Consider the following 72,089-nt stretch of genomic DNA (forward strand, 5'->3'; position numbering starts at 1 on the left):
CTTTTGGATGACGGTATTTATCGGCATCTCCTGGGGTCTGAAAACCAGTTTTCTCGTCGATTCGGTGCCCGCGCGATTGACTCGAGATGCGTTCAGTTGTCGCCATCTATTCAACGGTCACGCGCATGGCTGTTGCTTAGTTCAACCTTCTTTGTTTAGACTGATCCAGAGACCAGGAAAGGAATTCGGTTCGTAGTCAGCTGGTCTGTATGCTCGTGGAACGAGTTGCGACCGGAGAAAACGCCAGTTGAGTTTAGCTTTTCCTTTTGCTTCATTATTTCCTTGAGTGGCGGCTCGCGGCAACGCTGTCAGATCGTCGGAACCATAAACCCGCGACATGGGTTAAATAAGGTGCAAATTAAGATAATGCGAATCGGCGTCAATCATCAAACCCTGCAATAACCCTTAAACCACCAGATTCACCCCTTGCTCACTTCAAAGACGCGAAATTGGCCCCACATGCTCTCCCGGATGCGGACTCCATCGCCAAGTGTTCCGGCGAAGCAATTGCGTCAGCAAGCCTACGATGTTCACCAGTATATACTTAGCCACATAGAAGTGATAAGCAGCACCAGCGATCACTGCTGAATGTGGAGCTTCAACTTCTCGAGGCCTCTCCGAAACCCTCCTACGCTGCTATTTTGGGCCATGCCTAGTTCCTCAACTCCAAAATGATGTCAACTAGAGTAATCACAGCAGTCTCTTCACGGCACTCTCGCCATAAGACTGCGCACCACCCTGCACGTCGTTTGGATGAAAGATCATCGCTCACGATGACTTACCTGCTCTGTCACTCTTGTGTTGACACGACTTGTTGTCACCGTCAACTTACAGCACCTACCCACGAGAGGGGGGGGGGGGGGGGAGGACATGGTTCGCAATGGAAGCATAAGATATCTTGCTTCCTCGCGAGTTATTGGTCAGTACAACCTATATTTAAATAATAGTAATTATAAGTTGTTTTTGTTTTCTTGAAAAGGGGTTATGCCAATTCTGACGAAGATGCTGGATTATGAAAACAATCTGATCTAATGTTAATAAAGTGAAAGAGGCGTTTGATATGGGAACCTCCCTGTAACAACTTGTGCGCTTCTTTCTTTGCTCAACTATTTTCTTCTCCACTTGCTATTTCGCTAACTCAGTCAATCGTGTCAACGACGTTTATTTCTTGCCGCAGTATTAAATCGTTTGCCAATAGTGAACTTCTCCGAATTTTCCTACGCGACAATATTCTTCTTCCATGATCTCACTTTCGGATACAGTCATTTCTTTACACTTAAAACAACTAGTTAAAGAGCGTCTTCTAGGTTATTCAATATTCGGCCTTCTGTCCACTACGGACTTGTTTGCTGATGCGACAGGTCCGCCAGTAGAAGCTGGTAGATTTAACAACAGGCTCATATTGTCCTAAATAAAAGATTCCAGAAAAAAATTATAATTGTAGTTATATACTATAGTAGTGCTGTTGATAGACTATAATTCACTATTGGGACAGTCACTTCGACGTCTTTAACCGCGATGTCGTGCGTTTCTCGCCGCAATTCTCGGGACAGTAGAGTATTCCTGCCAACATATTTGTCATGCGTCGAGTTGCAAATCAATTTAACTGCAAAATCATTGTTTCGGCGCGTTTGACGCAAGGAGAACCTGCGTGTAACAACGAATAAAGAAACGCATTTTTTCTTCATCCATCCATAGAAAAAAATTCACTAGATGTATCTCTCGCAATATTTCCTGATTTTAGAAATACGGGAAATATTTTCTGAAACGCGGACGTTCAACGTTATATATGAAAACGAGAAATGCTTTGTACAGAGTAATTTCTTACTTCACATGACAACAAAAAAATTTACAAAAGACTTTTCCTGCAAGCTATTAACCTGAGGCACTCTTCGCAGTTACGCACACGTTGAAACAGCTTCCTCGCAATTTTAGTACATTCAAGAAACCGCGTCAAAACAAGGACCAACTACATTAATGTTTCACAATTACCTGGAAGTTAGACTCGACCTTTCATTTTCGTCGAAGGATCAAGCCACCCGCCAAAGCGGTTCTCGATTTCCCTGGCGACAGCCAGGCATAGCCTGTCGTTTCCCCTCTTCGCCACCACCTGCACACACAGGGGCAATCCCTTCGCGGATCGCATTACAGGGCACACTGTGGCGGGCACCTTGAACCAATTGAACAGAGCCGTCATGCAAGACGAATCTAAGAAGAACAAGTCCTGATTCTGGAACGGGGCAGCGCTCATGGCCGCGGGCAGGACGAGCACTCCATCATCCCCTAGCGTCTCCTCGAGCCTGTCGCGGGCGCTGTCTAAGGAGGCCATGTAGGCGTCAGCCTTCTGCTTCGTACGGAAGCGGCAAGCTGTCATAATGGTGCACGCGGCCAATGCCGCCAGGGTGTGCCGGCCAGCTCCCACCAGGTAGCGAAACAGTTCGACTAGCGTGTTGAAGCCACCGGGTCTGAACATCTCGGCCAGTGGCTTGTCATCCATCGCGTCGGCGACCTTGTACCACATGTACATGGCGAATCGCATCTCGGGCAGCTGCAGTCGCTGCGCTTCGAGTCCGTGCGCTGCCTTGAGGTACTGGGTGACCTGTGCGTGCAGATTACAGGGACGAGAAACGTCTTAACATGTAGTTTCCCCTACTTCTATCAGTACAGAAACGAAATTGATAAGAGGCAGCAAGAGACAGGCAAAAGGTTTCTGTATACGAAATAAAAAATGGGGAAAATCTCACAGACTGACGGAATATGCGAAGCACTTTGCAGGTTGCTAGTTATGTAGCATCGTCTGTTAGTTCCCCCCAGTGTTGCTAGCATAACCGTTTAAGCCGAAGAATTGCGTGTCTGAGGCGAGTGGGTGTGTGTGCGTGTGTGTGACGGCAACAATAAGGCAAAGGCACGATGATGCACTGACGCATACGACTGAACGACAACTGATTCCTTGTACACTGGCAAGAAATCATTACAGCCTCTTCAGTTACGATCTCGACCGGTACTGAATGTAGTGCACTGTATAAATGTCCTTAAAGGGTCCTCACTGAAATAAATATACGCATTCAAATGCATGGTTCCTCCATTTACACCAGTCATTCTTAGCCTTACTTGTCGTGGACAGGTTTATCTGCTCAGGTCGTTTTCTCAAGTGGGCTGATCCTGGAGACGGTGTGATACTAAACTGAGCCGATTCCGGAGACGGTGTAATGAAAACGGGGCCGATTCCGGAGGCCCTCGATCGAAAACCGCACGGCACACCTCGGCCACTGGGCGTAACGATTACGAAACTACTCGTTTTCTATACTGTAGAAATCAGGCAGATTACACTCCGGCTGTATGTCCTGTCATACAACCTACCAGCCTGATCCCATCGACGACGGTGCCGGCCGGCACAGATGGCGGCGTATAGTCCCTTACGGACTTTGTCCACTTCTCCGTTGAACAGCATCGTGATCTTTCTTTAATATCCATCATCAATGGCCGCACCGCTTCACACTCGGATCTTGCACTCCGATCTCTTCATTTTTAATAAGCGATATGTTGTAGTGGCCTATCTTGCACTCTGATACGCCGTACTTCTTGTGGTTGTTCCCGAGCACGTATACACTCCGAAGTGCTCCCACAGCCTCAGGAAATGCATTTCCACTTGGGCAAAGCTCGCACTTACCACCGCGTCAGTCGACGCTTCTTCTGTCCTGGCTGTCACCGTACTGTTTAACGATACGTTGCAACCTGTTAGCGCTGCCGACGCCACTAGAAACTTTCGTTGCTTCCAGCTGGATTACTGCAGCGTACCGACATTCCCAACGATCCGTCTTTCCGCGTGGGGCTGTACCTCCTCGGACCTTTCCCGACGTCAACCTTAGGCAAGCGTTGGATTGCCGTCATCACTGATTATGCGACTCGCTTCGCTGTCACGTGGTCGCTCCTCCCACGAACTGCACCACCGAAGTCGCCGATGTTTTTTGCGACGTTATCACAGATCACGGCCGCGCATTTGTCGCAAAAGTCGTCGGCGTTCTCCTCCGTTCCTTCCCCACACATCACCAGTTCACGACGGCTTATCATTCACAAACAAACGGGCTCGCCGAGTGCGTCTACGGTACGATTACCGAAATGCTCGGTACCTATGTATTGGAAGACAAGCGTATTGGGATTCTGCATTGCTCTTTCTTACCTTTGCTTATAACCCTTCGTGCCGCAACACTGAGGTTTATTCATTTTTATATTTCCCATATGGCCACGACTCGTTTTGACTCTTCGACTCCTTGCTTCTTATATGCTGATACACTCTCTACCTGCTCCTATATGCTCATGACGCCACTGGCCTCGCCGACGCCGCAAGCTGCATCGCCCATGATCGTCTTCTAGTATCTCAAACTAACCAAAAAACACTTTATGATCGCTATCACAGAAATGCCCACGTCGACCCTGGATCCGAGGTTCTCCTTTGATCCCCTCCCCATCTTCAACAGGTGGGTCTCTGTGAAAAGCTGATGCCTCGTTATGTTGGCCTCTATCGTCTCGTGCGCCATTGGTTGCCGCATATGTGTATACATCTGCCAGAGTTACTGAACTTGTACGCATCTCCGGGTTCAAGCTCTTTTACTCGAACTCGCACGGTGGGCTTTAGAGCACCGGCACGGCGTTCTTACGGCGGGGGACTTGTGCCACGGTGTGCTATATTCCGGGACGCTGAAGAGAAGAAGCCGCAGACCGACAGGGCTTTCAATCGTATGCGCCTTGCTCTGGACCTTCTGCCGCAGCGTTTATCTATACGCCAGCGTAGCTTGCGTGCACTCTGATATCATCACTGCGATTTTCGCTACGTGACCATCGGGCGTCAGCCGCCGATTCAAGACGAATGCACCAGGCGTGTGTTCTAGTGATGCGTATGGGACAAATGAAGGGACAAAGAATATCGTAGCAGCAAGAAAGCGAGTGAGAATACGAGGTAAAAGGCAGAGGGAGGGAGAGTGTGTGTGTGTATGTGTGTGGGAGGGGGACGGCGGAGGAAGTTGTCGGCTAGGAAGCCCATCTACGGCTGAGCTATAGAAAAACTGTATTTCTCAGGGCAATCGGAGTATAAGGTCTTTCGGCGAAGGCGATGGCTCGGTATAGTACACCCATCAAAACAAAACACTGGTCATTTTGTTTCTAATTAAATGTTCAACAGAGCGGTGGGGGGGGGGGGGGGGCGCTTCCTCTGAAGCATTTATGAAAATACTTGCCCGTGTAACTGCTCGACGAACCTCGGGGGTCACACGGCTGATGTAAAGGCTTCCTTCCGTGTCCATGTAATACAGCTTCAGCGTCTTCATATTTACCTGAAGAAAGAAAATAGTGTCGAGTTTCGTTTTTCGGATGGTGTTGCTTCACTTATTAAGAGATGTGCTCTCGATGACGTGATGTTGCGTCCCTATGTAGAAACTAGTGGGCCGGCCTGAAAAATATCTTATTTTATTTATTTTTAACGTAAGCTACAGGGCTCGAGTCGGTCACACTGCGACGCGGGTGGACAGCCCATGATGCGTTTAGCGTACAGGCAGCTTCACCTTCACTTGCGTTTGCTGCTGTGCATGATGATTTGTGTTGAGTACCGTCGCATCACCTTGGCGCGATGTTAAGTCACCGTAAAGGACAGAACGACTCGAACAAAGGCACTGTATAACATTCTGTGAGAAGTTTGGATATAGCCAAGCAGAAGCATTACAGAAGATTGAAACCGCGTTTGGAGATGACGCTACGGACTCTGAGCAGATAAATGTGTGACAGTAATGCCTCAGGGAAAGTGAAACATCTGTGGAGAGTGAACTATGCTTTTGTGAGGCCAACAAGCCATAATGAAGCAATTGTTTAAAAAATACGAAACCTTGGAAATACGAGACCTTCGGTGAAATTTAAAAAAGATTGTTCACCTAGCACACAACAACTAAATTCTGTGAATGCCACTTTGAATCCGATTTGGGAATTAAGCGGTTGCCTCCAAAGTTTGTGTCTCGGAGGCGTTCGAAGAATAGGCAGCGGCGCGAGGGCAGTGGCACTCCCGTCCATGAAGCTCACTTGATTCAGTATTTTTGGATCAAGCGCAGCATTCGGTTGATCCGTCAAGCTGCTCAGTGTGCGCACATATCCACATGCAAGTTCTGGCTGTTCCCGAAAATCAATGAAGCACTTGATAGGAAAATACTTTAATACCTCAAGAAACATCAAGCGCAACGCGACGGCTGCCCTAACAGCGCTTCCGAGGAGGTATTATAAATAATAAATAATAAATTTTATTTCTGCCTCAAAGATACACTCCAGAACTCCAGTATTCCAGAACTATTTCGCGAATAGGAAAGACCGCGAGACACGGTGCGCGTTGAAGAAGGAGGAAACTATTTTTAATGGTATTGGGATGACGTAAACGCCAGGAGACGCTTCTTTTCTAATAGTAGTAAGGTCGGTTACTTTTCGTACATGTCTTGTGTGTGTTTCAGTGGTGTGACTTATATGGCAAGGCCTCGCCCATCTAAACCTCTTTTCCTTGATTCCGCGGAGTTGAACTTCCCTACAATTCGTAGATAAATAAAGCAAGCTGCGTCAATTTCCTACTCATTCGCCAGCTTTGATAAAGCTCATTTAGCGGGTTTTTCATGAAATAGGGGTTTTATTTTTCAATACGCAGCTTTACCACTTTTACATAGTTCCCTTCGAGAAAAGAACAATGACTGCAAGCAGAAATTATTGTTTCTTCCACATTGATCCTCGCGCGTTATCAGCGCTTTTTCAAAATTTTGAAATAGCCTGCTGTATTCTTAGGGACAGCATGGCCAAAATTAGCACATGACCGGGGTAGTTGGAGAAGTATGGGAGAGGCCTTTGCCCTGCAGTGGACGTAGCCAGGCTGATTATTATTATTATTATTATTATTATTATTATTGTTATTATTATTATTATTATTATTATTATTATTATTATTATTATTATTATTATTATTATTATTAGCTCATTTCCATACCGCACTAGTCTTCCAAAGATCAATAATCGTTGCAAACAAGGTGAAAAAAAGCTGTTTTCGTTGTATCGTATATAATCCATCAGGGCTCTATTTTTTTTCAAAGCTTTGAAGAGCCGTGACGTTTGGTAGTATACGCTCTCCACGTGAAATATTTTTTTATTCCTGAGCACAAACTGCGAGGATTTCGGACACATTCGAGCCTCTGTACTTTTTTTCTTATTTGCTCAGCTTTGTCTTCATTAGGTACGCAACAACGACGGCTCGTTGACTCACTTTATGACAGCACCCCATAGAATCGTACGCACCTGTTCATTTAGTCGAATCCCGTTGGTTGGACTTCCCGCCAGAACTTTGAGCATCAGCGGCAAGTCCTCCGCGAACCTGGCCATGGGGCCCACGCAGTTGAACTGCACCAGGTTTTTCCCGACATCTGGCAGCAGGCCAGTGTTGGGCACCACTCCTGAGGGTAGCGTATAAAGGTCAGAAGTCAGCACAACAACAGTAGCGCCATCATCGCCACCATGGAAACCTATTTTTCTTGTATTGCAAAGTTTCTGAATCCTTTAACATGGAAAGGGTGAATGGAGCTAGCCCATGCCTCTATTGTGAGCAGAGGGGTCATAAACAGTTATGGGAGGAGAGGCACACGAAATTAGTTGTGTATTGATAGCGTTCCACGTAAATCAAGCTTGTGGCTAATAGAGGTGATATATTCGGTTTCCCCACTTTAATTGTGATTCCCTGGGGCTTCAAACGCATGGCCAAATCTGATCACGCACGCTTTCGCATCACAAGCTCCGTCGAAAGGGTGCAGGCAAGGTCTGGAATCTAACATGCCATGAGCACGACTCCGTACCGCTTAACAACCACAGCGGGTAGAAGAGAAGAGAATTAAGTTACTGAATCGGGAAAAAAAATGTCACTGGGGATTTAGCGGTAAGTGCTAAACAAAGGTGTTGGCACTACGTTGCACCTCTTTTGGATCCAGGTTCCGTTATTTAAACCGCATTCACCTCGCTGCAAAGTGTTGTCGAGGCGCTCACTCGACACACGTCCAGCCTCTTCAAGCAGCGAAGTTCAGCTGGCGGTGGTCCAGAGCAGACCGCTCTCAGTGGCTATATATATATATATATATATATATATATATATATATATATATATATATATATATATATATATATATATATATATGCTCTTCTGAGCTCTCCTATCTCTAACTCTACCACGTGACCTTCTTCCACCACTTTGCAGACAAATATGTTTCCACTTTGACACACCTAATGCTAACGCAGTAAAAAAGACATTCGAATTGTCGTAATCACCGGCTGTTGGCTTGTGGCCGAAGACCCCGCAATAGGCGGCTGGTGTTCGCACGCTTCCGCCAATGTCTGTTCCTAGGCCAATCAGGGAGCCAGCCGCTGCCAGGAGGCTTCCCTCTCCACCTATGGTTTGCGAAAAAAAGATGATGATGAAAGATGAAATAATGAAAGAAATACACGTCTAGGCCGTGTACTTTCGTGGACAAATAAGATGCTTACAGGAAATAATTAAGCAGAACATCCTTTCCGAGCAATAATGAGTATGTGATTTCCTTACCGTAATTACATTCTGTCGTGAATGATGGTGCAAGCGTCGAACTGTGAATACAAGCAGAAATCATGCTTGACATGAAGGGAAGACCACTGAAAGCGGCAGTGAAATAGAGTGTTTTGCTTAGCCCTAACTCTATTGCGTTTATTTGACCGAAATAGTAAATTGAGCTTTGTACGAGCTTATCATGGCGCGCATTCCAAGAGCCCGCTGCTCTCCGGTTTATTAAAATGCCAAGAGTATTCTGGAGGTTCGTGACAAACTGGTGGAGGTGCGGGGTAGCCCTCACGGATGTCGCAAACACCTCCAAGGATCCGCACGCCGAATCCAGTGCCAGTCGACACTCCCGTGCATCGGGCCAGCCGCAGGATCAGGGGACTATCCCCGGAAGTCGTCGACGCTATGCCCACCACTTCAACCGGTATGACCAGCGCTTCCACTCTACCCGCCCCAACCGGTACGCAGGGCACGATGTTGAACCGGTATACACTTGAGAGCACACGGGCTCCGACGACGTTCCATGGAGCAGTGTTTGTATACGTTGAAGAATGGAAGGCCGACTTCAAACGCGTGGCCGCCTTGAACCATTGGAACGACGCGTTAAAACTGAGGTAGGTCCACTTCTACCTGATGGACGGCGCGCATACATGTTTCGAAACCGTGAAGAGCAAATGACATCGTGGCACAAATTTTGTCGTCGGCTTTTTAGACCTACACCAGTGCTGATCGCCAGGAACGAGCGGTACGAGCAATTCGGGCCCGCGTCCAGTTGCCCAATGAAACTGTGACCACGTACATCGAAGACATGACGCGCCTCTTCAGACAAGCTGATCCAGGAATGACGGAGGAGAAGTTACGCCATCTGATGCGCGAGGTCGAGGAGCAGCTCTTTGCTGGTCTCGTGTGGAGCCCTCCGAAGACGGTCACGGAGTTCTTGTCCGAGGCGCGATCATGGAAAAGATGCTCCTGCATCGATCAAACCACTATGTCAAACCACCGTCTCCGAGATGATTTTCGCCTCAGCCCCAGGGATATTCTACCGCGCGCTCGCCCAGTCCCCGCCGGGAAAACTAACTAAAGCGACCTTTGGGGGCGTGGTCGCTGACGATCGAAGTGCTGAAGACCGCCGATCGACGCAGACACAGACAGATCCCTATCCGACACCACCTGCAGCTGAACATGGCGACCGACTTTCTCTCGATATAGCAATGACTATTGACGTTTACGCCGCTAGCGCTTTAGTGGACACCGGCGCTGACTACTCGATACTAAGTGGTAAAACGGCAACGCAGCTGAAGAAAGTAATCACGCCGTGGTATGACTCGCATATTCGGACAGCTGGCGGTCACGTCGTTACCCCGCTGGGCACCTTAACGACTAGAGTTGAAATTCAAGGATCTACATTCGTAGCGTGTTGCCTTGTCTTATGTGAATGCTCCCGCGACGTTATTCTTGGCTTTGACTTCCTGCAGAAGTATGACGCTATTATTAATCTTCACGAGCGTCGTATCTCATTCTCAGCCGACCGAGGGATCGACGTGCAGGACGATCAACGGCGTGCCGACGTACTTCGTGTTTCTCGAGACAGTGTTACGCCTCCTCCACAAGCCAATGTCCTCGTCGACGCCATATGTTGTGGCTTACACGAAGGCGAAGCGGTGGCCAAAACTAATTTGGAACACCACCTGAAGCAAGGTGTTTGTGTGGCTAGAAGCGCTGTAGAGCTTTGGGATGGCCAGTCGCAATTGCGCGTTACCAACTTTAGCAACGATCACCATCTTTTCCGCGGTACTTCGATAGCGTTTGCAGACGAAGTAGCAAACGTTAACAGCTGTTTCACGCCGGAAGTAGTGGAGGCAGCAGACACATCTTTCGGCCATATCGACGTCAATTCTGAACTGTCCACCGTCAGCCAGACAGCTCTGCACAGGATTTTGCACGAAATCCGGACCTGCTTCGCGAGTTCTTCAAGGGTACGCCAGACTCCCATTATTAGACACAGGATCATCACGTTCGAGGACGCACGCCCGATACACCAGCAGCCTTACCGCGTGTCAGCAAAATAACGCGAAGTCATACGTACGCAGGTCCGGGAGATGCTTGACTATGGTGTCGTCGAACCTTCTAACAGCCCGTAGTCATTTCCAGTTAAAGACGGAATAAAGACGGAACGCTCCGCTTCTGCGTCAACTACCACAAGCTTAACAACGTGATTAAACAGACGTACCCGTTGCCGCGTTTCTCTCGATTTAAAAAGTGGCTACTGTCAAATCGAGGTAGACGAACGAAACCGCGCGAAAACAGCCTTTGTGACTCGAGATGGTCTCTACGAATTTCGAGTCCTTCCTTTTGGCTTGTGTTCAGCCCCGGCTACTTTCCAGCGAATGATGGACACTGTCCTCACTCGACTGAAGTGGCAGACTTGTCTTGAGTACCTTGATGATGTAGTCGTATTTTCAGAAACATTCGAGCAGCATCTTCAACGCCATCCGATCGGCAGACCTCACACTTAAGCCGCAAAAGTGCCACTTCGGTTACGAAGAGCTCAAGTTCCTCGGGCATGTAGTAAGCGCCAAAGGGGTCCGACTCGATCCAGACAAACTTGCCGCTGTGGCCACATTTCCAGCTCCCGCTGATAAGAAGGCCGTCCGGCGCCTCCTGGGTTTATGTGCGCCTACTATCGCCGGTTTATTAAGGGATTTTCGAAGATAGCGGAGCCACTGACTCGCCTTACAAGGGACGACACGCCATTTGTCTGGAATAATGAACAAAAGACAGCTTTTACTGAATTGCGACAGCGCCTACAGTCAGCACCCCTTCTTGCAGATTTTGACGATGATGCCGATACAGAGGTGCATACCGACGCAAGTAGCATTGGCCTTGGAGCAGTGCTCGTCCAGCGTCAAGATGGAGTGGAAAGAGTTGTAGCCTATGCCAGCCACTCACTGTCCCGCGCCGAGGTGAATTATTCGACTACGGAGAAAGACTGCCTCGCAGTCATGTGGGCGATTATCAAGTTTCGCCCCTACCTCTATGGTCGTTCCTTCAAAGTAGCGATGGACCCCCATGCCCTCTGTTCGTTGGCAAGCATGCGCGACCCTTCAAGACGGCTGACACGGTGGAGCTTGCGGCTACAGGAATTGGACGACACTATCGTTTATAAGTCTGGCCGTAAGCACGAAGACGCTGATACACTGTCCCGTGCACTCATTGATCCTGTCTGTCAGAAAACAGAGGACGATGACGGCTTCCTGGGCGCTATTAGTTCGTCGGATTTGATCAGACGGCAGCGTGACGACGCTGACATTCGACCGATCATCGATCATTTAGAGGGCCGAGGCACAGCCATAGCATGTCATCTGTCTCGCTTGTTGACGTCCTTCTGTCTACGAGACAACGTGCTGTACAAGAAGAATGCCCGTTCGAGCAGCCATACATACCTCCTGGCTGTCCCAAGAGACATGAGAGCTGACGTCCTCTTCACTTGTCATAATGAACCCACATCTGGACATTTAGGCTTCTCACGAACACTCTCTAGACTAAGCGAGATGTACTATTGGCCCGGGCTTTCGGCAAACGTCAAGCAGTGCGTTAAAGGCTGCCGTGAATGCCAGCGCCGAAAGACACCTTCCGTTAAGCCGGCTGGCTTCCTTCAGCCAATCGAAGCACCTCACACGCCTTTCGACCAAGTCGGCATGGACATTCTCGGACCGTTTCCTCTTTCTGCCGACGGCAACAAATACGTGATCGCCGCAACTGATTATTTAACATGCCATGCTGAGACGCAGGCGATCCCACGAGCCACGGCTTCAGCGGTAGCGCAATTCTTCACGCGCCACATCGTACTGCGTCACGGTGCTCCCTCCACTGTCATAACAGACAGAGGGACAGCTTTCACTGCACAGCTTATGGATGAAGTTTTTGAATTAAGCAACACCAGGCATCGACCAACGACTGCGCATCATCCACAGACCAACGGACTTACTGAGCGACTGAATAAGACGATCACAGACATGATTTCCATGTACGTCGACGTCCAACACAAAACATGGGAACGTATCTTGCCTTACGCGACTCTGACCTATACCGCCGCCGTACAAAAGACGACGCGATTCACACCATTTCGCCTTTTCGACGGTCGCGAAGTCCAGGCGACGCTGGCTGCTATGCTGCCGTGTCAAGACGGCGACCACTTGACAACTGACGCCGATGAATTCGCTGAGCAGTTCGCGCGGCTGCACATCGGCCCGCAGCAGCAGACGGACGCACAACGCTACAACATCGCCACAAGGACGTGTCCTAAAACCCCAGAGGCCAAGTTTTGGTTTGGACTCCTGTTCGCCGCCATGGCCAATGTGAAAAGTTACTGAGCAGGTATTTCGGTCCGCATAAAGTACTACGCCGCGTCAGTGACGTTAACTATGAACTGGTCCCGGACACAACATCGCAGACCCGGACCCGGACACAAGGCAACCGAGCTCGGACATAGTTCATGTTGTGCGCATGAAGCCGTACACTGCGCGTTGATAACTTTTTTCTCTCTTTCACCCTTCTTTGTTTCTGCTTTTCATTATCTTCGTGAGCTTGCCTCTCTGTTCGCTTTGTCTGCGTTGGATTACTTTTTCGTCGGATTTGTTTTTATTGCTTACGCTCATTTTGCAGCATCGAGACAATGCCTTCGTTCGAAAGGGGGGGGGGGGATAATGCCACATGTAGGTAGTGGGTGGAGGGCAAGAGTGGGTCGAGCCCTAAAGGACAAAGAAGACCGCGTGCGTTTTCTGCCCGCGAGCCAACCCCAACGGACGCGCTTTTCAAGAGCCCGCTGCTCTGTGGTTTATTAAAACCCCAAGAGTATTATGGAGGTTCGTGACAATATTCACGCAGTTTGAACATTGTTTTAATTGAAGGTGATGTAGTCTCTTTTTATTAAATCTCTTTAAACACGATCGCGCACAGCAGAATTGTCAAGTAACAAATTATTAGCATACTAATCGTCAATAACATGTCTTTCTGCAAAAGAAAACATTAAGGTGCCGTTCGTGTCCCGCGCTTCATGAGAGACAAGGGGGTACAACAGTTCGCATAAGCGACTGGCAAAGATAGTTCTCTTTGTTGGGAATAGCTTTCGAGTTGATTAAAATCAAGCACAATAAAGAGGTAGTGACACAACATCTTCTAAGTCGAAAGAAAAGAGAATTCCAAGTGACCGCCGTTCTCCCACTAATGGCTGTCTATAAATGACATGTCAGCTTTCGCGCACAAGACCTGTTAGGGCTTCGCGCTATTCTGTCGATTCCGATGCTTTCTTTTTTTTTAATTTCACAAAGATATGTACTGTTCATGCATAAAGTATGCATGCGTTTTATACAGTTTAACTTTTGTTCTGCAGTGCTGTGTTTTCATGTAGAAAGCTTGAATGTATGTTATAAAGCATAGTTTTTACTGTAGTGCAGGATATGTCTTTATCGAACTGACATATGAAGATGTGATTCAAAGAGAGAGAGAGAGAAGGGAAGAAAGAAAGGCAGGGAGGTTAACCAGACTGAGTCCAGTTTGCTACCCTACACGCGGGGAGGGGAATGGGGAGTTAAAGAGAGAGAGAGAGAAAACTTAGGTGTGGGATGTCTATAGTCAGGCACTCAAGTCTGTTGCCTTCAGGTAGTGAAAAAGCGCTCGAACTGCTTTCTGAGCTAATGAACTGTGAGGCCAGGCTCCCAAGATCTTCGCTTCCGTAAATGGCCTGTCATCCAGTCTATTCAAGACACACTGGAGAGTTTCACGTTGATTATCGAAGCGAGAACAGTGGCACAGAAGATGACTGATGGTCTCCTCACACTTGCACTTAGCGCACATTGGTGAATCCGCCATTCCAATACGATAGCTGTAGGAGTTGGTGAATGCTACTCTTACCCACAGCCGACACAGCAGTGTTGCGTCACGTCGTGAAAGGTTCGCTGGTAATTTAAGTTTCAGTGATGGGTCGAGGTTGTATAAACGACACTTAGAGTTCTGTGGTGTATGCCAGTAACTTAGCGTGATGGTACGAGCGAGACTGCGAAGCTCTCTTGCAGCGTCGACTCTCGATAAAGGTACGAATGTCGGTGCGCCAGCCTGGTCACGTCGGGCAGCGTCATCGGCGAAGTGATTACCAACGACACCAAAATGTCCCGGCAGCCACTGAAATATAATATCACATCCTGGTTCAGAAGCGCAATGGAAGGTTTAGTTGATTTGTGACACCAGCTGTTCATAATTGCCACGTCGTAAACTTTGCAAGCTCTGGAGGGCTGCTTTCGAATCACAAAATATTGCCCATTTGTTGGACGGTTCTTTTTCAATGTATTCGACAGCAGCGCGAAGAGCGGCCAGTTCGGAACCTGTAGATGTCGTTGTTAGGAATTATGGACATGCATTTAACTTTGTATATGAATAAATCTAGTCATTTGTCCATGTATGATCAATAAGTATGTCACGGCTGCCTAGACCCGCATAAAAGCATTTGTGCTTAAGCGCGCTGGCAAAACTGTAACTGCAAATTAAGTACACGCAATAAAATGATGAAATGATAATGAAACTGTCGATTCTGACTGCCGTCAAACAATGCGGTAGCTGTTTCCAGGCATTTTTAGGCCCACTTACGCACCTCACCTTGCATAATCCTAGAATGTCAGTGCAGCGTCTCCAACCTCACTTTGCTAATTTTCATTGTCTGACAGCATACACGAGGGCTTAGTTGTACATTGCTCGATACGAATAGCAACACACAAAGTACAGAAAGAAATGTATAGCATATGCTTTCGAAATATGCGGTAATGTGTGCATGTGTGCGCGTGTGTGTGTACATGTGTGCGTGTGTGTGTGCGTGTGCGTGTGTGCGTGTGCGTGTGTGCGTGTGCGTGTGTGCGCGTGCGTGTGTGCGTGTGTGTGTGCGCGTGTGTGTGCGCGTGTGTGTGCGCGTGTGTGTGCGCGTGTGTGAGTGCGTGTGCGTGTGCGCACGTGTGTGTGTTTTAGACTAAGTCGTGACTATCCTCATGTTCGCGAGCATTCGATTATATAAAAGTGGACTGGGTAGGGCGTTTTAAAATTTTTTTTATACCTACTGCAACCCTAAGAGGGTTATCGCAGGGTAAACCTCTTTACAATTTTATGAGCAGGGGAGAGGGAATTTGGACGTCCACTTGAATCTGCAGTGCCTCCACGTGTTTTATTAGCACAAATACTCTACAACATTGCCCTTTCGAGAGATGTGTTTAGGCTGTACAAGCACCACCACAATTTACTTTGTAGCAACCGTTGAGACTACCTTATATCCAGCGAGCACGTAAAATTTTACTATTTTTGTGAACAACGCATAAGAAAGAAATGCCGTAACGGTTTCTGTGCTCCTCTTCAACAAAGCTGGCTCCGCCAAACTTGCATCACTGCATAGGTGGCAGCAGGCTATTGCCAAAATTCAACGAACGTCGTTGATGTGAATTTCGGTCACTGCATAGGTGCCACTGGCCATCTCTTCAACCAACCTAGCTCATTTCAACTTGCATAACTGGGTATGCGAAACAAGGCATGTGCCAGGCTTCAGTGAACTTCCGTAACGAGAATTCGGGTCACTGAACATGGGCCACGAGCTATGTGCCCCTCTTCAATAAACCTTGTTGACCCCAACATGGATCGCTAGGTATGAGCCACACTTCAATGTAGTGAAATTGGAAGGAAATCAGTCAAGTAGTCTATCATACAAAACAGAAGGGCGTTCAGGCAACCTTGAAAATTTCACCATTCCGTCTGCTCTCACTGTTACGCAAGATAATTGTTAGCTAGATGGGTTGCTAGCTGTAGAAAGAAAAAATCTTTTGCTTTTTTTGTAGCTAAATGTCGAGAAAACAAATTGCTTTGAAAAAAATGGGGTACAGTAACGATAATTTTATGGCCAATATTCTTTTTACGTCCCACGGACGCCGTAGTGGAGGTCTACGGAGAATTTTGCCCAACTGGGGATCTTTAACGTGCGCTACGATGCACACGGGCGTCTTCGCAGTTTGCCTCCATTCAAACCTGCAATCTCCGGAGCCGGGGATTAGCCCGCAATCTTGAGCTGAGTATACAAGCACCTTAGGTACTCAGCTACCCCGGAGGGTGATAGAGTAAGGTTATACAGGCATATGAATGTTATGAGTCCAGATATGTGTGCAGCGATTCTCCACTACTGCCGGTTGAAAGCGTATGTGGCCCAGGTTGAAGCGTTAGTAGCTAAATAGCTGAGGACCGTCACGAAAGTGACGGTTTGACATTTTTAGGGCAGCTCATGAACTTTCCATTCTCTCGCCAACACGGACTAGTGGGTGGTCTACGGTCTGATGGAGTATAGAGGTTGCTGTCATGACGAAACCGTGCATTACAAACGACAGCAGAGACCTGTAGAAGACACAATCGAACCACACACCGCTGCTTCCACCGGGGCTTCGGCGCGTGTCGTGCGGGTTCCGCGTGCAGCCGTCCACTAGGTTCAGCGCGTCGTCCCACATGCACAACTCGCACACGTTGGTCAGCGCCAGCGGGATGGCGCCGGCTGCCCGGAGCAACGCCACGCTCGGGGCGTCCTCTTCGGAGCGCCGCCCGTGCCAGAACGTCGAGCCTGCGTCCTGTCGTAAACCTGCGAAGCGAACACGGCTCCGCAGTTAAAATCCGGGTGTCAGAAATTGCGCGACGACGAGCAGTGGTAAAGCCAGCCATCTTTGCATGACCAAATGGAAACGCAGGAGCCGGCAATGGTGAGCACATATGGCACACTGTGCTGCTCCTATCACCCCACAAACGCGTACGGTCAGCGCAATGCCAGAATCAAGGCCACCATGCGATGAAATCGGCTAAATTGCGAACGGGATGCGTTCGATGTCTGTTAAAGAGAATGAGGCTGTCATTTTTCTTCCAAAATACTTCGCTCAATTGCTATAAAGCGCAACAGGGAAATGGTATAGGGGAGCTTTCGGGATGCAAATGCAGAACACGAGGTGCACGTGCGTAACAGTCCTCATGACGGCGGCAGACATTTATCCAGACGCACGCACCGTCGTGGCGATGTCAGAGCACTAACCCTTGTTTCTGTCCCCGTTTTTCAAATGTCTTGGACACAGATGGGACACGCGGCAACGGCATGATGGGTTTTCTTTTTCACTATGAAGTTGAGAATGCTGCCTATGAGGAAGGATTCATTTGCCACTATATTCACAGGCGACTGTTTATTGGGCGTGTAACGGGTGTTTCGTGCAGAACAGTGAAATCTGAAATAAGACAAGTTCTTTGTTGGTTTCTTTTCTTTTTTCCGCACAGCGACAACATAATTTACGAAACGTGCCGATCTTAATGGTTCGTACGTTCGCTTGCCACGCTTTAGTTCGAAGGCAGCAATGCAATATGAAAAAATTAAGAAGACGTCCGAGCGGCTACATTTGCTTCGCACCAGAGACCTCGCGGTTCCCAAGCTCAGCATTTGAACAACTACGGCCATGACCACTTCTCTATGCATGTACCGCTAAAATTTGCTCGCTTGAAGAGAAATGGCGGCCATTGTCTGTCAAGAGCAGTGTATAAAACAAATGACATAATAAAGAAAACTCAAAGCAACTACTCTTTGTGCTTTACTTGTTACATCCCTCCTTTCACACGCTGTTTCTCGTCATGACAGATCACCGACTTGACCAAAATTCTAATTTAGTTGCCAGTCGCTATTGCATGCAACAATAAACGGTTTCAAGTCATCCATTTCTTGGCATTTCATAACTTTACATCGTGTGCCTCCTTGCAAGTGTTGTACGACTGAAAGAGCTGAACAATACGGGCCAGTGTCTACACTCATCTACTCGCCCATGGGTATTCTTACTGTGAATACTCCGAATGCCTAGATGTTCTTGGAATGGTGCGTCGCAATGCTCGTGAGTTTTGCTACGGGTGGTCCACACGACGTCCTGAAAACATATCACGAAGAGAGAAGGGACTCGTGGGCTCTCGAAAGTGTTAGCATGGATGCTAGCGTGACCTTTCGAAGGTCATCTGCCTTTTATTTATTTATTTCTAGCTTAACAAGCCTCGAATCGCGGAAACACTGATGGTGCTCCAGGACGTCTAATGCACAATTTCGCTTCAAGCTAAAGTATCTTTTCAAGTTTTTTTCTAAGGGAATAACTGACTTTTATAAACCTATCTTTTTTATGGCGCCACAAAAAGCTCATTCTCGGAAGTGTTTGTATCTCCAGCAGTTACGTGCACCCCTCGCCCACTCCCAAATTTTCTTCGCCCACCTATCCCTCCCGCGGCCAAGTGCGTGTACTTCGCGAAAAATGTTACTGGCTACGTCATTAAACCGCGATGTCTCCACGGAAGACTGCAAAGAAACCGACGACCCAGATTTTGAAAAACCTCATCACCTCAAGGCGTTACGCAAAGACAGCGCCACTTTTCTACCTGCAAAAATCATAGATAATGATGTGCATAGTAACTACAAAAAAAAAAGCACTTATAATCTCAACTTATGCATTGCATTCCAAAAATTTCAAAAAAGAGCCATCATCTGCGTACAATAAAGGATAGTCGCGTGACAGGGCATCGTAATTGTAATGTTCTTGCCGCGTGACAAAGTCATCGATTCCAACTATTCGTCAAAAATTAAAAACGAAAATCGTCGTTTAATTAGGAAAACGATGTTTGTTTCAATCAATACGAAACGCGAGCTTTTCATCGGCTGGACTAACTTAATTCACGTTATAAACGATTTTATGTCCCTTTAAGAGCGAATATTGCCGGCGTCGCATGCCAGCAACAAAAAAAAAAAAAAAACCTTTGATAGCAATGCTGTTCTTGGCAGTGAACGGCAGCCCCAGCAACGGCTTTTCCTTGCTCATTTGGCTGACGCTCATTTTTCCCGATGCCACCAGTCGGTCGACCTCCTTGGCGTCTTCGAGTGCTTCCTCAAACCTCTCCTCGACGACAGCGTTGATGACGGGCTGAACCTCCCGGATGCGCTCGATGTAGGCCGATACGAGGTCGACGCTTTTGATCTGCAAGGATGAGGATCCCATCTTAGACTTAGTTCGACTAAGGCAGCAAAAGAAATAAACAAAATTCTAACTTGGCAGCGCAACAAATGGCATATATAATAATAAGAAAAACATGTTCATTCATTCGCCTAATGATGCCTTCATCTCTCTGCCGAAATCTATAGATGCATCAGCGAATGGGCCTTAATCGCTTGAAGCCTTCCCTATCCTTAGCGCTGATAGCATCACTTGGAGGGGGAAAGTTGACACCCTTTACTGTGACCTCACCATAGTTTTCGATGTAATCAGCCATTCACTGCTCTTAGTCAAGCTTACGCACTTTGGTGTTGAGTCGTCAATTGTCAATCTCCCGCACAGTTATCTTCTTGAGATGAAATATCATGTTACGTTAACGCCAATGGCCAAACGTCTTCCTTTTACATGGCAGCTAGCGGCGTCCCTCGACCATCTGTAATAGGATCACACTTCTTTTTAATCTTTATTAATGATGTCTCTTCCACCCATTCAAAATAACTATTACCTGCTATATGTCGATGACATCAATATTTCTAAGGAAATTCATAATGTTGAAGACTATCGCATCCTGCAGTCTGACCTGTGTTTTTCTTTCTAAATTTTGCGAAGTTAACAACCTCGCTTTGAATGATGCTAGGACCAACGTCTTAATTGTCACTCGCAAAGCAAACATGCATCTCTTGTGGTTATTCTGTAGATTTTGTAGCATTGTGTGCAGTCGGTGAGATCAACGATCTTGGTGCCCACTTTGATACGACCTTATACTTTCTATTCACATTAAACGTTTTCCACTGTGGGGTATGCGACCTAGACTATCAAGGAAATTCAATTCTCCGACACCTACCCTCTGCAATTACTGCAGAACAATCTGCTTTCGTCAACTCCAATACACATCGGTCGTCTGGAATGCCATTTCTACACCCATTAGTCACAGTATAGATCGGGTGCAGAAAAGTTACAGTGACGTTTCACTTCGTGAACACGGGTTGCGCGCAAGCGTACGGCTGCTATACTCTTTTATGTGCAATGTGCGTAGAATGTTTTAAAAATATTTTGATCGTGTGTAAGTGTGGCGGTTTATTCAAGGCTTATTTTTTTGTATGTCCTACGTCCGTTTTTCTTTATTCTTATAAAGTGCAATGTGCAATTAGGAAAGATGGTAAGGCACTGGAAGGAAATGCGCAGTGTTTAATATTTCAAGCAATTTGGTAATGTACTATTCACACTACTCATTTTGCTCTTCTTGTTCTTCATCTTGTGGAGTCTGCCAGCCAAGCCCGCACACTTCTCCGACTTGTTTAGCTCGAGACCGGCGCTTAATCGTCATTTGCCTTGCTTGCGTTTCCTTTCTTAAAAACGCCGCGCGCGCTACTTTCTTGTCGGCAAAGTTACGTCATGCTGATAACGCGCATGCCGTTTCTTACTGAGAAGTACCGGGCTCCCTGCGTTAAAGAAAGGAAATGCGGACAAGGCAGATGACGTTTATTGTTGTGTGGCAAGATACGACTCAAAGGGTGTAAACTTTTCTTAGAGTGTAACTGTGTGGCAAATATACACTCCAAAGGGTGTAATTTTTGCTTAAGAGTGTGGGAACGGCGGCCGCCGAGGCGCTCCAGAGGCAGCCAGCGACGTCTATCGGTAGGTGCTGGGCGCGAGATAAGTGTATGGGCACGCAGCGGCCGACGCATATTGTCGCAGCCTAGTAGAAGACGGGAAAGCCGGCGTAGAGGACATATGGAAGCACTTTATCAGAGCAGTCAACGCGACGTCGTTGTCGTCTCTGTTTTTCCACTCACGCGCTATACTTCAGCGTCGTTCTCATCGCCTGGCACATACCCGCGGCGACCATATAGGATGTGGCATTTGCCCCCCCCCCCCCCCCCCCCCCCTTTTGAAAAAAGAGGCATCGTCCCGATGCACCAACGTCCGAAGGCTGTGCACAGACGGTGCAAAGTTGAGGTCACGAGGAAATGTATGGCTTCATACGAAGCACATGCACAACCTCGGGCAGATGCCGCCGGCGTTTGGAGCAGTTATGGCTGTCGGGGACAACTTCATAATTAAAATCGCTGATGCGGCGCAGAATTGTGTACGGGCCGAAGTATCTTCGCAGGAGCTTTTCAGACAGCCCCCGCCGACGAATCGGAGTCCAGACCCACACCTGGTCACCGACGTTGTACGTGACGGGTCTGTGTCGAAGATTGTAGTGTCGGGCATCGTATTCCTGTTGTTCTTTGATTCCCATACGCGCAAGCTGCCTGGCTTCCTCTGCGCGTTGCGTAAACTCCTCGGCACCAGTCTCGTCGTCACCGCACTCGTGCGGCAGCATTGAGTCCAACATTGTTGTCACTTCGCGTCCGTAAACGAGGTTGAAAGGCGTCACGCGTGTTGTCTCTCGGCGAGCCGTGCTATATGCAAATGTAACATATGGTAAAATCTCGTCCCAGTTCTTGTGGTCGACGTCGATGTACATACTCATCATGTCATCATCATTTATTGACCCTTAAGGTCCCTTTTCAGGGTATTACATAAGGGGGGGGGGCAAAAGTATCAAGAAACACTATGGTCATTATTATACAATGTTTAACTCATTAGTATAACGGTAAACAAAATTTAGTATACATGCTAGTAGACGACGGGCAAGAAAAATTAAAAAAAAATAAAGTAAGGTACGAACCGGAAGTAGAAATGGCAACACAAGCGGCAATATAACAGAAAAGTGCCAAAAAAAAAAAAAACAACTTAGACGTTAGAGTAACAGCATAGTACTGGTAGGTTAAGGGATTAGAAAACATGACAAGAGGTGTCTAAATTTATCTGGATTACTTTCATTTTCTATGCTGTTGGGTAGCGCGTTCCACAATTCTATAGCACTGGGTAAGAAAGAGTTGTTAAAGGTATTAGAGGAACCATGGAGACGTTGTAGACTCAGGTTGTTAAAGAGTCGCTTTGAAAAGCGGTTGGGCGGAAGTAAGAGAGTGTTCCTGAGATGTGGAAAATTGTAATAGAGTTTGTGGAAAAGGGAAAGTTGTGAAATCTTCCTACGAAGTGCTAGGCTAGGGATGCTGAGGGATGATTTAATGCCGCTTATACTTGTATGCCAGTCATAGTTTGAAGCGATAAAACGTGCTGCGCGATTCTGCATTGCTTCGAGCGAGTTAGTAAGATAGGACTGGTGAGGGTTCCAAATTGCTGAGGCATACTCAAGTTTAGTCCGAATGAATGTTTCATAGGCGAGCTTGCGTACGGGAACAGGAGACAGAAAAATCGATCTCTTGAGTAGGCCAAGTGATTTAGTACAGTCGTTTATAAGTTGAGTTATGTGTGCATACCATGTAAGCTGATTAGTGATAGTAACGCCTAGATAACGGTAAGAGTCAACTTTAGTCAAGGGTGTGGAATTAAGAAAGTACTGGTGTTTAATGATGTCCCGCTTGCGAGTTACACACATGTACTTGCACTTGGAAACGTTGAGGGACATGAGCCAAATAGAGCACCAATTTCCTATTTTGCTTAGGTCTTCCTGGAGTATTAGTTGGTCATTACGGGAGGATATGCGCCGATACAAGACGCAGTCATCAGCGAATAACCGAATTGATGCAAGAATGCTATTAGGGAGGTCATTTATAAAAATTAGAAACAAAAGAGGTCCGAGCACAGAGCCCTGTGGTACACCTGACAAGACTGGCCTACTTGTCGACTTGAGGTTATCGATGACAGTGTGTTGTGAGCGGTTTGTGAGAAAACATTCAATCCAGGACAAAACAACTGGGTCGAGATTAAGACAAGCAAGTTTCGCGTTAAGATGTAGGTGGGCGACACGATCAAACGCCTTTGCAAAGTCAAGATAGATAACGTCGGTTTGGAAACGGGAGTCAAGGTGAAGGTGAAGGTCTGTGGTGAATTCAAACAGCTGCGTTTCACATGAGTGGCCTCGTCTAAATCCATGTTGACTGGGAAAGAAAAAAGAGTGCTTGTCTAAATGAGATGCGATGCTGGAGTACAATATATGCTCTAGAATTTTACAAGGTATGCAAGTTAGGGAAATAGGGCGGTAATTACTTGGAGTAGAACGACTACCAGATTTGTACACAGGTACAATACTGCTAATTTTCCAATCATTCGGAATAGTAGAAGAGGCAATTGATTGAGTGAAAATCGATTTCAAGAAGCGGCTAGATTGATATTTGGTGCCATTGAAAGCTTTGGCCGTTATGCCGTCTGGGCCTGGCGCACTGGAAAGTTTAAGGTCATCGATTAAATTGGAGATTCCTTGAGTATTTATATTAACAGCCGGCATTTCCGGAAAGTGAGTAGATGGCAACGTAGGAATATCAGTGGGAGGTTCATTAGTGAAAACCTAGCAAAAATAAGAGTTCATGACATCGGCACGCTGATTCACTGCAACAGGAGACCCGTCCGAGTTCATTAATGCGATACTATGACATGAAGTACGTTTAAGTGATAATGAGTTCCCGAATTTGCGAGGGTTGACACGCAGAATGCTCAACAGATCCTGGTGGAAATATTTGCGTTTAGATTGTCTCAGCAAACTTGTGTATTCCCGCAATACCATCAAGTATCTTTCCCATTTTCGCGGATTGTTCCGTCGTTTGAGTTCGCGGAAAATGCGCTTTTTTGTCCTAGATAGTTTTTTAAGGTTGTTCGAATACCAGGGTCTGCCGGCATCCCCGCGAATACGTACAAGAGGAACATGGGCATAAAGAAGAGACAGAAGTTCATGTTTATAGAGTAACCAGTTTTGCTCAACTGTTCTGGAAGGGGCTGATTGATGGAAGTCTACAAAAAAATGATTCTAGCTCATTGTTAATTTCTGCAAAGCTTGCTTTATTGTAATCTCGGATGTATTTAGTAGACGGCTGGCGGGTAGGAAGTTCAATAGCTATGTTAAAAAACAAAATGTTGTGATCGCTAACACCTTTAACATACTGTAATGAATTTATTAGTTCATTATGGGTAGTAAGTACTAAATCAAGAATGTTATTACTGCGAGTAGGTCTGGTAACTACTTGGCTAAGATTGTACGTAAGAACTGCTTCTAGGAAATCTTTAGACGCGCGGGTTGAAGCCATGCAGCTTTCCCAGTCAATATCCGGAAAGTCGAAGTCGCCGCATAGCACGAGATTAGCACGGGGAAAACGGGAGATTAGATTGGATATGATGGAATTAAGTTGGTTTGTAAATGGAATGTCACAATCAGGGGGACGGTAACAAGAAATCAGTATGGTGGTGCTTGTCGGCAGTACTATCTTGAGACAAAGGATCTCGTGGTGACTTTCAGTAGATAAGCGAGAAGAGACTAGCCATTGTTTGACAAATACCAAGACCCCACCCCCCCGACGACCGGTCCTATCTTGCCTATAAACGGTATACGATGGGTTGTTCAGAAGTTCATGGTCCTCGATATCAGAGTTTATCCATGACTCTGTGATAACAACAATGTCAGTGTCATCATCCGTGATGATTGTTTTCAGTATTTCTTTTCTCGGCATGAAGCTTCGAGCATTGGTTAACATAACTTTCATCGTGTGAAACGTGGGGCTCCTTGACGGCGCATAACTGGGTAGGGTAGAGTGGGAAAATGGAAGATTTTCAATTCGAGTTGATGGCTACTTTGTTAGTTCTATGACTGAATCAGACTCGGAGTCATAGACAAACTGCTTGTTTTTTAGGATGAGCCTGTCAAAACGGATTTTAAATTGGGAACCCGTTTGTATACCAAACGAATATAACTTTTGCCGCGCGGCGCGCACGCGCATAGAGAAATCCTCTCGAACCGCAAAAGAGGAGCCTTTAAGTTTGGAAGCTGCTTGAAGGATGGCGGTTTTATCTTTAAAACGTGCGAATTCGACGATGATGGGACGATTTTTGTTTTTCTGGAAGCGACCTAGTCTGTGTGCACGCTCTGAATCAGCCGCTGCAATGGAAATTTTAAGCTTCTCGGATAAGAATGAGGTTACATGCATTTCTGATTGTGCCCAGCTTTCGTTGTTAGCATCGGGAATTCCAAAGAACAGCAGGTTTGAACGCCTTTGTCGGTTTTCCGCGTCGTCACATTTTTCAGCAAGCGCTTTTAATTGGCAGCCCAGATTAGCGACGTAGTCACTTGTACCATAAGAAGGCTGCGAGTGCAGCGATTGAACTTCATCAACTCTTTTTTCTAACATATCAACACGAGCAGAAAGAGCACTGATCGTAGCTTCAAGGTTAGTTTGGGAAGTGCGGATTAGTGCGAGTTCATTTAGCACGGTGCTTTGGGAAGATTCTAAACGAGTTAGTGCTTTCGAAATAGAGTCAAGTGAAGAAGCAGTGCCTGTGACAGGGCCGGGGTTCAATTCCACGTCGCCAGCCGGTATAAGCAAGAGAGATACATCGTGAAAAGTAACGTAACAGGTGTATAACAACTTGCATAAATGATTGCGACAACTGTTAATCAACTCACGGGGGCACGACACCGCAATTAGAAAACGGTCATTGGCACGGAAGCAGCTTGCGTTTGCAAGGTAACTAACCTGCAGAAAGAATGGCAGTTGCATGACCTTGTTCCGTACGGTGGCGTGCCCCGACTGACTGAGAAACAGTTCCGGTTTAGGTAGCAGCTGGCACGGGGCGGCCTCGCTGATAGTACAGCCACGTTGCCAGACGGAAAGTGCGTTCGTGGCCAGGAACGGAGGCAAAGTGAACAGACGATGATCCGCATTGGGTTGGTCGGGCAGGTATTCCGTATGGGATGGCAGGTGGCGATGGTGCGTCCAGGCTACCTCGCTACGCACGAAGCAGTTGGGCAGAGGGGCGATGGCCCACTGAAAAGCGGCCTGCAGAAAGAATGGCAGTTGCATGACCCTGTTCCGTACGGTGGCGTGCCCCGTACGGAAGTGGTCGACGTGTGGTCGTATTGGTCGACGTGTGCCAGTCTTATTCAGACGTTCTGTCAGCCCATTGGTTTGGGGATAGTAAGCCGTGGTCTTTCGGTGAGTTGTACCACTTAGTCGCAACACGGTATCCAGAAGCGCAGCCGTGAACGCAGATCCTCTGTGTGTTATGACTACTGCGGGAGCGCCATGCCTTAGGACGACGGCTTAGACAAAAAATCGCGCTGCTCCGCGGGGTCGACGTCGTCTGAGCTCGTAGAAAATGTGACGACGAGGTCACGGACATTAATCACTGCACCGTACTCTCTCAAGAAATCCATACCCAATATAAGTTCCTTGCAGCACTCAAAGAGAATGACGAGGGTGGCGACGAAGGTTTCACCGGCGATTACTATCCTGGCTGTGCATTTTCCGATCGGCGTCATCAACTGGCCGCCGGCAGTTCTGATGTTGGGCCCGGTCTACGGCGTCTTCACTTTTCTCAACCTGTCGGCCAGCTTTTGACTTATTATCGAAAAATGCGAACGAGTATCGACGAGAGCGGCCACTTGGTGGCCGTCAATGAAAACGACAAGATCGGCGCTGACGGCATCGGTTACAGGGGGTGCGGTTGGAGACGTCGGAGTTTTAGAGTCGTCGGTCGTCGGTGACGGGGGCTCTTGGAAAGCTAGACGGTTTGCAACCTCACCCCCGGAGGTCGCTGCTTCTAGTTTCCAAGGCGCGGGCTAGGGGACCTGCTCCTAGAGGCGTAAAAAAAATCGCGGCGGGTCGGTGGGGTATAACGAGCCGGAGAAGAGGAACGTGATCGAGGCGTCGCTGAACCTTCCAGCCGAAAGTTTGTAGAATTTTCGTCGCAGGTACGTGCAGCATCAAACACAGGGTAATTGCAGTTGGGAAACCTTGGATACCCGGCTGCGCGGTAGTGGCACGCGCGATAAACATGTCCAGCTTCGCCGCAATGAAAGCACAGCGGCCGGCGGTCAGCGGTGCGCCACAAATCGGTCTTTCGTAGCGGGTAGCCCACAGGGGATTCGCCGTAAGACCGAGGCGCAGCGATCGGCTGGCGGCGGCTGTGACTGGCGAAAATATGGCGTCGGGGGTGGCGGTGCTGGCTGCGTCGTAGTGGTCGACGGTGTCAGCAGCATCGAAGTCGCGGGAGGTGGACGACAGACAGCTGCGGCGCAGGTTAGTCGTCGCGGCACCGCCTGCCGGTCGGGGGACGAAAAGGCCTGTCGAACTTCCTCCCGAATGATATCAGCGACAGAAGCCACCGCTGGTGCCATAGGAGAAATCCCGAGCTGTCGGATCTCCTCTCGCACAATCTCCCGGATGACTTCACGCAGAGACGTGCCGTAGCTCTCAGGTAGAATTGAAGCATTCACCGGCGAGTTCGCGCGATCATATTGGCGGTACCGTTGCTTTAGTGCCCGTTCTATAGCGGTAGCCTCCTTGGTGAATTCGACCACTGTCGTCGGTGGGTTCCTCACGAGTCCGGCAAACAGTTCCTCCTTCACTCCGCGCAAGAGATAGCGTAACTTCTTTTCTTCGGCCATCTCAGGGTCTGCTCTGCGGAAAAGGTGGGTTATATCTTCTGCATACATGGCTACGCTCTCGTTTGGTTTTTGATACGGAAGTGTCTCTTCTGTCGGTACTAGTGAATGTGTCTAGCAGCTGGGTGCGGAAGGTATACCATGTGGTCAAACTTCTCTCCCGGTTCACAAACCACATCCGCGCACTGTCTTGAAGCGCGAAATAGACATTAGACAGCTTTTGCTGGGAGCCCCAGTCATTATAACTGGCGACACGCTCAAATTGGTCAAGCCAATCTTGGACATCTTCAAAAGCGTCGCCATGGAAACTTTCTGGTATCTTAGGATTCTGCAGCATCACCTGCGATGGAGTTGCAGTAGCCATGGCGGAAGTAGGTAGACGCGTTCCAGCAGGGTCCTGCAAAGAGTTGAACTCGGGCGTCAAGCCTAGCAGGCGGAGACTGTACCGGTGAACAGGAGTTTCGACGAACGAAGGTGATTCCGTTTTCGAGGTATGGCTCCGCGAAGGGGTGCCGAGCATGAGGCAATGCTACCCCGCACCTCCACCAGTGTCGCAGCCTAGTAGAAGACGGGAAAGCCGGCGTAGAGGACGTATGGAAGCACTTTATCAGAGCAGTCAACGCGACGTCGTTGTCGTCTCTGTTTTTCCACTCGCGCGCTACTTCAGCGTCGTTCTCATCGCCTGGCACATACCCGCGGCGACCATACAGGATGTGGCAATATTATCTCGGGCCTAGCTACTACCGTCAGACGTCACTGGCTGGCTGCGGCGCGCCTCGGCGGCCGCCGTTCTGCGCTCTACACAAGGGTGACGCGCACTGTACATGATCAGCGAAGCGCAGTACTTTGGAAAGTCGATTTAAGCGAAATATTCTGCTCTAGTATCACCAAGCATCACCCAGTTATGGGCTACCACTAGGAATGCAAAAAACAGTGCCGGAAATCTAATGTTCCCTCTGCTGTCTGAGCTTGCTTTGTCCCTATTAGCGCTGCCTCTTTCGAAAGCAGCCGTTGAAAGCGTGTTGTTCAGCCACGTTTCGTTCACAAGGAATAGTCTGAGAAACCGCATGTTGAATGAGACACTGCGTAAAGTTTCGTACTGGCAAAGAGTGGGAACTGCTGCAAAGATTTTCAGCCAGATGAACAGTTTCTGTTGCGTTTCAACTCTGCAGTTCTATATGGTCCAAGTGGCAGTTGGCGTAAACTCAAACGGGGCTAGATCGTATATTTAATCCGTTTGTGTGAATCTCCAGTGTGAAAAGTGCCAACTGGGACTATACGCAATGTTTTTTTTGTTCTTTGTTTTAGTCAAGCGGCTCTGTATTACGTGAAAGTTGCTATTGTTTTATGGTACTTTTTGAACGTTTCATATTATTACAATGATAAGCTTTGTAAATATATGAAAAGAATGTTCGTCCACAGTGAAGAGGGCAAGGCAATTGCTCACCAAAAGTCTGTGAGTGATCGCCTTGCCAAAGTCAGGATGATAACTCCTCCATTTTCATACCGTACTGCTGCGACAATGTTTTTCTCTTTAAACTATGTGCGTACGAGTAATTGCGATTATGGCTTACTTTATATATGGACGTACTTTCTGACCATTGTAACTCCTCTTTGTTCGTCTTACTATTCATTAAATTCTATTTTGCTCACGCGTATTATCGAGCTGTGATGGAAAAAAAATTCAGATCGCAAAAACCGTAAGGTAGCCAGCCCTCCTCGGAAATTTGGTAACGCATCCATGTCTTTCATCACAGCCACTTACGCACACGTTTTCATAATACCCTAGTCTTGCCAGCAAATCCCTGTTACAATGTTGCGCAGTTCTACTCTACTCATACCACCTGGATTATTGCCAGGGCCGTAATCCAGGTGGCAATTAAAACCATAAACTTTAATTCACCTGTTCTGTTATGGGCCAGCAGGCTATTCTGGTTTTCCCATTCAAAGGCAAATTGCCGTCACAACTGCCGCTTCTTCACATGAGGAAAATAGGAGAAGGTATCAAGTTTTCTCCAGAGTCCAGTGTGCCTCCAAGCAGCAGCCCTCCCTCACTCACCGTCGAGCTGCTTTCGAGTAAGTCCAGCGAGGCGAGAGAGGCCGGGAAAGAAATAACATGTTTATTTTATAAATCAAGCCTATAGGAAAGGCATCCCTATTTTAATGCCTTGAGTTTGGGCCGCTTCTTGGGCACTCGATCGGGACCAGCCAAATTTGATCCCCGATGTAGCAGCTGGATTGATATTGCCCGAGCCTTATAGAAGAATGCATTGGGTAAAGGGAGGATTTATCTAAAGTTAGCTCAAAGCTTTGCTCAGTAAATATCAATAACGTCATGATTAAACCGGAAAAGAAATTCTTCACTTAATTGTAACAATAAGTGGTTTCTCAATCCACGTCTGAGTGGCAGCATACCTTCCGAATCGTAATAAGTATCTGTTCGGTTGTAGTCTTGATAGAACGCTTAGTATGATTCGGAGGGTATCTAACAGAAACCGAGACCTTAAAAAGGACGATGCCATGCGCCTGGTACACGCGTTCGTCGTGTCGCGGCTTACCTACTCCGCCCCGTATCTCCAGCTGACGAAGGCGAATAGGGACACCTTAGACACGGTGCTTCGTAAGGCAACGAAGCAAACACTGGGCATGCCCATATACTCGTCCACGAAAAGACTGCTACACATGGGCTGCCACAAGACGGTGGAGGAGCTCATCGGAGCCCACATCTCTAATCAGAGAATCCGGCTCAGTCACACGGAACACGGACGAGCCGCCCTACGCAAGATGGGAGACCGAGCCAGTACTCATCAAGGCGGCCCTTCCGGAAGACTGGAAGACGACATTTCAGACCAAACCCCTTCCCCGGAACATGACGCCGGGCAAGGACGACGAGAGGCGCACCGCGCCGGCCAAAGCCATAGCCTGGAAGCTGGAAGAAAACCCCAGGGTCCTCTACGCGGACGCCTGTCTCCAAAAACACAGTGACCGTGCAGCGGTGGTGGTTACGTCAAAAGGCAGACTGATCGTCAGTGCGTCCCTGAAGACAACAGGCCCCGCAGTTGCCGAAGAAGCGGCCATGGCCTTCGCACTCGCGCAGCCGAGCGTGGTCACCGTGGTTACAAACTCAAAGACAGCCTACGGAAGCCTCTGCAGGGGGGTAATCTCGTTCGCTGCCCGAGCCATTCTATCCAAGCGCAAGCCTCTAGGAAGACCCATATTGCTCGTGTGGGTACCGGCTCACTCGCAGGTAGCAGGCAACACCATCACCGACTCCCATGCCCGAGAAATGTCAATCCGGGCCGAGCACCAGCCTCAAGAGCTACCGCACCCGGTTACCAGCTTTCGGGACATTACCCGGATGTACCGAGAGGAAAGGTGCATACTGCCAGAGCCGTACCTCAAACTCTCCAGGCAACAACAGACGATCCTGCGTTGAGCGCAGGCGGGATCGCTTACGCATCCCATACTGATGAACCGCATGTACCCTGCAGAACACGATATGCTCTGTCCTTTTTGCAAAAGAGAAAAGGGCACCCTGCCTCACGTCTTGGCACCGTGCACAGAACTCAAGACTCCCCCTCCTCCCCTTACCACCAACACCCCCAATCCCCAACCCCTTGAGCGATGGGAGACCTTGTTATCCAGCCCCGCCCTACCAATTCAGCTCGCACTGACAGACAAGGGCCAGGAGCTGCTGGGAACATATGGGTCCCGTCAATAGGGAACCACCCCATCTGGTGCCGGCGTGCACCACCGATTTATTTCTGGCAGAATAAATATTGATTCATCATCATCTTACTAGAGCTCTTTACACAGATCTTGAGGCCAGTGTTGTTCTAGTTGCATGCGGGGGAAGTAACTTTAGAGCTGGAAAAATACGATGAGAGATTAAGACACAATAAGCCACCTGCAGAACATCACAGCGAAAGCTTTAAAGCGAAAGCTTTACTGGCCGCAAATTTGCGATTCCGCCGTGGCCGTGCTCCGAGGAGGCACATGACGTCACACCGCGTTACTCGTCACACCGCGTTCCTCGTCGTTGTGTTCGCCTCCGCCCGCTTCGCCAGCTGCGTCGCATGCCTGATAACACGTCGGAGGATTGAAAAGGAGAGCTCGCGTGCGCCGCAACCACAGTTGAGGCAGCAGTATGGACGGCGACAATTCTGATAAGTAGGAGGAGGCCTGGAATCGACATCGGAACGAGATGAAGAGGAAACGAATCGCCCAGGAAGCAGACGAACAGTGCGCGGAACGACCGGCTAAACGCCGCAACATAGCTAGACAACCAGACTAACCTGGACTTGCAAATTAGCATTAACCAAGGCTAACGATGCTATGCCTTAGCTTTCGCTACGTATATCCTGGCATAGCCGAGCTAAGCCACTGCCAATTTTTGGCATGTTTCTATGGCTATTTCGAGCTCACGAAAAATTTGCGTTTGACTACTTTTAGGCTACATTTCGAGATCAGTTGACTATTATTTGGTGGGACCATCTGGCAACCCTGCCCGTGCGCTCTAAGGTTTCCGAATAAAACTTAGTGAGCTCAACCTGCGTCTCCGTACTTGTCCTCAGCGCAAAATTCTGTTCTCCATTTCCAGGCGCCTTTCTCCTCCGGCGCTCGCTTCCCCCGCGGTGACACATCATCTCATCAATTTCACAGACGGGACATGTAAGCTGGCGCTTAAACGTTTCTAAGCATAAATCATCGCTGCTTGCCTAATACGGACACTGGACCTTGCTCGAACGCTGCTGGATCATTGTCATTAAGCTTACTTCAGTGCAGACGGTATCCTTCACGGTATCCGCCACTGCAGCGAACTCCTGAGTTGTATCATGTTTCGTAATACGCACATGATCACCAGAAAACGCCGGCTTTTTTTATGCTCCTGCTGGTCAGCCCCAACACTTTACCGTAGACACAGTACTGAGTCTTTATAACGCTTCTTTTCTTGCTGTTTTTCACAACTTACTGTCATTGTTCTTTTTCAAGCTTTACGTTGCTGTTTTATATTTTCCCACATCGTTCAACTGCCTTTCTCATTCTTTTACTTTTATATGTACCTTGCGTTGAGTTGTTCGTACATCTTCTTTTCGTAACTTCCTTTTATACGTTGCGCACTCAGACCTGAGCGTTGTTTCTGGGCACGTTAAATGATTGATTTGTTGATATTGTGAGAGGTTGTATTGTTGATAGCTGTGTCTTACCAGTACTCACGTACGGGGTAGAAACCTGGAGGCTTACGAAAAGGGTTCTACTTAAATTGAGGACGACGCAACGAGCTATGGAAAGAAGAATGATAGGTGTAACATTAAGGGATAAGAAAAGAGCAGATTGGGTGAGGGAACAAACGCGCGTTAATGACATCTTAGTTGAAATCAAGAAAAAGAAATGGGCATGGGCAGGACATGTAATGAGGAGGGAAGATAACCGATGGTCCTTAAGGGTTACGGACTGGATTCCGAGGGAAGGGAAGCGTAGCAGGGGGCGACAGAAAGTTAGGTGGGCAGATGAGATTAGGAAGTTTGGAGGGTCAACATGGCCACAATTAGTACATGACCGGGGCAGTTGGAGAAGTATGGGAGAGGCCTTTGCCCTGCAGTGGGTGCAACCAGGCTGATGATGATGATGATGATGAGGATGATGATGTATTGTTGATACATTGTTCACTTTTTCTCGAGACGCTGTCGCTTCTTTTTTTGCTTTGACGCCCGGCACAACATGACTGTTTAATTATAGTAGAATACCGGGTAAGAGGTTCTGCTAGTCTGTATCGACATTTAAACTGTTCCGCCTTTCATTGCACCTTTCGATACCTGCAGGACAACCCTGTCAATGAGAAAGGTCAAAATATCCAATGCATAGCAGTGATTTATCGCTTATAGTAGCTGTGCGAGCCAACGAAAAGCGATAATTCTAAATGTTAGATTGAAATACGTGCAGTTGATAAAAGCTTACTCTCAGCGACGTTCACTAATCTCGTACAAACCTTTCCATGTTTTTACCATAACCTGATTATAATACAACTGCACCAATAATTCAGGCTTCAATCGAACATTCAAACTTTATATAGTGAGGGATGTGGCCTACCTTTTGAGCCGCAGCTAAACCACACCCACAGCACAGTCGAATGATCTCGAACTACGGAGTAAAAATGCCAGCATGCGGAGAGCTAATGCCATTTTACTAACACACGTGAACAAGGGAAAAGGGCAGCAGTCCCTAGCAAACGATAACAAGTCCTGTTTATTTTTATTTTAGAGCATTCAGTGGCGATTTAGTGGTAAATGCAAAATAAATGCGTTAGGATTACCTCGCATCTCTTTAAGGTTCCGGATCCACGAGTCAAACCGAGTTAACCATATGGCAAAGTTTTGTCCTGGAGCTGACTCGACACATGTCCTGCCTCTTTGAGGAGCGAAGTGCAATCGATGGTGGTCCGGAGCAGACCACCGTCAGCTGCACAATATGCAGGGTCTCTCAGCTAAGTTTAGCCAGGGTTCAAAAATATTCAAATGCCACGTAGCTGAACAGAACAAAAGTAATGTTTGCCGTCGCTTGGAGATACCCAAACAATTTTTTTCATTCCGCCCTATTAGATAATCAGTATTAATTAATTCACCAACTTCTCAAATACTATAATTAGATGAAAAGTGTCCAAGAGAAAATTGTAGAGCGGCATGGAAAACTCCCGAAACAGCTTTCTGTTCCTCAATACGGGCTACGTAAAAGTACTCTTCCGAGCGTAAAAGAAGCCTGTGAATACGCGCAACGTGCCTGGAGCCGCCAGTCAAAAAAAAAAATTTAATTATGGGGTTTTACGTGCCAAAACCACTTTCTGATTATGAGGCACGCCGTAGTGGAGGACTCCGGGAATTTCGACCACCTGGGGTTCTTTAACGTGCACCTAAATCTAAGTACACGGGTGTTTTCGCATTTCGCCCCCATCGAAATGCGGCCGCCGTGGCCGGGATTCGATCCCGCGACCTCGTGCTCAGCAGCCCAACACCATAGCCACTGAGCAACCAGAGGCGGTTGAGCCGCCAGTCAGGCGGCAATATTGCGTGCATTTGCGGGATTCTTTCAGGCTCGGAAAAACACTTTTATGTAGCACGTATTGAGCAACAGAAAGCTGCATCGCGAGTTTTTCATGTCGCTCTACAATTTTCTCATTGACACTTTTCATCTAATTATAATATTTGAGAAGCTGGTGAATTAATTAAGGCTAACTATGAAATTAGGCAGAATTAAATAAGCATTATGGGTATTTCCAAGCGACGGCAAACAACATTACATTTGTTCTGTCCAGCTACGTGGCATTTGCACATTCTAAACTCTAGCTAAAGTTAACTGGGACACCCTGTATATATACCGGGTGTTTCAGCGAATACTTTCACTTTCTTTTTTTTTTTTTAGCTTCCTGTGGCAGATAGCACAATTACAGTCCATGATCTGGTCTACTTGAAGAGGTGGACATCACTTGCAAAAAAAAACATAAGAATGAAATGCATAATCCACTAATTAACAAAAGATAACCAAGTTTCGAACTAATTACCTTATGGCGCACATATCGAAATTTGCAAATTCTAGCCGGGAGCTAGCAAGGCGGGTTCAATCGGAAAGAATTCCGAGGATGGCACCAGTTTTGAGATGCATTGGCTTTCATTGCATTCAAATGCATTGGCGTTCCAGTTGATTTTTTGCTTCAATGCATAAAGTGACGTTTTGTTATGTGGAACGACAGCGCATTTTTACAAGTTCGATGACGCATATCTCGTAAATGGCGTCATCCACACTATTCTTTTCAATTTGATATGCCCTGCAGTCTCACCGAAAGAGCTCCCAAATTATAATATGTGCCATAAGGTAATCAGCTCGAAGCTTAATTAGTGAAGTTTCGTAATTAGTTCATTGCGCATTTCACTTTGCAATTAATGTCCGTCTCTTCGAGTAGACGAGCGCATGGACTAGAATCGTGCTATCTCCTACAGGCACATTAAAAAAAAATTTGAAGGTGTTAGCTGAAACACCCTGTATTTAAAGTCATACGCCTGCTGACACCAACGAATTAGACAGCAACAAAATGTAAGGCGAGCAGCAATGTATCACAGATTTAAGCCCGTTGAAATGTCGTCACCGCGTTGTGGTAGTCCGAGTATCAGCCGCGTGTTATCATATTCTGCTCAGCAACTTTTTTAAAACTCTTATCTTAGCGTCGTTACTATATTATGCTGTGTTTTAGCGCGTCCCGAAAAAAGAACAGCGCACTGAAACGTCCCTTTGTGAACGCTCTTTTGGTAGGCAGGCCGCGTTGAAAAAGTTACTTCACCTTGCCATTTCTGATGTCTGCCGCAAGTGATGTAGCAGAACGGAGCAGAAGCTTGTCGGTGGCAGCTGGCAATGGCAGAGGCTTTTTCCAGGAGAACCACAAGGCAAACACCAGCCTGACCACGACACACCACAAGTATACGCCCAACTCCACTATCAGCTCGCGGCAGCTTTCCAGGATGGAAGCCATTGCACGAAGAACGCTGTGTCCGACGACGCTAGCGTATACAACTATAAGGCTTATCGCTGCACACACGCGTTGAAAAGGCTTCTTGCTATCATATTTCAAACGGAGGTGGAGAGTGTGAACTTCCTTATCAGCCGCGCTCGTTAGCGCAGAAAGAGCGGCCACTCAAGGACTGCACAGCCGCAGCCGGAGTACTGCAGATGGTGCTGCTTGTTTCTGACTTATCGGGGAGAGTGGGCGAGGAGGAATGCGTGTGTCCTGCTTCGGAAAGCGTTTCAGCATCGCAAAAGTTGCCGTCGCTTGGTGTTATCTCCGCTACTTATCGCTTCTTTTTAAACCAATATACAGTAGTGAACAAAAGGATAAGGTGTTGCGATTTTCAGTGAAATAAATCATTACCAAAATTCCTAAGGTTATCAGTAGCTTTTTGTCTCGTTTCTTTTTCGGTGCTGTCAAACGGAACGCGCACTGATTGTGCCAAGGGGACAGAGACATAAATCATTTTGTTTACTGCTGTGGCTCGATCCACTTTCCACTGCGCTCACTTTATGGTACTAACTTAGGCCTACGTTAACGTGTTTGGTTTTGAACAATTGTGTGTTTTATTCTTCTTCAACCTTTATTCTATCATAAACCTGCAGTAGCATGCCGACCGTCTCGCTCCGTTAACATCAGCAGTTACTATGAACCCTTCTTTCCCTATAGCGTGAGCATATTTTCGGACATAGTGGGTGATGCTAGATACGCTTTTCGGTAGACACATTCAGGTTTCGTCGAAAAGCACGTCTGACGAACACTCGTAGGAGCATTCCGTCGCCTTCTGTGCGTGGCTGCTTCGCCCTTTGTTTTTTCATGCCGCCTCCTGCCTGCATTCCTGACTCTAGAGGTTTTGGCTGTTTCGCGCCTAGGGGGTGCAATGAGAGGCTGCGATAAATAAAGACGAAGGCAGCATACTTTTGCGGCCGTGCGGGAAGTCGACGGTTGGTCAGCGCTCAGTGCGGACGGAAGCAGCGTCGCGGATTCGCCTCGGTGGGGGCAGCGAACTGCGTGCCGCACTAGTGCCGCAGTCCCCTATACGTCGGGCATAACGTCTCCGACGACGTCACACACCGGGCAACCTTCAATAAACGGCAAGCGGAAGAAGTGTTGCGCCGTGGGCTCGAGTAGGAGTCGAGAGCGGCTCGTGTACCTCCGTATATATAGTGCGGCATTCCGTTTCGTGTGGCCTAATGTGGCCCGGAATCATGTGGCCCGGAATCGACTCAGCCGCATAATCACCGGCCGCTGCAGCCGCTTAGCAACGTTATTATCCGTTAAGAGCTTTGTTTTCTGCCCGCAGTTCTCAAAGGTTAAATTTTGTTTCTGTCGCGTGTGGTTCATCCCACAATATATACGGTGCCGCAGCTGACATTGTCATTGACATTGACATTGACATCAAATAAAGAAAAGATGCCAAAAACCCGCCGCAATGTACAATTTTATTAACTACGGTGCTCGGCTGTCAGGCCTCTGACGACCGAACACCATGCGCCTTAGAATCATATGTTGCAACGTCAATTTTTAAGCAGTTTTAGTGTCAGGTTAGTAAACGGTAGTAAATACTAGGCCGGTCCCGGCCGCCCCGCATGTGGTGCGAGTGACACGTTTGTTGGTGGTCGTACAAGGCCATGTTTTAGAGCGCACATCTTAGGCGCCCATTCCTGTGGCGAGCGTCGGCATTGGCGCAATCGAGCGAACGAGCACAGCGAAGGATGGAAGAACGAACGCGGGGAGCAGCGGAGGATGAAAGACACGAGGATGCAAACAGAGGAGGATCGTGCAGCGGAACCATGAGTCGGAAAGCGGAGGAGGAGGAGGATATGGCGAAAGCGTGAGAAGAAAAGCGCAGGGCGGCGACGATTCTATCAACAGAGTAGGGCGCGTCGACTGAGACGTCTGTCTGCGGTAGTTGCTGCTGCAACACGTTATCCACGAGCTGGCACTCATAATCTTCGGATTACCAAGGCAGTCGCACCATACTTCACTCCGTTTGCAACGTGCCGCACGAGACGGGTTGTCCGCGCCAGCCAATGTATCGCGAAATGAAAACACGTATATCACTGCCCTCATATTGCGCATAATTGAGGTACCTTAATCGTCGGTGAATTTTTTTTCAATTGTTTTCTGGACCGCAGACAATTTATTTTCCTTCTCTTTTATCTTATTGTTCTACATGGTATAGGGGTGCACGAACGATCGGAAGACGCAACAAGTACAGTAACCATCAGGAGACCAGTGGGAGGGTCGGCTGACGTACGCGCCAGGACCCTTACTAATAGCTTATGTTTCTGGGCAGAACCAGGCCGTCGGCAGAGAGTCATGCTTTCCTTGAATAAGGAAGCCACCCACCTGCCCACCTGGGCCAACACGAGCCTGGTTGTCCCAATACAGTTTATTCAATCGATCCCCTCTTGCGTTGCTTTTTGTTTACTATCACGTGTTCCACTTTGTTACTTCGTTTATAAATTTGATGCCCTGTTATAGCAATTAAGTAATTCTCTCTTCTCGCACATATGAATGTCTGTGTCTACCTTGAGAGTCTCTCATAATTCCACATCACCCCACATGCAAGCCGCATGGTGTGCACATGTGCACTCTACCAAGAGGAGCGCACTTTAAAAGCACCACACGCACTCAGCACGCCCAGCCAGACAGAGAACAGCAGCATTTCCCATCCAGCAAGCTTGGTGTCAAAAACGCTATGTCGCTTGTGTGGACGTAAACCACATCCCCAAGCTATCTGTTCAGCACAGTCTCAGCACAGGCTGAAGGTGATGAGCTACGATTTCGTATGACCCTAGCAGCGAACTCCAAGCAGCTGGGACTTGCTCTCAAGATCCCTGCTACAAGGGACAGGCCATTATGACATAGAATAAGTCGATGCTTTTGCTCGTTTCATGAAAAATTTTGTCCCGATCAAAACATATTCTCTTCAACTACTTCGAGAATCTCAGAAGACAGACTCGGCCTGCAACAGCTTCACATGCTGTGCAAAGAGAATGGATTTCTAAGCGCAACCTCTCTCCTGACAAAAAAAAACTTTTTTGAACACAAACACCATATCACCCACAGTGATGGCTTGCTCTGGTATACATGGAACTGGTGCGGCCGTTCCATAGCCCTGCAGGCAGCAACTTCTATGTCTGCTGCGTGAAGGTCATTTCGACATTACCAAGTCCGCTGTGACGAGCGAGCTTAGAGATTTGCGATAACACCTGCCGTCACTGTACTCCTACTATAGCGTTGGCTGTTGTTAACGTTTTGTTTGCGTAACCGCAATTGCGATAGCCATCGTAAAATAGCGTAAGGGTGGCAACTCTAAATTTTAGTGCGCATTTGTATCGCGATGGGGTGATGGTTGGCTGGCCGCGCTGCTGAATTATCCCACGCGTTTTTCTTTTTCTTTTTTTTAGGCCGTTGGGTTGCTCGTGGCAAACAATGTTGTGCATGTGTGTGTTTATAATAACAAAACTTTTGGGTAGAGACTTATTAAACTGCTGCTTATTTATATGTCGGATGGGTGCTAGTATGAAGGTGAGGTCCTGCTTAGGTGTCCGCTCTCTGTACCGATCGAAGCGTTTACGCTACACTTATTCGACTATTGCTCGTTCGCGTGTTCTATTTTTAGGAATCGGGAAGGTTTGCCTCCATTGACTGTTAAATTTGTCACGCACCTTCGGCGATTAACCGTGTCGGTTAAGTTTCGTCTGCTGTTTGCGCTTTTTTTGCGTAACCGCGACTGCAAGAGTAATCGTAAAACCGAGTGAGGCTTGAATAACGAAACTTTTGTAGGCACTTGTATTTGATAGCAGTACCGCTTACACATGGTGGTTGGCCAACCGAGCTGCTTCAGTTTTCTTTCGTCTCGCATCTTCGCTATGTTCTGGGCCAGCGTATGTTCCGCCATGGGTGCGCGACGTACTGTACAATATTACGACATTGTTCCTTCCCCATATTGTCATTGTAATAATAATAATCATCATCATCATCATCATACTATTTTATGTCCACTGCTGGACGCAGGCCTCTCCCTGCAATCTTCAATCACCCCTGTCCTGCGCCAACCGATTCCAACTAGCGCCCGCGAATTCCCTAATTTCATCGCTCCATTTATAGTCTTCTGCCGTCCTCGACTGCATTTCCCTTCTCTTGGTGCTCATTCTGTAACCATAATTGCCCAATGGTTACCTACACTGCGCATTACATGACCTGCCCAGCTCCATTTTTTTCTCTTAATGTCAATTAGAATATCGGCTATACCTGTTTCCTCTCTGATCCAAACCACTCTCTTTCTGTCTCTTAACGTTATACTTAGCATTCTTCGTTCCATCGCTCATTGCGCGGTCCTTAACTTAGTCTCAAGCTTCTTTGTCAATTGCCAAGTCTCTGCCCTATATGTCAGCACGGGTAAAATGCACTAATTTTACACCTTGCTTTTCAATGATAATGGCAAGCTTCCAGTCAGGAGCTGACAATGTCTGCCATATATGATCCAATTAAGCCATTTTTATTCTTATATTAATTTCCTTCTCATGGTCAGTGTTCCCTGTGATTAGTTGACTTATGTAAACGTACTCGTTCACAGACTCTAGAGGATGACTGGCGATCCCGAGATGTTGTTCCCTTGCCAACATCTTTGTCTTGTGCGTATTAATCTTCAACCCCACTCTTAGACTCTCTCTGTTAAGGTTCTCCATCATTTCTTGTAACTCGTCCCCAGTGTTGCTTAATAGAACAATGTCATCGGGAAACCGAAGGTTGCCGAGATATTCGCCATCGATCCTTGCTCCTAAGCCTTCCCAGTTTAGTAGCTTGAATACTTCTTCGAAGCACGCAGTGAATAGCATTGGAGAGATTCTCTCCCCCTGTCTGACCCCTCTCTTTATCGATATCTTCCTACTTTTCTTGTACAGAATTAAAGTAGCTGTGGAATCTCTGTAGATATTTTCCAAGGTATTTACGTAAGCGGTCTGTACACCTTGATTACGTAATTCCTCTACGACTGTTGATATCTCTACTGAATCAAATGCCTTTTCGTAGTCTATGGAAGCCATATAGAGAGGCTTATTGTACTCGGCAGATTTGTCGATTACCTGATTAATGACATGGATGTGATCCATTGTAGAGTATCCCTTCCTGAAGCCAGCCTGTTCCCTTGGTTGACTAAAGTCCAGTGTTGCCCTTATTCTATTGGAGATTATCTTGGTGAATATATTATATAATGCTGGGAGTACGTCTAATGAGCTGATAATTTTCCAATTCTTTACCGTCTCCCTTCTTGTTGATTAGTATAATGTTTACATTCTTCCAGTTTTCTGGGACCCCTGCAGTCGATAGACACTTCGGATATAGAGCTTCCAGTTTTCCAAGCATTATGTCTCCTCCATCTTTAATTAAATAGACTGTTATTCCATCTTCTCGTGCCGCTCTTCCTCAGATCATGTCTTGCAATGCCTTTTTGACCTCATCGTTAGTTATAGGAGGAGTTTGTGTTTACTCTTCGTTACTGTTTCCAATGGAGGTATCCTGACTCAACTGGGTACTGTACAGGTCAATACAGAATTCCTCCGCTGCTTTTACTATACCTTCGAGATTGCTGATGATATTACCCTGCTTATCTTTCAGTGCATACATCTTGGTTTGTCCTTTGCCTAGTCTCCTTCTCATCAATTTCAGGCTGCGTCCATTTTTAACGGCTTCTTCAGACTTTCTCACGCTGTAGTTTCGAACTTCACCTATTTTCACCTTGTTGATCAGTTTTGACAGTTCTGCGAATTCTGTCTTATCTCTTGATTTGGACACTTTCATTCTTTGCCGTTATTTATTAGGTCTTTTGTTACTTGGGGAGAGCTTGTGTACTGGTTGCATTGGTGAATTGCCTCCCACTTCAATTGCTGCTTCTGATCGCGTGTAAGTGTTGCGGTTTATTCAAGGCTATTTTTTTTGTATGTCCTACGTCCGTTTTTCCTTATTCTTATAAAGTGCAATGTGCAATTAGGAAAGATGGTAAGGCACTGGAAGGAAATGCGCAGTGTTTAATATTTCAAGCAATTTGGTAATGTACTATTCACACTATTCATTTTGCTCTTCTTGTTCTTCATCTTGTGGAGTCTGCAGGGCAAGCCTGCACATTTCTCGGACTTGTTTAGTTCGTGACCGGCGCTTGGCGACCATTTCGGGGTCGGTCCACTCGCGCTTGACCTGCCGCCGCTTGCGCCGCTGCTACAGCAATCTCGCTCAGAGCTCCGCTTCTCGATCACGCGACAAACCCGGAACGTCCATAGCGCACACAGAACTCGTAGCAACTGCCGGAGGAGGTGAACCCAGCGTGCCTCCGCCTACCCTTGTCCTCCGCCACGCTTCGCCTCCTTTCTCCTTCCCTGCATCGCTCAATACCACCTAGGCTTTCCTCTAGGTGGCGTTGCTTTGCCGTGAGCAGGGTTGCCAGATTTGGTTATTAGCAGCCAAATCGGGCTACCTTTTATACGGGTTGGCGTCGAAAATTCCGAGATGGCTATATGGCTATATTTGGGCAATTTTGTCTTAAGGTCTTCCGGGTCCAGATGGCAACGTCAACACTGACTAATTCGGCAACGCGCATTGATGAAAGCCAAAGCTCATTGCTGCTACAAAATTATGCAGGCAATCTCGAAGGATGTGTTTTAAGCAATGTCGGCGCTGAGAGGATGGTATTTAGTGATGGCTGCCATCTTTATATGTCATTTCATTGCTAAGCTCTCTTCGTCTTGTGTTTGGCACCATCTGCTGCCGGTTCACGCGTGATTCAATAAGAAAAAGACTGAGACTTACAGCTTTCTAGTACGTGTTACCTGCCGGAAGCTATACAGCAAATTATTATGTGTACTTATACAACAGCTCAAGTATACACTCTAAAAACTGTTGCACCCTTTGGGGTGTATATTTGTCCCACAACTATTATTGTCATCTGTATTGCTTGCGTTTCCTTTCGTGAAAACGCTGCGCTCGCTACTTTCCTGTCGAGAATGCTCTGTTCCGCTGATAACGCGCATGCGTTCGGGACTTAGAAGTACCGGGCTCGCAGCGTTAAGGAAACTATATGTTCGCAAGACAGATGACGATTATAATTGTGTGGCAGATACACACTCCAAAGGGTGCATCTGTATTTAGAGTGTACACTCTTAGGCAAAGTTACACCCTTTGGCTTGCCCCTTCTGCCACACAACAATAATCGTTATCTGCCTTGATGCGTTTCCTTTCTTTAACGCTGCGAGCCCGGTACTTTCCAGTAACGAACGGCACGCGCGTTATCAGCATACAACAGTTTACACCCTTTGCAGTGCCCCTTCTGATAACGCGCGTGCCGTACGCATGTCGCGGCACGTAATTTTTACCCGTGGTCCCCCAATGTTTATCAAGGATTCCTCGGAACCTACCTCTTGGTTTTCGTGGAAACTACCGCATTATTCATTTAGCCGGTTAGTTCCCGCAAAAAATTCCCAAGTCGCCTTATACGAGAAACGTGACTGTTCGATTATTTACGTACAGTGCACGTCATCCTTTTGCAGAGCGGGCGCTCTTAACAGATGGGTCGCCTTTGGGTCGTATCTTGCCCCGCTATGATAATCATCCGTCTTACTTGCGTTTCCTTTCTTGAAGATCCTGCGCTCGCTACTCTCCTGTCGCGAATGCTCTGTCACGCTGATAACGCGCATGCGTTCGTGACTTGGAAGTACCGGGCCCGCAGCGTTGAAGAAAGGAAATGCGGGCAAGACATATGACGATTTTACACTGTAAAATAAAATTTTACACCCTTTCAAGTATCTGCCACATAACGATAATCGTAATTTGCCTTGCCTGCGTTTCCTTTCTTGAAAACGCCGCGCGCGCTACTTTCCTGTCGGCAAAGTTACGTCATGCTCATAACGCGCACGCCGTTCCTTACTGAGAAGTACCGGGCTCCCAGCGTTAAAGAAAGGAAATGCGGACAAGGCAGATGACGTTTATCGTTGTCTGGCAAGATACGACTCAAAGGGTGTAAACTTTTCTTAGATTGTAACTGTGTGGCAAATATACACCCCAAAAGGTGTATTTTTTTGTTTAAGAGTGCGGGAACGGCGGCCGCCGAGGCGCTCCAGAGGCAGCCAGCGACGTCTATCGGTAGGTGCTGGGCGCGAGATAAGTGTATGGGCACGCAGCTACCGACGCAAATTAGACAGTTTTAATTACACGTACGTAGAGGCTTTGCGTACGTAGAGCTTCTACGTGTCAGCAGTGCGCATGCGTAGAACGTAACGGGCGCACGCGCGTCTCACGGACGCACGTGAGATTCAATTCTTTGCGTGCGTTTCTTGCGCACAGCTTCGCGCGGGAGTTCCGCGAGATCACAAACAAGCGATAGCGGGCCGCGCGCGCGCGGGTGGCTTGCATCGAAACACGGCGACAGCATTGAATTGGCTACCGCCGTGTTCACATTTCCCGATAGACGTAGCTACGGGGTCCCTCTTGGCGTGCGTCGCGTACGTGTAGCTAAAAGCGTTTCAGATGGCGTGCGCGTAAGGTACGTAGGCTTTTCACTTTTGCGCACGTGAAGCCTCTACGTACGTGTAACTAAAACTGTCTAGTATCTCGGGCCTAGCTACTACCGTCAGACGTCACTGGCTGGCTGCAGCGCGCCTCGCGGCCGCCGTTCTGTGCTCTCCACAAGGGTGACGTGCACTGTACTTGATCAGGGAAGCGCAGCACTTTCGAATGTCGATTTAAGCGAAATATTCTGCTCTAGAATCACCAAGCATCACCCAGTTATGGGCTACCATTAGGAATGCAAAAAACACTGCCGGAAATCTCATGTTCCCTCTGCTGTCTGAGCTTGCTTTGTCCCTATTTGCGCTGCCTGTTTCGAAAGCAGCCGTTGAAAGTGTGTTATTCAGCCACGTTTCGTTCACAAGGAATGGTCTGAGAAACCGCATGTCGAATGAGACACTGCGTTAAGTTTAGTACTGGCAAAGAGTGGGAACTGCTGCAAAGATTTTCAGCCAGATGAACAGTTTCTGTTGCGTTTCAACTCTGCAGTTCTATATGGTCCAAGTGGCAGTTGGCGTAAACTCAAACGGGGCTAGATTGTGTATTTAATCCGTTTGTGTGAATCTCCAGTGTCAAAAGTGCCAACTGGGACTCTACGCAATGTTTTTTTTTTCGTTCTTTGTTTTAGTCAAACGGCTCTGTATTACGTGAAAGTTGCCATTGTTTTATGGTACTTCTTGAGCGTTTCATATTATTACAATGATAAGCTCTGTAAATATATGAAAAGAATGTTCGTCCACAATGAAGATGGCAAGACAATTGCTCACCAAAGGTCTGTGAGTGATTGCCTTGCCAAAGTCAGGATGATAACTCGTGGATTTTCATACCGTACTGCTGCGACAATGTTTTTCTCTTTAAACTATGTGCGTACAAGTAATTGCGATTATGGCTTACTTTTTATATGGACGTACTTTCTGACCATTGTAACTCCTTTTTGTTCGTCTTACTTTTCATTAAATTCTACTTTGCTCACGCGTTATCGAGCTGTGATGGAAAAAAATTCAGATCGCAAAAACAGTAAGGTACCCAGGCCTCCCCGAAAATTCGGTAACGCATTCATGTCTTTGATCACAGCCACTTACGCACACGTTTTCATAATGCCCTAGTCTTGCCAGCAAATCCCTATTACAATGTTGCGCAGTTCTACTCTACTCATACCACCTGGATTATTGCCAGTGCCGTAATCCAGGTGGCAATTAAAACCATAAACTTTAATTCACCTGTTTTGTTATGGGCCAGCAGGCTATTCTGGTTTTCCCATTCAAAGGCAAATTGCCGTCACAACTGCCGCTTCTTCGCATGAGGAAAATAGGAGAAGGTATCAAGTTTTCTCCAGAGTCCAGTGTGCCTCCAAGCAGCAGCCCTTCCTCACTCACCGTCGAGCTGCTTTCGAGTAAGTCCAGCGAGGCGAGAGAGGCCGGGAAAGAAATAACATGTTTATTTTATAAATCAATCGTATAGGAAAGGCATCCCTATTTTAATGCCTTGAGTTTGGGCCGCTTCTTGGGCACTCGATCGTGACCAGCCAAATCTGATCCTCTATGTAGCAGCTGGATTGATATTGCCCGAGCATTATAGAAAAATGCATTGGGTAAAGCGAGGCCTTATCTAAAGTGAGCTCAAAGCTTTGCTCAGTAAATATCAGTAACGTCATGATTAAACCGGAAAAGAAATTCTTCGCTTAATTGTAACAATAAGTGGTTTCTCAATCCAAGTCTGAGTGGCAGCATACCCTACGAATCGTACTAAGTATCTGTTCGATCAAGACTACAAACGAACAGATACTTAGTATGATTCGGAGGGTATCTAACAGAAACCAAGGCATTAAAGAGGACGTTGCCATGCGCCTGGTACGCGCGTTCGTCGTTTCGCGGCTTACCTACTCCGCGCCGTATCTCCAACTGACGAAGGCGAATAGGGACACCTTAAACACGGTGCTTCGTAATGCAAAGAAGCGAGTAATGGCCACGCCCATATACTCGTCCACGAAAAGACTGCTAGACAAGACGGTGGAGGAGCTCATCGAAGCCCACCTCTCTAATGAGAGAATCCGGCTCAGTCACACGGAACACGGACGAGCCGTCCTATGCAAGATAGGATGGCAGATCGAGCCAGTACTCATCAAGGCGGCCCTTGCGGAAGACTGGAAGACGACATTTCAGACCAAACCCCTTCCCCGGACCATGACGCCGGGCAAGGACGCCGAGAGGCGCACCGCGCGGGCCAAAGCCACAGCCCTGAAGCTGGAAGAGAACCCCAGGGTCCTCTACGCGGACGCCTGTCTCCGAAAACACAGTGACTGTGCAGCGGTGGTGGTTACGTCAAAAGGCAGACTGGTCGTCAGCGCGTCCCTGAAGACAACAGACCCCACAGTTGCCGAAGAAGCGGCCATGGCCCTCGCACTCACGCAGCGTGGTCACAAACTCAAAGACAGCCTACGGAAGCTTCCGCAGGGGGGTAATCTCCTCCGCGGCCCGAGCCATTCTATCCAAGCGCAAGCCTCAGGGAAGAGCCATAGAGCTCGTGTGGCACCCGGCTTACTCGCAGGTAGCAGGCAACACCATCGCCGACTCCCATGCTCGAGAAATGTCAGTCCGGGCCGAGCACGAGCCGGAAGAGCTAACGCACCCGGTTACCAGCTTTCGGGACATTACCCGGATGTATCGAGAGGAAAGGTGCAGACTGCCAGAACCGCACCCCAAGCTCTCCAGGCAACAACAGACGATCCTGCCTCGAGCACAGGCGGGATCGCTTGCGCATCCCATACTGATGAACCACATGTACCCTGCAGAACACGATATGCTCTGTCCTTTTTGCAGAAGAGAAAAGGGCACCGTGCCGCACGTCTTGGCATCGTGCACAGAAGCCAAGACTTTCCCTCCTCCCCTTACCACCAAGACCCCCAATCCCCAACCCCTTGAGCGATGGGAGACCTTGTTATCCAGCCCTGCGCTACCTATTCAGCTCGCCCTGATGGACAGGGGCCAGGAGGTGCTGGGAACATATGGGCACCGTAACTAGGGAACCTGCGTGCACCACCGATTTATTTCGGTCACAATAAGAATTGATTCATCATCATCTTACTAGAGCTCTTTACACAGATTTTGAGGCCAGCGTTGTTCTAGTTGTATGCGGTGGAAGTAACTTTAGAGCTGGAAAAATACGCCGAGAGATTCGGACACCATCTACACCATGTATAAGCCACCTGCAGAACATGAGTACTGGCTCGATCTCCCATCTTATCTTGCGTAGGACGGCTCGTCCGTGTTCCGTGTGACTGAGCCGGATTCTCTGATTAGAGAGGTGAGCTCCGATGAGCTCCTACACCGTCTAGTGGCAGCCCACGTCTAGCAGTCTTTTCGTGGACGAGTATATGGGCATGCCCAGTGCTTGCTTCGTTGCCTTACGAAGCACCGTGTCTAAGGTGTCCCTATTCGCCTTCGTCAGCTGGAGATACGGGGCGGAGTAGGTAAGCCACGACACGACGAACGCGCGTACGAGGCGCATGGCATCATCCTGTCTAAGGCCTAGGTTTCTGTTAGATACCCTCCGAATCATACTAAGCGTTCGATCAAGACTACAACCGAACAGATACTTAGTACGATTAGGAGGGTATGCTGCCACTCAGACGTGGATTGAGAAACCACTTATTGTTACAATTAAGCGAAGAATTTCTTTTCCGGTTTAATCATGCACGTTATTGATATTTACTGAGCAAAGCTTTGAGCTAACTTTAGAAAAGGCCTCGCTTTACCCAATGCATTTTTCGATAAGGCTAGGGCAATATCAATCCAGCTGCTACATCGAGGATCAGATTTGGCTGGTCACGGTCGAGTGCCCAAGAAGCGGCCCAAACTCAAGGCATTAAAATGGGGATGCTTTTCCTATACGCTTGATTTGTAAAATAAACATGTTATTTCTTTTCCGGCCTCTTTCGCCCCGCTGCACTTACTCGAAAGCAGCTCGACGGTGAGTGAGGAAGATCTGCTGCTTGAGGGCACACTGGGCACTAGAGAAAACTAGATACCTTCTCCCTCTTTCCTCATGCGAAGAAGCGGCAGTTGTGACTGCAATTTGCCTTTGAATGGGAAAAACCAGAATAGCCTGCTGGCCCATAACAGAACAGGTGAATTAAAGTTTATGGTTTTAATTGCCACCTGGATTACGGCGCTGGCAATAATCCAGGTGGTATGAGTAGAGTAGAACTTCGCAACATTGTAACAGGGATTTGCTGGCAAGACTAGGGCATTATGAAAACGTGTGCGTAAGTGGCTGTGATTAAAGACATGAATGCGTTACCAAATTTCCGGGGAGGGCTGGGTACCTTACTGTTTTTGCGATCTGAATTTTTTTTTATCACAGCTCGATAACGCGTGAGCAAAGTAGAATTTAATGAAAAGTAAGACGAACAAAGAGGAGTTACAATGGTCAGAAAGTACGTCCATATAACAAGTAAGCAATAATCGCACTTACTTGTACGCACATAGATTAAAGAGAAAAACATTGTCGGAGCAGTACGGTATGAAAATCGACGAGTTATCATCCTGACTTTGGCAAGGCAATCACTAACAGACCTTTGGTGAGCAATTGTCTTGCCATCTTCACTGTGGACGAACATTCTTTTCATATGTTTACAGAGCTTATCATTGTAATAATATGAAACATTCAAAAAGTACCATAAAACAATAGCAACTTTCACGTAATACAGAGCCGCTTGACTAAAACAAAGAACGAAAAAAAAACATTGCGTAGAGTCCCAGTTGGCACTTTTCACACTGGAGATTCACACAAACGGATTAAATACACAATCTAGCCCCGTTTGAGTTTACGCCAACTGCCACTTGGACCATATAGAACTGCAGAGTTGAAACGCAACAGAAACTGTTCATCTGGCTGAAAATCTTTGCAGCAGTTCCCACTCTTTGCCAGTACCAAACTTAACGCAGTGTCTCATTCGACATGCGGTTTCTCAGACCATTCCTTGTGAACGAAACGTGGCTGAACAACATGCTTTCAACGGCTGCTTTCGAAACAGGCAGCGCAAATAGGGACAAAGCAAGCTCAGACAGCAGAGGGAACATTAGATTTCCGGCAATGTATTTTGCATTCCTAATGGTAGCCCATAACTGGGTGATGCTTGGTGATACTAGAGCAGAATATTTCGCTTAAATCGACATTCGAAAGTAGAGCGCTTCGCTAATCAAGTACAGTGCGCGTCACCCTTGTGTAGAGCGCAGAACGGCGGCCGCCGAGGCGCGCAGCAGCCAGCCAGTGACGTCTGACGGTAGTAGCTAGGCGCGAGATAATATGCGTCGGTAGCTGCGTGCCCAGACACTTATCTCGCGCCCAGCACCTACCGATAGACGTCGCTGGCTGCCTCTGGAGTGCCTCGGCGGCCGCCGTTCCCGCACTCTTAAGCAAAAAATTACACCCTTTGGGTTGTATATTTGCCACACAGTTACAATCTAAGAAAAGTTTACACCCTTTGAGTCGTATCTTGCCAGACAACGATAAACGTCATCTGCCTTGTCCGCATTTCCTTTCTTTAACGCTGGGAGCCCGGTACTTCTCAGTAAGGAACGGCGTGCGCGTTATGAGCATGACGTAACTTTGCCGACAGGAAAGTAGCGCGCGCGGCGTTTTCAAGGAAGGAAACGCAGGCAAGGCAAATGACGATTATCGTTATGTGGCAGATACTTGAAAGTGTGTAAAATTTTATTTTACAGTGTATAATCGTCATATGTCTTGCCCGCATTTCCTTTCTTCAACGCTGCGGGCCCGGTACTTCCAAGTCACGAACGCATGCGCGTTATCAGTGTGACAGAGCATTCTCGACAGGAGAGTAGCGAGCGCAGCATTTTCAAGAAAAGAAACGCAAGTAAGACGGATGATTATCATAGCGGGGCAAGATACGACCCAAAGGCGACCCATCTGTTTAAGAGCGCCCGCTCTGCAAAAGGATGACGCGCACTGTACGTAAATAATTGAACAGTCACGTTTCTCGTATAAGGCGACTTGGGAATTTTTTGTGCGAACTAACCGGCTAAATGAATAATGCGGTAGTTTCCACGAAAACCAAGAGGTAGGTTCCGAGGAATCCTTGATAAACATTGGGGGACCACGGATAAAAATTACGTGCCGCGACATGCGTACAGTCGAGCGCGATTTGAAGGTTATCGCGCGAGCGTCGACCGGGAACGCGAACAGCGCCATGGCCCAGAATTCTCTGCCGAGGCGAGGGAGGTATCAGGTCTGCTTCCCTCACTCTTTTTGCTGTTCCTTCAGCAGCCGTCACTCCCTGCTGGGCTATCAGTTTCTTTCTTTTTCTATTTTTTTTTTGGTTCTGCGAACAGGCAGTGATCGTAGTGCGCACGACGTATTCTTCGGTATTATCTGAAATTGGACGTTACGAAGCTGTATCTAGCCTATCTAACGTCATTGCTGCTGAGCCAGGAAGAATGGGTGACCAAGAACATTAGCTTAAGCCCGCGAAGATACGAGGTAACCAAGTCCACACTTTATCGCAACAAATGGAAAGCTTATAATAGAGAGAAAGGGTGGTGAGTTTGTCGCGGGGTGATGGTTGTTGTATATAACAGCGAACGAGGGAGAGAAGAGTGCGTAATCATGATTTTTCCTGTCCCGAAACCGGCCGCCAGGTGCCTGGAGTGCTGGGCTGGTTGACGCTCGCGCGATAACCTTCAAATCGCGCTCGACTGTACGTACACTCTTAGGCAAAGTTACACCCTTTGGCTTGCCCCTTCTGCCACACAACAATAATCGTTATCTGCCTTGATGCGTTTCCTTTCTTTAACGCTGCGAGCCCGGAACTTTCCAGTAACGAACGGCACGCGCGTTATCAGAAGGGGCACTGCAAAGGGTGTAAACTGTTCTATGCTGATAACGCGCGTGCCGTTCGTTACTGGAAAGTACCGGGCTCGCAGCGTTAAAGGAAACGCATCAAGGTAGATAACGATTATTGTTGTGTGGCAGAAGGGGCAAGCCATAGGGTGTAACTTTGCCTAAGGGTGTACACTTTAAATACAGTTGCACCCTTTGGGGTGTATATCTGCCACACAATTATAATCGTCATCTGTCTTGCCAACATTGCCTTTCCTAAACGCTGCGAGCCCGGTACTTCTAAGTTTCGAACGCATGCGCGTTATCAGCGTGACAGAGCATTCTCGACAGGAAAGTAGCGAGTGCAGCGTTTTCAAGAAAGGAAACGCAAGCAAGACAGATGACAATAATAGTTGTGGGACAAATATAGACCCCAAAGGGTGCAACAGTTTTTAAAGTGCATACTTGAGCTGTTGTATAAGTACACATAATAATTTGCTGTATAGCTGCCGGCAGGTAACACGTACTCGAAAGCTGTCAGTCTCACTCTTTTTCTTATTGAATCACGCGTGAAGTGTCCAAGAATCACGCGTGAAGTGTCCAAGAGAAAATTGCAGAGCGACATGAAAAACTCCCGATACAGCTTTCTGTTCCTATATACGGGCTACCTAAAAGTGCTCTTCCCAGCGTGAAAGATGCCTGTGAATACACGCAACGTACCTCGAGCGGGCAGTCAGGTGGCAATATTGCGTGCATTTGCTGGATTCTTTCAGGCTCGAAATAACACTTTTATGTAGCACGTATTGAGCAACAGAAAGCTGCATCGGCAGTTTTTCATGTCGCTCTACAATTTTCTCATTGACACTTTTTATGTAATTATAATACTTGAGAAGCTGGTGAATTAATTAAGGCTAACTATCAAATTATGCAGAATTAAATAAGCATTTTGGGTATTTCCAAGCGACGGCAAACAACATTACATTTGTTCTGCCCAGCTACGCGGCATTTGCACATTCTAAACTCTGGCTAAAGATAACTGGGACACCCTCTATATATACCGGGTGTTTCAGCAAATACGTTCACTTTTTTTTATCTTCCTGTGGCAGACAGCACAATTACAGTCCATGATCTGGTCTACTTGAAGACGTAGACCTCACTTGCAAAAAAAAAAAAAAAACATAAGAATGAAATGCATAATCCACTAATTAAAAGAAATTAACCAAGTTTCGAACTAATTACCTTATGGCGCACATATCGAAATTTGCAAATTCTAGCCGGGAGCTAGCAAGGCGGGTTCAATCGCAAAGAATTCTGCGGATGGCACCAGTTTTGCGATACTAATTCTCGAACTTTGCGGAGAAATGCCTTGGCGTTCCAGTTAATTTTTTGCTTCAATGCATAAAGTGACGTTTTGTTATGTGGAACGACAGCGCATTTTTACAAGTTCGATGACGCATATCTCGTAAATGGTGTCATCCACACTATTCTTTTCAATTTGATATGCCCTGCAGTCTCACCGAAAGAGTTCCCAAATTATAATATGTGCCATAAAGTAATCAGCTCGAAGCTTAATTACTGAAGTGTTGTTAATTAGTTCATTGCGCATTTCACTTTGCAATTAATGTCCGTCTCTTCGAGTAGACGAGCGCATGGACAAGAATCGTGCTGTCTCCTACAGGCACATCAAAAAATTTTTGAAAGTGTTCGCTGAAACACCCTGTATTTAAAGTCATACGCATGTTGACACCAACGAATCACACAGCAACAAAATGTAAGGCCAGCAGCAATGTATCACAGATTTAAGCACGCTGAAATGTCGTCACCGCGTTGTGGTAGTCCGCGTATCAGCCGCGTGTTATCATATTCTGCTCAGCAACTTTTTGAAACTCTTATGTTAGCGTCGTTACTATATTATGCTGTGTTTCTAGCGCGTCCCGAAAAAAGAACAACGCATTGAAACGTTTCTTTGCGAACGCTGTTTCGGTAGGCAAGCCGCGTTGAAAAAGTTACTTCACCTTGCCATTTCTGATGTCTGCCGCAAGTGATGTAGCAGAACGGAGCAGAAGCTTGTCGGTGGCAGCTGGCAATGGCACAGGCTTTTTCCAGGAGAACCACAAGGCAAACACCAGCCTGACCACGACACACCACAAGTATACGCCCAACTCCACTAGCAGCTCGCGACAGCTTTCCAGGATGGAAGCCATTGGCGCATTGCACGAAGAACGCTGTGTCCGACGACGCTAGCGTATACAAGTATAAGGCTCATCGTTGCACACACGCGTTGAAAAGGCTTCTTGCTATCATATTCCAGACGGAGGTGGGGAGTGTGAACTTTCTTATCAGCCGCGCTCGTTAGCGCAGAAAGAGCAGCCACTCAAGGACTGCGCAGCGGCTGCCGGAATACTGCAGATGGTGCTGCTTGTTTCTGACTTATCGGGGAGGGTGGGTGAGGAGGAATGCGTGTGTCCTGTTTGGGAAAGCGTTTCAGCATCGCAAAAGTTGCCGTCGCTTGGTGTTATCTCCGCTACATATAGCTTCTTTTTAAGCCAATATACAATAGGGAACAAAAGGAAAAGATGTTGCGGTTAATTTCAGTGAAATAAATCATTACGGATATTCCTAAGGCTATCAGTAGCTTTTTGTCTCGTTTCTTTTTCGGTGTTGTCAAACTGAACGCGCACTGATGGTGACAAGGGGACAGAGACATAAATCATTTTGTTTACGGCTGTAGCTCGATCCACTTTCCACTGCGCTCACTTTATGGTACTAACTTGGGCCTACGTTAACGTGTTTCGTTTTGAACAATTGTGTGTTTTAGTCTTCTTCAACCTTTATTGTATCATAAACCTGCAGTAGCATGCCGACCGTCTCGCTCCGTTAACATCAGCAGTTACTATGAACCCTTCTCTCTCTATAGCGTGAGCATATTTTCGGACATAGTGGGTGATGTTAGATACGCTTTTCCGTAGACACATTCAGGTTTCGTCGAAAAGCGCGTCTGACGAACACTCGTAGGAGCATTCCGTCGCCTTCTGTGCGTGGCTGCTTCGCCCTTTGTTTTTTCATGCCGCCTCCTGCCTGCATTCCTGACTCTAGAGGTTTTGGCTGTTCTCGCGCCGAGGGGGTGCAATGAGAGGCTGCGATAAATAAAAGCGAAGGCAGTATAATTTTGCGGCTGTGCGAGAAGTCGACGGTTGGTCAGCGCTCAGTGCGGATGGAAGCAGCGTCGCGGATTCGCCTCGGTGGGGGCAGCGAACTGCGTGCCGCACTAGTGCCGCAGTCCCCTATGGACGACCGCACGCCAAGTTTCATCCTAGACGCCAGCGCTCGTTTCTCCCCTGGCGGAACGATTTCATCTCCAACGGGTGTAGGCTTCAGCCGCCGCTTCCCTTAGCGGTCGCGCCCGCGTTCAGCTCGCGCTGCGCGCGAAACGTCTCTTGTTTGCGAGGGCGCCTCTTCGGATGACCGGAAATTATTATTGTGTTGTTAACTGTCACGACAGCAATGTAAACACGAAAGGGTTGATGCCACCAGTGAAATTCTGCCGATTCACAATAAAATGGTACGAAAAAAGCAGACGACACACATGGATTACTGCGGTGCGCCGAGCGAAGTAAACAACTGGCAAACGAAGCGAGCTCGTTCATTGATCACTCCTGAGTGTATGACGGTTTTTATATGTAACCCACATGAATTTAATAATTACTCGGTACATAATCCTTTTATTCATATGAAAACTTTTGTTCGACGAGCGCTTGTCCTGTCTTCTTTCTCGTGTTTCGTTTATGTGTGCGCTGCCCAAGAATTGAAACCACTTCTGTTGTATGCGTTAGCAGTGGCCGAAGTTCACGCGTGCCGAGAAATTGAATATGTGCACGATGCATTGAACATGACCGGAGTTCATTCCCGCTTCACCACTGCACCGATCGATCGAGTTACTGGACGATACGCGGCCCGCGTCTTGGTCGCGCCGGCATTGCTGAAGCAGGAATGATTACTAATACTTTCAACTTCCCTCTCTTGAACACTGTTAAAGAATGGCCAAGCTGTCTACATTGCTGCTTCTATTCCATATTGTAGGGGACGCACTAGTTAAAGTTGTGTGCGCATGTCGTACTTGTGCTATGCAGCGATATATTTTGTTTATTTCCGCACAGTGTCGATGGAAGACCGTTGTCGCCATCAGAGACAACACGGATTTGTAGCAAACATATTGTGAGAAACTGCAAAAATGACTTTAGATCGTATGTGCCGTATGTATGTGCCGCATCGTATGTGCTGACGATTTTTCCGGCGGTACATACGATGTCGTTTCCAATCACCTGCTCAGCGTCACTTACATGGTTAAGCAGACGCTGCCCTTTCGCCGCATTGCAGCCATAAAAATAATCGTCAAGCCTACGTATCTTCTTAAAGGCAAATAGAAGCGTGTACAGTCTGTTTCACACTTAGGGGAAAACTGGGAACGTATTGCATCGCGATGCGGCAAGCAGTGCAGTCGTGCGGTGGCAGCAGCTCGAGCAGGCGCAGACGCTCGAGGGGCGGAGTCGTGATCTGCGTCGTCTGCTACGGCGGCGCGCGCTGGCCGCATTGTAGGGAAGCGTGCTACTGTCAGGGGCAGTGTACGTATATTTCTTCACTGTGTGTGCTACCGTAATAAGCAGCGACAAGACGCACCAAGTTGTGCGCGCAACGTGTTCAGTGTTTGTTTGACTCGAAAGGAAAACAAAGCACTCAACAATGATAACTATGGGAGTCGAACACGATGAAACAAACGGATACGATTAAATGAATGTTTTAGGTTCAGACAATGAGCTGGAAATGGTTTTTCTCGACAATCATTCGCTACACCAATCACCTACACCACACGTCACGCTGGGAACTTCAGTTAGTATCTCGTCATGTCCCCAGCGGCAGCGATGACAGCGCTCATCCTGGAAGGCAGTGAAGTGCAGAATGACTTGATCAGGGATGTGTTCATTCGCAGCACGTCTCAGTCACTGACGATGGTGGATCGAAGCCTATCCTCGGGCGACTGATAGAGGGGACGGTGCGCCAGCGATACTTTCAACGAGCCCCAGACATTTTAAATGATGCTGGCGCCCGGGGATTGAGGCGGCCACTCCAAGAGAGTGACTGTGCGCTCTTCTAGCAGTTGTTGCACCACACGAGCAGTGTGGATCAGCGACCTATCGCGTTAGAATATATAGTCGCCTTCCAGAAACGGGCCGTCAAGAATGTATGGAATCAATACGTCGTCTATGACTGCCTTGCAGCGATGAACTTGCCTTCGAGGCGTATCAGTCGGCGTCGCACAACGCATAGTAAAGAATACCGGCTCATTTCAAGCCGTAACGATGAGATCGGCGCCCTGCAACTGATAGTAGAACGTTTCCCGACAATGCGGCCAGCGCGCGCCGCCGTAGCAGACGACGCCGTTCAAGATCCCGCCCCTCGAGCACCTGCGCGAGCTGCTGCCGCCGCCTGACTCAAGCGCTCGCCGCATCGCGATGCAATGCGCTCCGAGTTTTCCCCTAAATGTGAAACAGACTGTACACCGCCCTTCGAACGAAATCTCCACGCGCACACACGTGGGCACACACCGCGCGCGGCGCGAAACGTGCCAAAACACGCGCAGTGCAGGAGGCAATCCTGGCGGCACGAAGGAGAGATGGGAGAGGGGTACCACCCGCTAAAAGAATTTTGCTTCGCATGCGGCGCTCTCAACGCCGGCGCAGCAGCGCCGCTCTCGGTGCCGTTCTCGTCGGGCATACCGTCTCCGACGACGTCACACACCGGGAAACCTTCAATAAACGGCAAGCGGAAGAAGTGTTGCGCCGTGGGCTCGAGTAGGAGTCGAGAGCGGCTCGTGTACCTCTGTAGTGCGGCAATCCGTTTCGTGCGGCCTAATGTCGACGACCGGTATCATCGAATTGTGGCCCGGAATCGACTCAGCCGCATCATCACCGGCCGCTGCAGCCGCTTAGCAACGTTATTGTCCGTTAAGAGCTTTGTTTTCTGCCGGCAGTTCTCAAAGGTTAAATTTTCTTTCTGTCGCGTGTGCTTCATCCCACAATATATAGGGTGCCGCAGCTGACATTGTAGCCAAGCTGTTAAATTACAAAAAATGATGCGAAAAACCCGCCGCAAAGTACACTTTTATTAACTACGGTGTTCGGCTGTCAAGCCTCTGACGACCGAACACCATGCGCCTTAGAATCATATGTTGCAGCGTCAATTTTTAAGCAGTTTTATCGTCAGGTTAGTAAACGGTAGTAAATGCTAGGCCGATCCCGGCCACCTCGCATGTGGTGCGATTAACACGTTTGTTGGTGGTCGTACAAGGCCATGTTTTAGAGCGCACCTCTTAGGCGCCCATTCCTGTGGCGAGCGTCGGCATTGGCGCAATCGAGCGAACGAGCACAGCGAAGGATGGAAGAACGAACGCGGGGAGCAGCGGAAGATGAAAGACACGAGGATGGAAACAGAGGAGGATCGTGCAGCGGAACCATGAGTCGGAAAGCGGAGGAGGAGGAGGATATGGCGAAAGCGTGAGAAGAAAAGCGCAGGGCGGCGACGATTGTACCAACAGCGTAGGGCGCGTCGACTGGGAGGTCTGTCTGCGGTAGTTGCTGCTGCAACACGTTATCCACGCGCTGGCACTCTTCATCTCCGGATTACCAAGGCAGTCGCGCCATACTTCGCTCCGTTTGCAACGTGCCGCACGAGACGGGTTGTTCGCGCCAGCCAATGTATCGCGAAATGAAAACACGTATATCACTGCCCTCATATTGCGCATAATTGAGGTACCTTAATCGTCGGTGAATTTTTTTTCAATTGTTTTCTGGACCGCAGACAATTTATTTTCCTTCTCTTTTATCTTATTGTTCTACATGGTATAGGGGTGCACGAACGATCGGAAGACGCAACAAGTACAGTAACCATCAGGAGACCAGTGGGAGGGTCGGCTGACGTACGCGCCAGGACCCTCACTAATAGCTTATGTTTCTGGGCAGAACCAGGCCGTCGGCAGAGAGTCATGCTTTCCTTGAATAAGGAAGCCACCCACCTGCCCACCTGGGCCAACACGAGCCTGGTCGCCCCAATAAAGTTTATTCAATCGATCCCCTCTTGCGTTGCTTTTTGTTTACTATCACGTGTTCCACTTTGTTACTTCGTTTATAAGTTTGATGCCCTGTTATAGCAATGAAGTGATTCTCTCTTCTCTCACATATGAATGTCTGTGTCTACCTTGAGAGTCTCTCATTCTTCCAAATCACCCCACATGCAAACCGCATGGTGCGCCAATGTGCACTCTACCAAGAGGAGCGCACCATCACCTAAATCATGTCAGAAAGCTACGTAGTATAAGAAAACATTAAAAGCACCACACGCACTCAGCACGCCCAGCCGGACAGAGAACAGCAGCATCTCCCATCCAGCAAGCCTTGTGTCAAAAACGCTATGTCGCTTGTGTGGACGCGAACCCCATCCCCGAGCTATCTGTTCAGCACAGTCTCAGCACAGGCTGAAGGTGAAGGTGATGAGGTACGAACTCCTAGCAGCTGAGACTTGCTCTCAAGATCCCTGCTACAAGGGACAGGCCATTATGACATAGAATATGGCCGCATAACGTAAAGCTATTCCAATATGTTCCTATTCCAATCTCCTGACGTCAAATTTGCGTAACCGGCGACGCAAGCATCGGGCGGTCACCTGCAGGGTTGTCTGAACAAATCAATCAAATGCTCCCCTCGTTCATAGGGGGTCACTTTTGTTTGCTTGAGAAACGAATAACATTGCTTGTACTGAGCGGCTTGTCTTATCTAATTAGCTCACAAGAGGCGAAGAGCATGCTCAAGTGGAGAGAGATTGGATGAGGCCGAGCCACTGCACTGAATATCGATAACCAGATGAAGAGGGTGGTGCCGGCGTCTGCGATTGGTCCGCTTTCTCTTGCTTAGCTTGCGGTGGCTCATCGGCAATCGCGGCGGCATGCAACAGAAGCTTAAGAATGATGCTAAAACGGATGCTCAGCAAGGAAGAGCTGGCAGAACGAGGTCGTAAACGTGCCGAAAGTACTCGAAAACGTTACACGGCCACGCAAAATGCTTTATTACACGCAAATAAACCGATGCTCTCCGGCAGGGGCGAGTAGCCAGTGCCGGAGCGATCGGCGGCAGCCATCTTTTATTCCTTTGGGAACGGGGCAGCCTGCGGCTATTCCGAAAAAAATTCAGTTTTGTTCGGCATAATAATGCATCTTTAACGCGTACGCGTCACTTTGACGCTGTAAGTTTTGCGGTTTTGTGACGTCGCGTGAGAGGCAGGTAATGTGGGTGCAGCCCGAAAACTTTTGACCAATAGCCGAGGGCTAATGGCAAAAAGGCGTCGAATCAGCAATAACTATTTTTGTTTTGTTCGGTCAAATCATGCATAATCAGTGTGTACACGTCATATCAGATGGGGAGCTATCGCGGTTTTCGTGACGTCGCGTTACAGACAGGTGAAGTGGGAGTGGTCCAAAAACGTTTTTGACCAATCGCGGTGGGCTGATTGCAGAATTAGAATAGAAAAGTTTGGTATAGTTTTACGTTATGGCGCCCTAGGTTGATGCTTTTGTTCGTCTCATGTAAAATGTTGTCCCGATCAAAACATATTCTCTACAACTACCTCGAGAATATCAGAAGACAGACTCAGCCTGCCAACAGCTTCGCATGCTGTGCAAAGAGAATGGCTTTCTAAACGCAACCTCTCTCCTGACAAAAAGCTTTTTTGAACACAAACACCATATCACCCTCACTGATGGCTTGCTCTGGTATACGTGGAACTGGTGCGGCCGTTCCATAGCCCTGCAGGCAGCAACTTCTAAGTCTGCTGCGTGAAGGTCATTTCTACATTACTAAGTCCACTGTGACGAGCGAGCTTACAGATTAGCGATTACACCTGCCGTCACTGCACTCCTACTGTAGCGTTGGCTGTCGTTAACGTTTTGTTTGCGTAACCGCAATTGCAATAGCCATCGTAAAATAGCGTAAGGGTGGCATAACTAAATTTTAGTGCGCATTTGTATCACGATGGCGTGATGGTTGGCTGGCCGCGCTGCTGAATTTTCCCACGCGTTTTTCTTTTTCTTTTTTTTAGGCCGTTGGGTTGCTCGTGGCAAACAATGCTGTGCATGTGTGTGTTTATAATAACAAAACTTTTGGGTAGAGACTTATTAAACTGCTGCTTGTTTATATGTCGGATGGGTGCTAGTATGAAGGTGAGGTCCTGCTTAGGTGTCCACTCTCTGTACCGATCGAAGCGTTTACGCTACACTTATTCGACTATTGCTCGTTTGCGTGTTCTATTTTTAGGAATCGGGAAGGTTTGTCTCCGTTGACTGTTAAATTTGTCACGCACCTTCGGCGATTAACCGTGTCGCTTAAGCTTCGTCTGCCGTTTGCGCTTTGTTTGCGTAACCGCGGCTGCAAGAGTAATCATAAACCGTGTAAGGCTTGAATAACGAAACTTTTGTAGGCACTTGTATTTGATAGCTGTACCGCTTACACATGGTGGTTGGCCAACCGAGCTGCTTGAGTTTTCTTTCTTCTTGCATTTGCTATCTTTTGGGCCAGCGTATGTTTCGACATGGGTACGCGACGTACGGCACAATATTACGAGATTGTTCCATACCCATATTGTCATTGTAATCATCATCATCATCATCATCGTCGTCATCATCATCATCATCATCATCATCATCATACTATTTTATGTCCATTGCAGGACGCAGGCCTCTCCCTGCGATCTCCAATCACCCCTGTCCTGCGCCAAACGATTCCAATTAGCGCCCGCGAATTCCCTAATTTCATCGCTCTATCTATAGTCTTCTGCCGTCCTCGACTGCGTTTCCCTTCTCTTGGTACTCATTCTGTAACCATAATTGCCCAACGGTTACCTACCCTGCGCATTGGATGACCTGCCCAGCTCCATTTTTTTCTCTTAATGTCAATTAGAATATCGGCTATACCTGTTTGTTCTCTGATCCAAACCACTTGCTTTCTGTCTCTTAACGTTATACTTAGCATTATTCGTCCCATCGCTCATTGCGCGGTCCTTAACTTGGTCTCAAGCTTCTTTGTCAATCGCCAAGTCTCTGCCCTATACGTCAGCACGGGTAAAATGCACTAATTGTACACCTTGCTTTTCAATGATAATGGCAAGCTTCCAGTCAGGAGCCGACAATATTGCCATATATGATCCAACTGAGCCATTTTTTATTATTATATTAATTTCCTTGTCATGGTCAGGGTTCCCTGTGATTATTTGACTTATGTAAACGTACTCCTTCACAGACTCCAGAAGATGACTGGCGATCCCGAAATGTTGTTCCCTTGCCAACATCTTTGTCTTGTGCGTATTAATCTTCAACCCCACTCTTACACTCTCTCTGTTAAGGTTCTCAATCATTTGTTGTAACTCGTCCCCAGTGTTGCTTAATAGAACAATGTCATCGGGAAACCGAAGGTTGCCGAGATATTCGCCATCGATCCTTGCTCCTAAGCCTTCCCAGTTTAATAGCTTGAATACGTCTTCCAAGCACGCAGTGAATAGCATTGGAGAGATTCTCTCTCCCTGCCTGACCCCTTTCTTTATATCTATCTTCTTACTTTTCTTGTACAGAATTAAAGTAGCTGTCGAATCTCTGTAGATATTTTCCAACGTATTTGCGTAAGCGGTCTGTACACCTTGATTACGTAATTCCTCTACGACTGCTGGTATCTCTACTGAATCAAATGCCTTTTCGTAATATATGAAAGCCATATAGAGAGGCTTATTGTACTCGGCAGATTTCTCAATTGCCTGATTAATGACATGAATGTGATCCATTGTAGAGTATCCCTTCCTGAAGCCAGCCTGTTCCCTTGGTTGACTAAAGTCCAGTGTTGCCCTTATTCTATTGGAGATTATCTTGGTGAATATATTATATAATGCTGGGAGTACGTCTAATGAGCTGATAATTTTCCACTTCTTTACCGTCTCCCTTTTTGTGGATTAGTATATTGTTTACATTCTTCCAGTTTTCTGGGACCCTTGCAGTCGATAGACACTTCGGATATAGAGCCTCCAGTTTTCCAAGCATTATGTCTCCTCCATCTTTGATTAAATAGACTGTTATTCCATCTTCTCGTGCCGCTCTTCCTCAGATCATGTCTTGCAATGCCTTTTTGACCTCATCGCTAGTTATAGGAGGAGTTTGTGCATTCTGTTCCTTACTGTTTAGTATGGAGGTATCCTGACTCATCTAGGTACTTTACAGGTGAATGCAGAATTCCTCCGCTGCTTTTACTATACCTTCAAGATTACTGATGATATTACCCTGCTTATCTTTCAATGCATACATCTTGGTTTGTCCTGTGCCAAGTTTTCTTCTCACCAATTTCAGGCTACATCCATTTTTAACGGCTTCTTCGGAATTTCTCACACTGTAGTTTCGAACTTCACCTATTGTCACCTTGTTGATCAATTTTGACTGTTCTGCGAATTCTGTCTTATCTCTTGAGTTGGACACTTTCATTCTTTGTCGTTTATTTATTAGGTCTTTTGTTACTTGGGAGAGCTTGCGTACTGGTTGCCTTGGTGCCTTGCCTACCACTTCAATTGCTGCTTCTGAAGCCAGCCTAATTACGGTTTCATTCATTACTTGTATGTCATCTTCATCTCTCTTCTAAGGCTGCACATTTTTTTGCAATAACCTGCCTGAATTCGTGTGCTTTAACCCTTACTGCCTCTACGTTGATCTGTTTCTTCTTGACCAATTACTATTTCTCTTTTCAAATGGAGGTGAATCCTAGCCCTCACTATCCTATGATCACTGCACTTTATCTTACCTATACCTTCTACATCCTGCACAGTGCTGGGATCGGCAGAAAGTATGAAATCAATTTCATTTCTTGTTTCATCATTAGGGCTTTGCCAGGTCCACTTTCTGTTTCTACGCTTCCTGAAAATCTGTTGATTATTCGAAGCTCGTTCCTTTCTGCAAATTCTACTAGCTTCTCTCCCTAGCGTTCCTAGAATCGACGCCGTAGTTGCCAATTGCTTATTCAGCAGCCTGCTTTTTCCCCACTTTTGCATTGAAGTCGCCCATTACTACAGTATACTGAGTTTGCACTTTTCTCATCGCTAATTCAACATCTTGATAAAACTGATCTACTTCCTCGTCATCGTGACTGGATGTTGGGGTGTAGGCTTGCACTAGCTTTATACCTGTTATTAAGTTTGATTACGACTACTGCTACCCTCTCGTTATTGTTTTAGAGTTCGTCAATGTACCCGCTACGTGCTTCTGAATTAGGAATCTTACTCTGTATTTCATCTTACCTAGTAAACCTCTTTAGCAGAGGACATGGCTGTTAGTCAGCACTGCATAAGCCTCACCAGTTCTTCTAATCTCACTAAGGCCAATTACATCCCAAACAAGGTCTGATAGTTCCTCAGAGTCCTGCTAAGTTAGCCTCACTCTTACGGAAGCTACAGCCGACATTGGCCTGATTTTATTATTTATTATTGTTATGATTGCAATAGAAATTTTAGGGACAGTCCAGGCGGAATTCCGCTGATGCAGCGTATATGCGCTGTGGGGGATGTGGCTTCGTGAGCGCTGCTCTCGCGCAGCTGTAGTGTTGAAGATCGCGTAAACCTAGCTCAGCAAGCTCTGGAAACGCGTTGTCGCTCGAAGCAGCGAGTAATGATCGCTTGTCGCTGCTGCTTCGCTTCATCACTCCAGCGTTTCGACAGCGAGCTTCCCCTGTCATCGAGTGACATGTGTTCATGTTTCTGCTTGCGCATGATACCAAGGTTGTTAATTTACTAAATAAGCGAAGGTTTGCTATAATTTACACTGACGATAACACGCACAGCTGCTGAATTTACTTATTATAGCTGTCTGGTAATTTTCTATCGCAATCACTGCTTTGCCTTTTGGGAGAAACTGCGCTATCATTACTGTTATCAGCTCGTTCAACAAAGCCACGCTGGCATAGCGACATTAGGATAATTCATTTCATCTTTGCACAGCAGAATTGAAATTATTACTTGATTTCTGGTGACTGTCAGCTCAGCTAGCTTGTATAAAGCCACAAAGAAGCAAAGTTACCGTCAGAGCCAGCATATTGCTGTTAAATGTGCAGCTTGTTAATATGCACGTGGTGAATATTAATTTGTGTACACATTTAAAACACGTCTCTTTTTCATACTTCACAGCCATGCTGTGTGCCTTCCATCACACTGATGTCACTTTGGGTCGACATCATTCTTCGTTGCTGCTCAGTACTGAAGCAAGCCCACAGAAATCTGCTTTCTTAGCTAACTTTCTTAGTACCACTGATCTGAACAGTGAATTTTCGTGTCTGCGGCCACTGAAATGATCCTGCAGCATGACTAGTAAATTGTGCAGCCACCAACGTGCCCGTGAGCTCTTGTTTTTCATCTCCAACCACAGATGAAAAGTTGCACCGAGGAAGTGGTAAATTCCTTAGTGGTCCATATACCTGTAAGCTCTAGGATAACTTGTCTCTGTGACTGTTGAAGCAAGTCCACAGAAATGCCGCACTAAATTTCTTAGTACCTTTGAACTGCAGTGCATTTTGTGTCTGCGACCACTTAAGCCAGCCTGCAGTAATGTTTAGTAAATTGTGTAGTCATAAAGACACTTGTGATGTTTCTAGAAGTCTTTGTACCTGCAGCCCATGGAAGAACAGCCAGAATCAGCCTCTAGTCACTTCCTTTGAGGGAGGTCGTTGATACCTGGGACCTTTCAGGATGAATTTGTGCGTGTGTGTCCGACCGATGAAACAAGTCCATGCAAATCCTGTTCACTTTTGGTGCGGGTGAACTCATACATTTTTGTGTCTGTGACCACTGAAGCACGCATGCAGCAAGCTTAGTTGCCAACGTACATGTGACGTATTCAGCAGTATTTGGCTGCGACCACGGAAGGAAGGCCGCATGTAGCCTCTGTTAATTTGCTTAGAGACCTTCGAGGCTGTGAACTCTTGAGGTGAATTCACTCAAGCCCAGCAAGAGTTTTGCAACTTCTAGTAACTGTGAACTCTGCATAGTTTTGTGCTGAAGCTTGCAAATTGTAGCTTTTTGTACCTATGAACTCTCCACCTGTGTTTGTGTCTGAAACTGTTAAAGAGAGCCTTTAGTAAGTTTATTAATAACCAATGTATCTCTCAAATCTTTAGTATTTTTACTGAGTACGACCGTTGAAGCAAGCCTCCAGAAAGCCTGAATGCAGCAGCTTCCTTGGTGGCTGAGACCACTGTGAACTCTTCAAGAAACTTTGCGCTTATATGCCTACAACCGCTGAAGTGAGCCAGGCCGAAGTAGGCTTCCTACTAACTTCCTTTGTGCCCCACCCTTAAAAAGGAATTTTAATATATTTTTACTAGTGAAGGTGTAACTGTAGAATGTTAGCTCAACTGATATGGCCTCATCACTACTCGAAAATGTTTGCTCTGTTGACCTTCACCAGAATGTATAATAGATGCACAGTGCATTTGCACTATAAGTTGACCATACTGCAGCTTTTGTGTCTACGACCGTTGCACTAGTATCAAGTAACTTCATTAACGCCTAATGTAGTTGTGGCATCTGGAGCATAACTTGTGTTAGTGTGTGTAACAGCAAAACAGGGCCTACAGAAAGGCTATTGTAACTTCCTTATAGTGGCTGACATATCTGACTTTTCCAGCAAATTTTGCTGTGATATGCGCCTGCGAGCACGGAAGTGAGCCCACAGCAAGCCTCATCATAACTTCCATAGTGGCCCAATGCATTGCGAGTTCTTAAATTTTCCAGCTACCCAAGGTGCATTTGTAAACAGTTTAATTCCTGCACAGGTTTACTGGCCATGATTCATCATAACTCCTAACGGCTGAGGTTGTGTGATGAAATTATTGAGTCTTATTTCTTTGCAGTGATGGGCTTCACTGAAAACTGCTGAACTCATTGAGAGTTAAACTTGTGATCTTCCTGCTACTGTTTTAATTAAATAAATGCTGTATGGTTAACGAGATTGTCAAATGATTCAGCAGCCTGCAGAACATAGTGCTGTAGCTTTCTTCCTGTTAGCGCAAAAAAGTATAGCTTGCATCACTTGACTGATTGCAGTTTATGCTATATGTTTTGATTGCCTTATTGGAACGCCAGGATGGATCTTCAAGAGCTGTTCAGTTCCTTGTCATTATTACCCTTCAAACCAACACAAAACCAGGCCAAGCTTACTTTGTTTGTAAAATGCAGCAGTCTTGCTGCACTGCTAGAGCTCATTCTCAGGAACGTCCCAATTATGTTAATTTATAATCAATATGGACGCCCTGTGGATGCCCTAAATTTACAACCAAATGTCCCAGAAGCGTATGCAATTTGACCCAGAAGCGTCCTACGCCCTGACAAAAATGTCCATAGAACGTATTTGGGATTATCAATAAAAATAATCCATATTTAATCTCTTGGACGTTCGAATACCCTTTGTGACGTTCGTGGGAGGTTTCTACCAACGTCAATCCACGTGCATGGGACAATCCCACGGACATCCAAAAATTGTCCATAGGTTTTTTTGCGTATGTCCAACGGACATTTGAATGTCCCATTGCGGACACCTGTTCAACATCTGTAGGACGTTAGTGGTCCGATAGGAAATCGCGTTGTGGCTACTATCTGATTGGAATTGGTGAGCGCGGTTGTAGAAAAAGTGCATTCAATACGTTTACCAGACGGCTTGTACGCAAGTCTTCCTTTCGGCTTGTGTTTTGAGCACACCAGTTTTATACGAATCATGGACACTCTCATGAACACTCGTGTATTAAGACGACGCCGTCATCTTCTCTATGACGTTTGCAGAACACATCGAATAACTTCAAACCGTCCTTGAGGCCATTCGTACCATTGGTATCTCCCTGAACAGGAAATACTAAAAACGGGCTTGCCTGTAAGAAGCCTCCTTCACATTAAAATGCCACTTCGTGTACGATGAACTCAAATTTCTTGGCCATGTCGTCAATAATGCTGGCATGCCACATGATCCAGAAAAAAAAAACGATTGTCGCTTCTTTCCCGATGCATACACTCTAAAAACGTTTACACCCACTCAGGCGTATCTTGTCCCCAAACAAGAATCGTCTGTATTGCTCGCGTTTTCTTGAAAACTCCCGCTCGCTATTTTCCTTGTAGGAAGGGTATATATACATATGTATATGTCACACTCATAATGCGCATGTCGTTCGGGGCCTGGATATATCGGCTGAGCAGTGTTGAAAAAATATTGTCGCGTTATAGTAATGGTCAAGAACGACGCAGTGTCAAAACCATGAGTTACAAATGTAGCTCTATTGGGTGAACTTGCGCTCACCAAAACAACACTAAAGCACCGCGATAGCGGCGAGCAAAGTCGGCGATCTAATCTAATCCGATCTAAATCTAATCCGCGTGTCAAGCACGTCGGCTTTTATATATGACTCGTCGAAAGTTGCAGAGTAATCGCTGGTGCCCGTGTGTCCTCCAGAAAGTACTACACAATTCGCGTCGCATATAATCAGATTACACAAGGTTCGCTGACAACAGACATCGGATAGAACCATCGATAATATTCGAGAAACTTTCGGTACATGCAAGTGCGTCCTGCGCTGAGCAATGTTTGCCGGTGAAAAGCTGTTACCCGAGAAAGATAAACAAGTGGACCTGTCAATATGCAAGATGGCTATTATTGTTTTGGGACATGATATGCCCAAAAGGGTGCGAACGCATCTTAGACTTAACGAACAAGCACGAACGTGACCGCTTTCCGTTCGACTTGATGTCGACTACCGCCGCTTCGATGATCATTTTTCCCACCTCACTAAACTTATGACTGCTTACAAAGGATGTGTTCATTGTCGTCCTTGTTCCGCGAGCTCCAGACCCATCCGCAGGTTCTACGCGGTTGCCGAAATTCACACAGCTGCGAGCAACGTCAGCATTGATGCTGCTCTTGTGCAGCTACAACAAGGTGTCGAAAGGTTATTGCGTATTTCATCATCTGAGGAGAAAAATTACTCAACCACAGAAAAAGTTTCGTCCTCGTGATGGGCGATGACAAAGTTTCAACCTTACCTGTATAGATGGCCCTTATGTGTGACCAAACCTCTCTCCGTTGGCTGGCAAATCTAATCGACCACTCCGGAGGTCTAGCTCGATGGCGCCTTACAGGAGTTTCACTCTGCTACTGTGCTCGAGTCGGGGCACAAAAATACGGACACGGACTCTCTCGCGCGCGCTACCGTCGCAACTGACAGCCCCTGTCTCGAAGAGGACTGTGGTTTCCTTGCCGCTGTGGCAGTCTCTGATCTGGCCCAACAGCAGTGAGTTGACTTATATCTGGAACACTCATCCACTACCGTGAAGGACGCATCACTCACGATCCCCACCCCGCCTCAAGAATTTGCACCTCACATGTCATCGTTCTGCCTTCACTACAGCTGGCTTTACAAGCGCAACTTGCAGCTCAATGGACACCAACTACCTCCTTGTTGTCGCCCCAGGGTTTCGCGCAGGTTTTGCGACGAAGTCTTACGGGAATATTACCAAGAACCTTTTTCAGACCATTATTGTCTTTACACCCACAGTGACAAGCATTCACTAAAAGTACTCTACTGGATTAAATTACCAAGGACCTTGAAGCAACTTGTAAAGAGACTTGCCGTGACTGTCAATGCCGGAATATTCCGCCTATGTCACAGGCTTCCTGAAGCTTGGAAATCCTCCGCAAGTTCCCTTTGAGCCGGTCGATATCGGCTTCCTTGGTCAATTTCCGACGTCTTCTACAGCCAACCAATGGATTGTAATCGCCACCTATTACTGTATGCGGTACTGCGAAACCAAGGCAGTTCAGCAAGCAACTCCATCCGACGTTGCACTATAGTCTTAATTTAAAGCATCACTCTCCGCCACGTTGCTCCAGCTGCAGTCGTCACCGATCACGGCCCAGCCTTTACTTCATTGCTTGTGCACGATGTCATCCAGTTCATTAACATGGTACGCATTAGCTTTTCAGAGTGCAGTATTATGCACCGAAAAGATATTGCCTACCATCCGCAAACAAATGGGCTTACCGCGCGCCTTAACAAGACAACTGTTGACAGTTGTCCACGTACGTTGCCATTGACCACAAGAACTGTGATGATGCGCTCTCATACAACATTTTTGCTTATAATACTGCGATTCGGGAAGACACCGGATTCATCCCTTGTCGCGCACTTCATAGATGCGAAGTTGCCACCACTGTTGGACGTACGTTACACATGCACAACTGCTCTCCCGGATGCAGACTCCTTCGCCAAGCGTTCCAACGAAGCGACTGCGTCAGCAAGCCTACGATGCTCACCATTATAACGTTAGCCACATAGAAGTCATATGCAGCACTGGGGATCACGTCCGAGCGCGAAGCTTCAACGCCTCGACACGCCTCAGAAAAAACTTCTACGCTGCTGCCATGCCTATAGTCTGATACAATTTAAGTCTGCAGTGAAGCCCCGCCCATGCCCTCATATACGCCAGCCACTGTTTTTCCACGAGGCTGCAAACAGTTTGTACTTCAAACTTTTCCTGTTACCTAAATAAGGTGGTAACCACACAAACAAATTCTTGCATAATTTTATACATTTTCACTCGTATGTTATAGTGGAATGGCGAAAGCCTAATTCTTTATTGAACTGGAATAAAACGTTTGCTTTGTTGCAATTATTTGTCAAATTTCACTTCAGTTGGCAGTGAAGTTTCACTGCTAAAATGGGCTCAGCAACGAAACGAACTGTACCACGGACCTTCGAAGAGTGAAATACACAGACTCCATACACTTTGTCTATGTCTTTTGCACACCTCATCACTTCTGCCGATGAAGACTCTTCAAGAACAGCAGACGCTCCGGAGGTACCAAGTACGTCATTCTGAAATTTTTTTTTTTTTTTTGCTTCTGTGATTGGCTGGCGGACTAACCCAACCCTACACGATTTGTGTGCCTTCGTTGCCAACTGCTGTTTCTTTAAGTTGTATCCTACTATAGTTCTCCAACGCCGAAATGATGTTAACTAGAGCAATCCCAGCAGTCTCTTCACGGCACTCCCGCCATAAGACTGTGCCCACAGTTCTGCACGTCGTTTGGATGAAAGCTTATCACTCGCGATGACTTACCTGTTCTGTCACTCATGTTGACGCCACTTGCATTGTTGCTGTTGTCACTTTCAAGTTATGGCACGTGCCCACAAAGGGGGTGGGGAGCATAGGCCATGGTTCGCAATCGAAACATAATAGTAAGTCCTTACGTCCTCGTAACTTATTGGTCAGTACTACCTATATTTCAATTATAATGCTTATAAGTTACTTTTTTCTTGAAAAGTCATCATGCCAATTTTGACGAAGATGCTCGATTATGAAAATAACGCCATCTAATGTTAATAATGAGGAATAGGTATTTAACGTGTGAATCTCCCTGCAGCAACTGATGTGCTTTCTTTACTCAACCTTTTGCTTCTCCACTTGTTCTTTCTGGTAACTCACTCAGTCATGCCAACGGCGTTGGTTTCTTGCCGCTACCTTAAATGTACCATTTGCTGATAGTGCACTTCTCTGGCTTTTTTCTACGCGACAGTATTCTTCCATGACCTCGGTTCTAGATACAAATGTTTTCTTTAAACTTGAAACTAGTTAAAGTGTGCACTTTAGGTTAGTCAATATTCAGCCTTCTGTTTGTTACAGACTTGTTTGCTGATGCGATGGATACGGTAGAGGCTGGTATTGCTGACCATGGGCTGATATTGTTCCAATTAAGTATTTTCGCGAAGAATCGAGAAAAATAATTATTTCAGTTAAATACTACTCTAGAGCTGATGACACACTATAATTCACTACTGAGACGGTCACTTTGACGTCTTTAACCATGATGTGAAGTACTTCTGGCTGGCATTCTCAGGACAGTAGAGTACTGTGTGTGAAAACTTT

General features: G+C 47.2%; 2 protein-coding genes across 2 annotated transcripts; both read right to left on the minus strand.

The window, feature by feature from the left end:
- Positions 1–1,428: 1,428 nt before the first annotated feature.
- LOC126537919 (fatty-acid amide hydrolase 2-A-like) lies at positions 1,429–36,728 on the minus strand. Its single transcript, XM_050185034.3, has 7 exons — positions 36,435–36,728; positions 19,428–19,647; positions 17,037–17,246; positions 8,329–8,448; positions 7,312–7,466; positions 5,235–5,330; positions 1,429–2,599 (listed from the first exon to the last, which is right to left on the minus strand). Exons 1-7 carry the CDS (start codon positions 36,621–36,623, stop codon positions 2,000–2,002), a joined length of 1,590 nt encoding a protein of 529 aa, XP_050040991.1. The 5' UTR covers positions 36,624–36,728; the 3' UTR covers positions 1,429–1,999.
- LOC140217055 (uncharacterized) lies at positions 25,293–26,522 on the minus strand. The gene is made up of 2 exons (XM_072287478.1): positions 26,111–26,522; positions 25,293–25,843 (listed from the first exon to the last, which is right to left on the minus strand). The coding sequence occupies exons 1-2, from the start codon at positions 26,520–26,522 to the stop codon at positions 25,293–25,295; spliced, it is 963 nt and encodes a 320-aa protein (XP_072143579.1).
- Positions 36,729–72,089: the final 35,361 nt, after the last annotated feature.

The sequence above is a fragment of the Dermacentor andersoni genome, chromosome 4 (genome assembly GCF_023375885.2).
Source record: "Dermacentor andersoni chromosome 4, qqDerAnde1_hic_scaffold, whole genome shotgun sequence".
Classification (NCBI taxonomy): Eukaryota; Metazoa; Arthropoda; class Arachnida; order Ixodida; family Ixodidae; genus Dermacentor; species Dermacentor andersoni.

Excerpts from the sequence above, each read along its gene's own strand:
- LOC140217055 (XM_072287478.1), bottom strand. The coding sequence starts at position 26,522 with ATGCAACTGCCATTCTTTCTGCAGGCCGCTTTTCAGTGGGCCATCGCC. Across the intron at positions 25,844-26,110 it reads CCCCCGTGAGTTGATTAACA|AAAAAAGAGTTGATGAAGTT; the intron begins GTTGTCGCAATC and ends TTGATATGTTAG.
- LOC126537919 (XM_050185034.3), bottom strand. The coding sequence starts at position 36,623 with ATGGCTTCCATCCTGGAAAGCTGCCGCGAGCTGATAGTGGAGTTGGGC. Across the intron at positions 17,247-19,427 it reads GAACAGCATTGCTATCAAAG|GTTTACGACAGGACGCAGGC; the intron begins GTTTTTTTTTTT and ends TTCGCTTCGCAG. Across the intron at positions 8,449-17,036 it reads AAGCCCCGGTGGAAGCAGCG|GTGGAGAGGGAAGCCTCCTG; the intron begins GTGTGTGGTTCG and ends CGCAAACCATAG.